This window comes from Bufo bufo, chromosome 7, assembly GCF_905171765.1.
Source record: "Bufo bufo chromosome 7, aBufBuf1.1, whole genome shotgun sequence".
In the NCBI taxonomy this organism is placed as follows: Eukaryota; Metazoa; Chordata; class Amphibia; order Anura; family Bufonidae; genus Bufo; species Bufo bufo.
Window position 1 is genome coordinate 83,723,055 of NC_053395.1, and position 72,089 is coordinate 83,795,143.

At 44.2% G+C, this 72,089-nt stretch overlaps 1 protein-coding gene across 1 annotated transcript; it reads right to left on the reverse strand.

The window, feature by feature from the left end:
* Positions 1-4,706: 4,706 nt before the first annotated feature.
* LOC121008572 (acyl-coenzyme A amino acid N-acyltransferase 1-like) lies at positions 4,707-54,998 on the reverse strand. Its single transcript, XM_040441201.1, has 4 exons — positions 54,951-54,998; positions 53,888-54,382; positions 47,798-48,000; positions 4,707-6,274 (listed from the first exon to the last, which is right to left on the reverse strand). Exons 2-4 carry the CDS (start codon positions 54,348-54,350, stop codon positions 5,696-5,698), a joined length of 1,245 nt encoding a protein of 414 aa, XP_040297135.1. The 5' UTR covers positions 54,351-54,382; positions 54,951-54,998; the 3' UTR covers positions 4,707-5,695.
* Between the last annotated feature and the right edge of the window lie 17,091 nt (positions 54,999-72,089).

Sequence of the window (72,089 nt, forward strand, 5' to 3'; positions counted from 1 at the left end):
CGGGAGTGGGCAATTTCCGCTCGCCCCCTCCTTAACTTGGAAGCTTGTGCTTCAATAGTTTGTCCCACATTTCCAATCAATTACCGTATTTTTCACCCCATAAGACGCACTCCCCCCCTTCAAAATGGGGGGGAAATGCCCCTGCGTCTTATGGGGCGAATGCTGACAGTTTAACATCGCAGTTTGCGATGTACGAGCGAGCGGGGAAGGGACTGGGAGGAGGAGCTGGGGGCCGGCAATTGCAGCGGGGTGGTGCAGTCACTGTACTATAGCCCCGCCGCTCCAGTGCTGCACAAATATAAAATGTCTTATTCAATTAAAAGTTATTAAACATGCCCTCCAACTCCTAATAGTACCATACATCCTAATAGCTTCTGTACAATGCCGGCAGGCAGGCCGGGCGGGCGGCAGCGTAACTCCCTGATGTCACGTGCCTGCGCCGCCTACTTTATGAATGAAGCAGGCGGCGCAGGCAAGTGACGTCAGTGAGTGACGCGCCGGCCGCCCGGCCTGCCTGCCGGCATTGTACAGAAGCTATTAGGATGTACGGTACTATTAGGAGTGAGGGGGCATGTTTAATAACTATTAATTGAATAAGACATTTTATATTTGTATACTGGGGCGGCGGCGGGGGGGGGGGGATCTGTGGATAACATCCGTGGATGGCACTGTTATGGGCTGGGGGGGGGTCTGTGGATGGCACTGTTATGGGGTGGGGGGTCTGTGGATGGCACATAACAGTGCCATCCACAGATCCCCCCTGTAACAGTGCCAGCCACAGATCCCCCCCGTAACAGTGTCCGTCATCCACAGATCCCCCCGTAACAGTGTCAGTCATCCACAGATCCCCCATAACAGTGTCCGTCATCCACAGGTCCCCCCATAACAGTGTCCGTCATCCACAGATCCCCCCCATAACAGTGTCCGTCATCCACAGATCCCCCCATAACAGTGTCCGTCATCCACAGATCCCCCCATAAGTGTCCGTCATCCACAGATCCCCCCATAACAGTGTCCGTCATCCACAGATCCCCCCATAACAGTGTCCGTCATCCACAGATCCCCCATAACAGTGTCCGTCATCCACAGATCCCCCCATAACAGTGTCCGTCATCCACAGATCCCCCCATAACAGTGTCCGTCATCCACCGATCCCCCCATAACAGTGTCCGTCATCCACAGATCCCCCCATAAGTGTCCGTCATCCACTGATCCCCCCATAACAGTGTCCGTCATCCACAGATCCCCAGTAATAGTGCCATCCACAGACCACCATTAGTTCCAAACCCACCAAAAGCACACCTTTTGGTTAAAAATTTTTTTTTTCTTATTTTCCTCCCCAAAAACCTAGGTGCGTCTTATAGGTCGAAAAATACGGTACATTTAATTTCATCCATTGACCTTCCTTGGATGTGATATCCCTTTCTCAGGCTCCCTCTCCGGCCTGGAATCCTGATTCCCCGCCACCCATGATCACCATGGTAGGCGCATAAAAGAACATCGAAAGTTGATATCCAATTGGATTGTGGACATCACGGGGACGTGCAACATGGTGGAGCAGTATGTGTGCACACGCCTAAATGTACTGAATAATGGGTCAGCCCACTTCAACTTCTGGGTCTCCAAATTGGGCACATGGCCTGAGCTTGCCCTTTACGCCTTGGAGGTGCTGGGCTGCCCTGCAGCCAGTGTATTGTCTGAACGTGTGTTTAGCACGACTGGAGGGGGTTATCACAGGTTATATTTCCCAATGTTTTGGGGTGTAGCCTAATTTAAAAAAATAAAAATAGGCTACCTCCTCCTCCTCCATTGCTGCTTCCACCTACACCGCCACATCCACCGCCTCCTCAACCTCCTACTCCATATGGACCTTGTCCTCCTCGATCAAGATTATAACTTTTTATTTTAACGTATTTTATGTTATTTGAAGTCATTTCCCTATCCACATTTGTTTGCAGAGCACTTGCCATGCTCTTAACCACATTTTGATGCCATTTGCAGCCCCCTAGCCCTTTCATGACATTTTTACAGCCATTTTAGTGCTCAAAAGTTCGGGTCCCCATTGACTTCAATGGGGTTCGGGTTCGGGTTCGGGGTCAAGTTCGGGTTCAGAACACTAACTTTTTAGCGACGTTCGGCCGAACCCGTTGAACCCGAACATCCAGGTGTCCGCTCAACTCTACTTGTAAACTATTACACAGAGTATTAAACAGAATTAAAGGGGACAGAACCAATCAGTACTTAAAAATACTGTTACAATAGACCCCCACACAATATTTCAGTTAGGACTCATGGAACTCCAACACTGCTCCTCCCTTTAACTACAGGGAAATAGCTCTCTGCTTCTCTGCTTCCTCACCCACAAGTATGGTCACATGGACAATCATGTCAGAAAGATCTTTTAGCCCACTAGGGAATAGCACCTACCCTGTAGGTAGAATTGCTTGTGCCTGTTCTCAGTTCTGGGGCATTGGCAAAAATTGAACAGGTGTTTTTTTTAAGTCAGAGACTCGGGCTGCAGCAGTGAGCAGGCCTCCAGAGGCCTGCAGCCACACAGCTTAAAAGGAATACTGACAGTGACCCAATCTGCGTGTGTACCATTAATAACTGCCCTCTGTTTTCTACCACTGAACCAGTTACTTACCCACATACAGAAATTTTATCCCAGTCCCAGCATTCTTATTTTATATACTAGCCTTTAATGTGGCACAGTGTCAAATGCTTTGGAGCAGGGGCATACCTAGAAATCATTGGGCACCATAGCAAGAATCTGAATTGGGCCCCCATAACTCTGCCCACTACCCACCCCTGGACCATCCCACCACCTGCCCTGGCTCCTCTGCTGCCACATCCCGTTGTATCCCTACTGACCCAGAAAATGAAAGGCACAGGTCAGTTTTGCCGCAAAGGGAACGCCGTAGGAACAAAACCCGTAAAACGGTGGAGGAATTTTTATTTATTTTTTCAATTCTACCCCGTTTGGAATTTTTTGCCCGCTTCCCACTACATATGGATATGTGAACGGAAAAATAAAAAAATTATGGCTGAAGGAAGATGGGGAAGAAAAAAACTGAAAAACCTCTGGTATTTTAATGGTTAAAAGGGTTATCCAACCCCTATTATGCCCCCAAAATGCCAGGCATCACATACAGGTAATACTTATGCTGGGTAGGGGGGAAGGTGCAGCCAGTAGCTGACGAAAATGAGCCTCCCTAGTGTCACCTGTGATGCTACGCAGGCTAGTTCACATTGATCGTGGCCTGCTATCAACTGCACCCATGTCGCCGGATGTTTTCATTCACGAGACAGGGGGATGCAGTGGCGTCCGTGCGGGCATCTGGAGGGAAGTGGGTGCCGGAGAGTGGGGTAAGTATAACCTGTATGAGGTACCTAGGCATTATAGGGGTTGGATAACCCCTTTAACTCCTTTTGCTGAAGCTTAGTTTGCATAACCCTGCAAGGTGACTGAGTGGGGATGTGCTGCTGCTGTGCTGGCTGGGCACACTGTCCTCCATCAGCAAGCAGAGTTTATGGGAAGGGGGAGCACGCTGTCCTGAGTCCTTTATCTATGAGCCTTCAGTGCCCCCCCCAACCCCACAGGAACTCTGCTTGCTTGCTGCTGCCCTCCTCCCATCTAGAATACCCACATTAACTTTTTTTTACTTACTGTGGGTGGCTTGGCTGTGGCACATATCAGGGGCAGGCAAGTGTTTATTCTGGGCCGCCGGCAGTGATGCTGGGGGGGGGGTGCGGCCTGGCTATATTCAATGACCAACTGTTCTCCAGTCCGGTCCGGTGGGTGGCTGATGCCTTTCTCAGGCATTCTTTAGTGCTGTAAAAACCACCAAACTGAGATCAAAGGTCGGCAAGAGGGTTGGCATGATTTCTAAATTGTATTCCCAAAGCCACTCACCACCCTTAATGGAAAATCATCTATTTATATCAGCTATTCTCTTTATAGGCTTCTTGCCTAGATTTGGGAGTGGTATTTTAGAAGAAATTGAAATACAGAAGATATAGTGGCTCACCTGGTATTTTAGAAGAAGGGCAGATCTGGAACTGGACACTGGAGACTTTAATGACACATATGCAAAAAGGCATGTTGCAAATAATATTCATTGCTGTTATCATAATGGCTATCCAGCAGATAGGGCCTTTCATGAGAATATGACCCCTGGTGCTGAGGAGACATCATTGTGACACGCACTGCGCTGCTACATCTGTGCAAAGACCAAATGTGTTATACAGTTTTCTGTACCGTGTGTGACCTGCGCGGTGTGTGAATGGGCTGGATACCTGACTGGTACATTTAAATACCTAAGCCAGAGCCTTTCTTCTCAGCCAATGCAGAGGCAGAGACTAGCAGATAAAGCAGTTGCGGTGCTGACATCAGTTACTTTGTCTAATGGAAATGTGAGCTACATAACAGACGTAGAGAGAAGCCTGCGTAGACTGGGCTTTTGCCTACAGAAGGCAGAGTACTGGCTAGCAAGGCAGCATAGTATCTCTCATGGAGGGCACTGTAGTTGCCATTGGACATTGTGGCTATCATGGGAGATATGTGGTGTAAAATCGAGGAACCTGGGCAGCAAACTCTGCAGATATCATTGTAGCTGGAAGAAGCCATTATGCAGGTCTAGGCCAAATGGAAAGGACATCGAAAGGGAAGAACTACAATCAAAGATGTCAACTGTGAGTCATTGGATTTAATTGTTGTTTATTGTTATTTAGTGGTAATAATTGTTTATTTTATAGCTGTTGAGAGGTCTATTGAGAGGTCCGATATACATATAATTTTTGGGGGGTAGTACAAGAGGGAAACATAAAGAAATTTTCCTGTGATTAATTAAATTTCTTTGTTAGATCATGCAAAGCATAAAGTTTCATATTCGTTCTGGCAGCTTGTGGTGGTCTTATTATTCCCTCTCAGAATGTCCTGTGCCACAGGACAGTCTCACTGTTCAGATTCACTTGTACACGGGCAGTGGAGTGATTCTTGTTACTGTTCAGATACTGTAAGCCAATAAAATTTGTGCATTAGAAGTGCTTCTTCTCACCAGCACTGAGCACATTAGGTTCTGAGAAGGAATCAAAAGAACACGATGGGGCGTCATAACCAGTAAGTAAGTAATACCTAAACACAGACCAAACGAACTGACTGGGAAGGACTTCAGTAACCAAGAACATATCATATACTTACTTTTTACAAATGGCTCTAGAGCAGGCTAGATCATGATCAGTTGTACAATATTTTTTTTTAAGCCAAGATTCTGGTTGTGAGCTTTGTAAATATCTGCTGCCCTTCATCAGCTTAGTGGTTTTTGTGCCACCCTTATCACTGTGCCATACATTTACAGTATTGAAAGTAAATATATGGTGTGTGTTGCCAAGAGTTTATAGCCCACAATGACAAAAACGAATAAAACTAATACACTATGTTATGCCTAGTGCAGGGCCTGAGGGCGCGATGCATAACCCCAAAGAGAGCATCCTTGTCCCATCAAGACCTGCACTAGAAAATTCATATAATATTAATTAATTCACTAGTTGGATATCTATAATCAATTCAGATTTTGCTTCAACAATGCAAATACTTAAGCTTATACAAAATGGCATTATAGCAAGTACATTTCAATGATTTAAGAAAGTCAGTAACATTTTGATTGACATAATTGATGTTTCCTTATAATCAGTTTTAGAGATTGCTAGAAAGATTCAGATGCTGACGAAAGAACAACTGAATTTCTCTCCAGACTGATTCCTCTGCTTCACAATGAGGGATCATCTCTCCACCCGCTATGAGTGGTATATTATGGCCACGTAGGGATGAGGCCCAGCAAAAAGGGAATCCTGGAGGTTCTATTTGATGACCGGCTCCTGGATAGGAGATCATCCTTCCATTGGTCCGTCCATGTTTCTTCATTCTGGATAAAGCCACTTTAGCAAAATGTTTACTGTTAAAATATTGATCAGCTTCCCCAGTAATATAAAGTATGTGCCCTTGTGCTCTCTCCACTGGAATGGATGAAGCTGGAGAATCTTCATAAAACCCAGCAGTTTTCAGGAAACCATCTGCAGTAATCACCATCTTCTCCTGCACATAAGGTGTTCCTTTAATGATAACTTTACCTTCATGGTAAATTGAGCCACCATATACATAGCAAGTTCCATTAATGCTAACTGTAGCCCCTACTCTTGGTAAATAGGAAGCCAATACCAGGGCAACCTCTGCACCTTTTGAGACACCCAAAACTCCAACTTTAGTCTTAGAAACCTAAAATAAATAAGATAAAAAAATGTTTTAATTCTTGTTGGTGTCCAAAGCTTAACAAAGGTTTACATTTTTATTGCAAAACCTCCCACCACCCTCAGCTGGTTGCCTTTCTTGTAAAAATAAATAAATTAACACAAAATACCAGTACTTTATGGTTTTGTTTGTTGAGTATTTAAAAGCAAATTGCAGAATCTGGACTACATTAGATTGGTGTGTGCCTATGATTCAAACCATACCTCAACTGTGCAGGCAGTGAACGAAGGGGGGCATCCCTACTTCCCCTCGGGGCACATTCTGGACTTTTGGAAGTCTCTTGCCTGGTGGTGGTTGGGGTGCTCTTGATGTTAAGAGGGAATGACCAGTGGAGTGCAAGGCAGGAGAACAGGAGGGTAGATGATAATGATCGAGTATAGATACTACAGACCAAGCTGGCTTGAATGTGGTAAAATAAGGTCTTCCCTTTACTGAATAGATAATGGAAGTCACAGTACAAATATATGTATGCAGTAGGCACAGTCCTCAACTATTTTACACAGTAGGCTTTTCTCAAAAGGCTGCGTATAAGACGTAGCTATTATGATGGTGATCTTCCCATAATGACCAAAGGCGTACAATTCCTCAATATTTCTTGGCAGTGACCGTTTACCCAAGCCACAGGCAGTAAAGTCTAAAGCCATACGAGTGCTTTACCTTTACTTACCAAGCACAGCCTCATGGTCGTAAACCATCTGCAGTAATTCAATCAATCTTTCCCTAAGAGGTAATTCCCAGCAAAGTGGCTTTTTCTGGTAGCTTTTACTCACAGGAATAGTGTTTTCCTGTATAAGGATCTATCTTGGCCTATTTGGCAGCAACACACACCAAACGAGTCTTCACTCTAACCTAATTACTAGCAGACTCCATTAACCATGGGAAAATGGGACCAGCCTATTACCTGGAAACTGTAACAAAGAAACTGCCAGTTAACTGTTTTTACTCATACATAGGGGGGATTTACCATGCTTGAGTCTGTGTTGGAGTACGGTATGCCACATTTATCCTATTTCACATGTTATTTGACAAATTTGCCTCATCCTTAAACCTAACACTTTTATCTAGAAAAGCTACTCCACTTTTCCTACTCCAAACTTCTACTGGAGCAAGTTTGAGCAAGTTCAAAAAGTGATGTAAGCCCCGTTTTCCGACTTTTTAAAGCCAGAATTCTGAAGTGAAAGCATGATAAATTAGGACCATAGTCTTTCAGGTTACATAGCACATAGATCAGAATCAGTATCACAGTAATTATCTTAACCTCTTCAGGACACAGGGCGTACAGGTACGCCCTTATGTCCTGGTACTTAAGGACACAGGGCGTACCTGTACGCCCTTTGTATTTCTGATCACCGCCGCGCGGCGGGCGGTGATCGGAGGCTGGTGCCTGCTCAAATCATTGAACAGGCACCTCGGACAAATGCCCGGTGGGGTCCCTTGACCCCCCCCTCATGTCGGCGATCGCCGCAAACCGCAGGTCAATTCAGACCTGCGGTTTGCGGCTTTTACCTATTGCGGTGGCGGCGGTTGGTGCCATCGGGTCCCTATGCGGCTGTAGGGAGGACCCGATGGCATGGAAGGCAGCGCAATGTCTAAGGAAGGCATCGCACTGCCTTCCGGTGACGAGCCTGTGAGATCCAGCCCCCTGGATCTCACAGGCCGGAAGCTGTATGAGTAATACACACAGTATTACTCATACAGCCAATACATTCCAATACAGAAGTATTGGAATGCATTGTAAAGGATTAGACCCCCAAAAGTTCAAGTCCCAAAGTGGGACAAAAAAACTAAGTGAAAATTTTTTTTTTAAAAATAAAGTTTTGCCCCCAAAAATGAAAAGTTTCAAGTAAAAATAAACAAAAACGTAATTTTCCCCAAATAAAGTAAAAAAAAATTGGTAAAAAATAGGGGGGGGGGAGTATACTTATTAGGTATCGCCGCGTCCGTATCGACCGGCTCTATAAACCTATCACATTACCTAACCCATCAGATGAACATTGTAAAAAATAAAAAATAAAAACTGTGCTAAAAAATTGTCCTTACATCACAAAAAGTACAACAGCAAGCGATCAAAAAGGCATTTGCCCACCAAAATAGTACCAATCTAACCGTCACCTCATCCCGCAAAAAATGAGCCACTACCTGAGACAATCGCCCAAAAAATAAAAAAAGATGGCTCAGAATATGGAGACACTAAAACATAATTTTTTGTGTAAAACTTACATAAATAAAAAAAAAGTATACATATTAGGTATCGCCGCGTCCGTATCGACCGGCTTTATAAAAATATCACATGACCTAACCCCTCAGATGAACACCGTAAAAAATACAAAATAAAAACTGTGCTAAATAAACCATTTTTTTGTCACCTTACATCACAAAAAGTGTAATAGCAAGCAATCAAAAAGTCATATGCACTCCAAAATAGTGCCAATCAAACCGTCATCTCATCCCACAAAAAATGAGACCCTACCTAAGATAATCGCCCAAAAACTGAAAAAACTATGGCTCTCAAACTATGGAGACACTAAAACATGATTTTTTTTTTTTGTTTCAAAAATGATATTATTGTAACATAGTAACATAGTACATAAGGCCGAAAAATTTGTCCATCCAGTTCAGCCTGTTATCCTGCAAGTTGATTCAGAGGAAGGCAAAAAAAAACAACCTGTGCGGTAGAACCCAATTTTCCCCACTTTAGGGGAATAAAAAATTCCTTCCCGACTCCAATCAGGCAATCAGAATAACTCCCTGGATCAACGACCCCTCTCTAGTAGCTATAGCCTGTAATATTATTACGCTCAAGAAATACATCCAGCCCCCTCTTGAATTCCTTTATTGTACTCATCATCACCACCTCCTCAGGCAGAGAGTTTTTTTATTTGTGTAAAACTTACATAAATAAAAAAAAGTATACATATTAGGTATCGCCGCGTCCGTATCGACCGGCTCTATAAAAATATCACATGACCTAACCCCTCAGATGAACACCGTAAAAAATGTAAAATAAAAACTGTGCTAAATAAACCATTTTTTGTCACCTTACATCACAAAAAGTGTAATAGCAAGCGATCAAAAAGTCACACGCACCCCAAAATAGTGCCAATAAAATCGTCATCTCATCCTGCAAAAATCATACCCTACCCAAGGTAATCGCCCCAAAAACTGAAAAAATTATGGCTTTCAGACTATGGAAACACTAAAACATTATTTTTTTTGCTTCAAAAATGAAATCATTGTGTAAAACTTACATAAATAAAAAAAGTATACATATTAGGTATCGCCGCGTCCGTGACAACCTGGTCTATAAAAATACCAAATGATCTAACCTTTCAGATGAATGTTGTAAATAACAAAAAATAAAAACGATGCCAAAACAGCTATTTCTTGTTATCTTGCCTCACAAAAAGAGCAACAAAAAATCATATGTACCCTAAACTAGTACCAACAAAACTTCCACCCTATCCCGTAGTTTCTAAAATGGGGTCACTTTTTTAGAGTTTCTACTCTAGGGGTGCATCAGGGGGGCTTCAAATGGGACATGGTGTAAAAAAAAAACAGTCCAGCAAAATCTGCCTTCCAAAAACCATATGGCATTCCTTTCCTTCTGCGCCCTACCGTGTGCCCGTACAGTGGTTTACGACCACATATGAGGTGTTTCTGTAAACTACAGAATCCGGGCAATAAATATTGAGTTTTGTTTGGCTGTTAACCCTTGCTTTGTTACTGGAAAAAATGGATTAAAATTGAAAATTTGGCCAAAAAATTAAATTCTGAAATTTCATCTCCATTTGCCAATAACTCTTGTGGAACACCTAAAGTGTTAACGACGTTTGTAAAATCAGTTTTGAATACCTTGAGGGGTGTAGTTTCTTAGATGGGGTACATTTATGGAGTTTCTACTCTAGGGTTGCATCAGGAGGGCTTCAAATGGGACATGGTGTCAAAAAAACAGTCCAGCAAAATCTGCCTTCCAAAAACCGTATGGCATTACTTTCCTTCTGCGCCCTACCGTGTGCCCGTACAGTAGTTTACGATCACATATGGGGTGTTTCTGTAAACTTCAGAATCAGAGCCATAAATATTGAGTTTTGTTTGGCTGTTAACCCTTGCTTTGTAAAAGTAAAAAAAATATATTAAAATGGAAAATCTGCCAAAAAGTGAAATTTTTTAATTGTATCTCTATTTCCATTAATTCTTGTGGAACACCTAAAGGGTTAACGACGTTTGTAAAATCAGTTTTGAATACCTTGAGGGGTGTAGTTTCTTAGATGGGGTCACTTTTATGGAGTTTCTACTCTAGGGTTGCATCAGGGGGGGCTTCAAATGGGACATGGTGTCAAAAAAAAGTCCAGCAAAATCTGCCTTCCAAAAACCGTATGGCATTCCTTTCCTTCTGCGCCCTGCCGTGTGCCCGTACAGTAGTTTACGACCACATATGAGGTGTTTCTGTAAACTACTGAATCAGGGCCATAAATATTGAGTTTTCTTTGGCTGTTAACCCTTGCTTTGTAAAAGTAAAAAAATATTAAAATGGAAAATCTGCCAAAAAGTGAAATTTTTAAATTGTATCTCTATTTTCCATTAATTCTTGTGGAACACCTAAAGGGTTAACAAAGTTTGTAAAATCAGTTTTGAATACATTGAGGTGTTCGTGACACGGACCCGAACCCGAACATTTACGTAAAAGTCCGGGTTCGGGTTCGGTGTTCGGCCTTTCTTGGCGCTTTTTGAAAGGCTGCAAAGCAGCCAATCAACAAGCGTCATACTACTTGCCCCAAGAGGCCATCACAGCCATGCCTACTATTGGCATGGCTGTGAATGGCCAGTGCAGCATGTGACCCAGCCTCTATTTAAGCTGGAGTCACGTAGCGCCGCACGTCACTCTGCTCTGATCAGTGTAGGGAGAGGATGCAGCTGCTGCTGTTAGGGCCAGATTAGGCAGGGATTTACTCATCAAAAACACTTACTGAAGTGATCGATCTACAGCTGTGTATGATTCAACTTCTGCTAGTTAATTGCTCACTGTTTTTAGGCTGCCCGGAGGGTTTTTCTGTCACTTTTTTCTGGGGTGATCGGCGGCCATTTTGTGTCTTGTGCTGCGCCAGCACAAGCTGCCACCAAGTCTATTTAACCATCAATAGTGTGTTGTTTTTTTTTGCTATATCGTACATCAGGGGCTTGGCTGTGCTTGCTATTTTATTGAGGGGTGAAATACAATTGCCAAAATAGCAGTACCCTAAATCTGGTGTTTCAGCTGTGGCTAGCCAATTGTAATACTGTCTGCTGTCTGGCAAAGGATATATTTTTTTCTGGGTTGAAATACAATTCCCAAATTAGCAATTCCCTAAATCAGTGGTTTCTGCTGTAGCAGGCCAAGTTTAAATCTATCCATAAAAGGGTATATTACATTGAAGGTGCTGATAGGGTCATTCTCAATAACTTCACATGCTACCGTGCATCTCCAAGTGTAATTCTGTTCGTAAAGGGATACCTGTCATCCATCCAGGGCCTAAATACTAGGCCTACAATTTATATTCAGCTAAATCCGAGGTTACTGCTGTGGCTGGTCAAGTTATTTAGTGTCCGTCAAAGCACAGTTTTTGTTCTGGGTTGAATTTCAATTCCCAAATTAGCAATTCCATAAATCAGTGGTTTCTGCTGTAGCAGGCTAAGTTTAAATCTATCCATAAAAGGGTATATTAGATTGAAGGTGCTGATAGGGTCATCCTCAATAACTTCACACGCTACCGTGCATTTCCAAGTCTAATTCTGTCAGTAAAAGGGATACCTGTCATCCAGGGCCTAAATACTAGGCCTACAATTTATATTCAGCTAAATCTGTGGTTACTGCTGTGGCTGGTAAAGTTATTTAGTGTCCGTCAAAGCACAGTTTTTGTACTGGGTTGAATTTCAATTCCCAAATTAGCAATTCCCTAAATCAGTGGTTTCTGCTGTAGCAGGCCAAGTTTAAATCTATCCATAAAAGGGTATATTACATTGAAGGTGCTGATAGGGTCATCCTCAATAACTTCACACACTACCGTGCATTTCCAAGTCTAATTCTGTCCGTAAAAGGGATACATGTCACCCAGGGCCTAAATACTAGGCCTACAATTTATATTCAGCTAAATCTGTGGTTACTGCTGTGCCTGTATTAGTGTAATACGGTACCTAAATAGATAGCCAGATAGTGTTAGGTGCCTGTAAAAAAAGGCCTGAATTTGAATTCAATACATTGGGCCAAATAATTTTTTTCTTATTGTGGTGAACGGTAACAATGAGGAAAACATCTAGTAAGGGACGCGGACATGGTCGTGGTGGTGTTAGTGGACCCTCTGGTGCTGGGAGAGGACGTGGCCGTTCTGCCACAGCCACACGTCCTAGTGAACCAACTACCTCAGGTCCCAGTAGCCGCCAGGATTTACAGCGATATTTGGTGGGGCCCAATGCCGTTCTAAGGATGGTAAGGCCTGAGCAGGCACAGGCATTAGTCAATTGGGTGGCCGACAGTGGATCCAGCACGTTCACATTATCTCCCACCCAGTCTTCTGCAGAAAGCGCACAGATGGCGCCTGAAAACCAAGCCCATCAGTCTGTCACATTACCCCCATGCATATCAGGGAAACTGTCTGAGCCTCAAGTTATGCAGCAGTCTCTTATGCTGTTTGAAGACTCTGCTGGCAGGGTTTCCCAAGGGCATCCGCCTAGCCCTTCCCCAGCGGTGGAAGACATAGAATGCACTGACGCACAACCACTTATGTTTCCTGATGATGAGGACATGGGAATACCACCTTAGCACGTCTCTGATGATGACGAAACACAGGGGCCAACTGCTGCGTCTTTCTGCAGTGTGCAGACTGAACAGGAGGTCAGGGAGGAAGACTGGGTGGAAGACGATGCAGGGGACGATGAGGTCATAGACCCCACATGGAATGAAGGTCGTGCCACTGACTTTCAGAGTTCAGAGGAAGAGGCAGTGGTGAGACCGAGCCAACAGCGTAGCAAAAGAGGGAGCAGGGGGCAAAAGCAGAACACCCGCCACCAAGAGCGTTCGCCTGCTACTGGCCACCACCACCTGGGACCGACCACCCCAAAGGCAGCTTCAAGGATTTCCTTGGCGTGGCAGTTCTTCAAACAATGTGCTGACGACAAGACCCGAGTGGTTTGCACGCTGTGCCATCAGAGCCTGAAGCGAGGCATTAACGTTCTGAACCTTAGCACAACCTGCATGACCAGGCATCTGCATGCAAAGCATGAACTGCAGTGGAGTAAACACCTTAAAAACAAGGAACTCACTCAGGCTCCCCCTGCTACCTCTTCTGCTGCTGCCGCCTCGGCCTCTTCCTCCGCCTCGGGAGGAACGTTGGCACCTGCCGCCCAGCAAACAGAGGATGTACCACCAACACCACCACCTCCGTCACCAAGCATCTCCACCATGTCACACGGCAGCGTTCAGCTCTCCATCTCACAAACATTTAAGAGAAAGAGTAAATTCCCACCTAGCCACCTTCGATCCCTGGCCCTGAATGCCAGCATTTCTAAACTACTGGCCTATGAAATGCTGTCATTCAGGCTGGTGGACACAGAAAGCTTCAAACAGCTCATGTTACCTGCTGTCCCACAGTATGTTGTTCCCAGCCGCCACTACTTCTCCAAGAGAGCCGTGCCTTCCCTGCACAACCAAGTATCCGATAAAATCAAGTGTGCACTGCGCAACGCCATCTGTGGCAAGGTCCACCTAACCACAGATACGTGGACCAGTAAGCACAGCCAGGGACGCTATATCTCTCTAACTGCACACTGAGTAAATGTAGTGGCGGCTGGGCCCCAGGCTGAGAGCTCTTTGGCGCACGTCCTTCCGCCGCCAAGGATCGCAGGGCAACATTCTTTGCCTCCTTTAGCCTCCTCCTCCTACTCGGCTTCCTCCTCCTCTTCTTCCACCTGCTCATCCAGTCAGCCACACACCTTCACCACCAACTTCAGCACAGCCCGGGGTAAACGTCAGCAGGCCATTCTGAAACTCATATGTTTGGGGGACAGGCCCCACACCGCGCAGGAGTTGTGGCGGGGTATTAAACAACAGACCGACGAGTGGTTGCTGCCGGTGAGCCTCAAGCCCGGCCTGGTGGTGTGCGATAATGGGCGAAATCTCGTCGCAGCTCTGGGACTAGCCGGTTTGACGCACATCCCTTGCCTGGCGCATGTGCTGAATTTGGTGGTGCACAAGTTCATTCACAACTAGCCCGAAATGTCAGAGCTGCTGCATAAAGTGCGGGCCGTCTGTGCGCACTTCCAGCGTTCACATCCTGCCGCTGCTCGCCTGTCTGCGCTACAGCGTAACTTCGGCCTTCCCGCTCACCGCCTCATATGCGACGTGCCCACCAGGTGGAAATCCACCTTGCACATGCTGGACAGACTGTGCGAGCAGCAGCAGGCCATAGTGGAGTTTCAGCTGCAGCACGCACGGGTCAGTCGCACTGCGGAAAAGCACCACTTCACCACCAATGACTGGGCCTCCATGCGAGACCTGTGTGCCCTGTTGCGCTGTTTCGAGTACTCCACCAACATGGCCAGTGGCGATGACGCCGTTATCAGCGTTACAATACCACTTTTATGTCTCCTTGAGAAAACACTTAGGGCGATGATGGAAGAGGAGGTGGCCCAGGAGGAGGAGGAAGAGGGGTCATTTTTAGCACTTTCAGGCCAGTCTTTTAGAAGTGACTCAGAGGGAGGTTTTTTGCAACAGCAGAGGCCAGGTACAAATGTGGCCAGACAGGGCCCACTACTAGAGGACGAGGAGGACGAGGATGAGGAGGAGGTGGAGGAGGAGGATGAAGCATTTTCACAGCGGGATGGCACCCAACGCAGCTGGGGTCCATCACTGGTGCGTGGCTGGGGGGATGACGATACGCCTCCCACAGAGGACAGCTTGTCCTTACCTCTGGGCAGCCTGGCACACATGAGCGACTACATGCTGCAGTGCCTGCGCAACGACAGCAGAGTTGCCCACATTTTAACGTGTGAGTACTACTGGGTTGCCACCCTGCTGGATCCCCGGTACAAAGACAATGTGCCCACCTTACTTCCTGCACTGGAGCGTGATAGGAAGATGCGCGAGTACAAGCGCACGTTGGTAGACGCGCTACTAAGAGAATTCCCAAATGTCACAGGGGAACAAGTAGAAGCCCAAGGCAGAGGAGGAGCAAGAGGTCGCCAACGCAGCTGTGTCACGGCCAGCTCCTCTGAGGGCAGGGTTAGCATGGCAGAGATGTGGAAAAAGTTTTGTCACCACGCCACAGCTAACTGCACCACTACCTGATACGGAACGTGTTAGCAGGAGGCAACATTTCACTAACATGGTGGAACAGTACGTGTGCACACCCCTCCACGTACTGACTGATGGTTCGGCCCCATTCAACTTCTGGGTCTCCAAATTGTCCACGTGGCCAGAGCTAGCCTTTTATGCCTTGGAGGTGCTGGCCTGCCAGGCGGCCAGCGTTTTGTCTGAACGTGTATTCAGGATGGCAGGGGGCGTCATTACAGACAAACGCAGCCGCCTGTCTGCAGCCAATGTGGACAAGCTGACGTTCATAAAATGAACCAGGCATGGATCCCACAGGACCTGTCCATCCCTTGTGCAGATTAGACATTTATAACTACCTCCCCTTAACCATATATTCTTGTACTCCAGGGCACTTCCTCATTCAATCCTCTTTTTTTAATTTTACCATTATATTGCGGGGCAACCCAAAGTTGAATGAACCTCTCATCTGTCTGGGTGCCGGGGCCTAAAAATATCAGACAATGGCCTGTTCCAGTGGTGGGTGACTTGAGGCCTGAATCTCTGCTATGGGACCTCTCTCCTCTGTCTGGGTGCTGGGCCTAAAAATATCTGACAGTGGCCTGTTCCAGTGGTGGGTGACGTGAAGCCTGATTCTCTGCTATGACATGAAGCCTGAATCTCTGCTATGGGACCTCTCTCCTCTGTCTGGGTGCCGGGGCCGAAAAATATCTGACAATGGCCTGTTCCAGTGGTGGGTGATGTGAAGCCTGATTCTCTGCTATGACATGAAGCCTGATTCTCTGCTATGGGACCTCTCTCCTCTGCCTGGGTGCCGGGGCCTAAAAATATCTGACAGTGGCCTGTTCCAGTCCTGGGTGACATGAAGCCTGATTCTCTGCTATGACATGAAGCCTGAATCTCTGCTATGGGGCCTCTCTCCTCTGTCTGGGTGCCGGGGCCTAAAAATATCTGACAGTGGCCTGTTCCAGTGGTGGGTGACATGAAGCCTGATTCTCTGCTATGGGACCTCTCTCCTCTGCCTGGGTGCCGGGGCCTAAAAATATCTGACAATGGCCTGTTCCAGTGGTGGGTGACGTGAAGCCTGATTCTCTGCTATGACATGAAGCCTGAATCTCTGCTATGGGACCTCTCTCCTCTGTCTGGGTGCCGGGGCCGAAAAATATCTGACAATGGCCTGTTCCAGTGGTGGGTGATGTGAAGCCTGATTCTCTGCTATGACATGAAGCCTGATTCTCTGCTATGGGACCTCTCTCCTCTGCCTGGGTGCCGGGGCCTAAATATTTCACAGAGGCCTGTTCCAGTGGTGGGTGACATGAAGCCTGATTCTCTGCTATGGGACCTCTCTCCAATTGATATTGGTTAATTTTTTTTAAATTATTATTTGTTTTATTCATTTCCCTGTCCACATTTGTTTGCAGGGGATTTACCTACATTTTGCTGGCCTTTTGCAGCCCTCTAGCCCTTTCCTAGGCTATTTTACAGCCTTTTTAGTGCCGAAAAGTTCGGGTCCCCATTGACTTCAATGGGGTCCGGGTTCGGGGCGAAGTTCGGGTCGAGTTCGGATCCCGAACCCGAACATTTTCGGGAAGTTCGGCCGAACTTCTCAAACCCGAACATCCAGGTGTTCGCTCAACTCTATTTGAGGGGTCTAGTTTTTTAGATGGGGTCACTTTTATGGAGTTTCTACTTTGGGGGTGCATCAGGGGGGCTTCAAATGGGACATGGTGTAAAAAAAAGCAGTCCAGCAAAACCTGCTTTCCAAAAACCGTATGGCATTCCTTTTCTTCAGCCCGTACAGCGGTTTACGACCACATATGGGGTGTTTCTGTAAACTACAGAATCAGAGCCATAAATATTGAGTTTGGTTTGGCTGTTAACCCTTGCTTTGTAACTGAAAAAAAATTATTAAAATGGAAAATCTGAAATTTTAAAATTGTATCTCTATTTTCCATTAATTCTTGTGGAACACCTAAAGGGTTAACAAAGTTTGTAAAATCAGTTTTGAATACCTTGAGGGGTGTAGTTTCTAGAATGGGGTCATTTTTGGGTGGTTTCTATTATGTAAGCCTCGCAAAGTGACTTCAGACTTGAACTGGTCCCTAAAAATTGGGTTTTTGAAAATATCTGAGAAAAGATTTGCCTTGTAACATCCCCAAAAAATAAAATATCATTCCCAAAATGATCCAAACATAAAGTAAACATATAGGGAATGTAAAGTAATAACTATTTTTGGAGATATTACTATGTATTATAGAAGTAGAGAAATTGAAACTTGGAAATTTGCAATTTTTTTAAATTTTTTGCTTAATTTGGTATTTTTTTATAAATAAAAATGATTTTTTTTTTACTTCATTTTACCAGTGTCATGAAGTACAATATGTGACGAAAAAACAATCTCAGAATGGCCTGGATAAGTCAAAGCGATTTAAAGTTATCCCCACTTAAAGTGACACTAGTCAGATTTGCAAACAATGGCTTGGTCCTTAAGGTGAAATAAGGCTGTGTCCTTAAGGAGTTAACAACTCTGACAGTGAACATAGTATTATCTCTTTAGCAGTAAACCTGTTATTAACCCTTTAGCAGTGAACCACTGGCTCCCAATTTCAACTGTATTTGTGTCCTGAGGGCACAGATACAGTTGAATAAAATGGTGAAGCAGGAAGATGTCAGCTCCCTGCTTTACTACTCCTCAGCCTGTGTATTCCCCAGCAGGCAAGAGAAATGCAGTGACGTCATCGTATCTGCTGACAGGCAGGGGATGCTGTGCTCCATTCATTGGAAAAGTGGGGCTTGGTGTGTATTATTTTTTTTATTTTATTAACGGAGCATTATTGTGAGGTGGCATTACGGGGGCAAAACTATTGTAAGGGGGCACTAAAGGGCATCAATATTGTGAGGGGGCACTAAAAGGGGAAGCACTATTGTAAGCGGGGCACTAAAGGGCAGCACTATTGTGAGGGCACTAAGGGAGAAGCACTATTTGAGAGGGCACTAAAGCACTAAGGAAGCATTTTATTGTGTAAAGCACTAAGGGGGCATAACTGTTGGGGTTACTTTCAGGACATTCTGTGAGGGAGCACTAAGGGGTGTGGGGATTCGGTCTGGTAGACAGGATAAGCAGACACAGTATAGAGGCACCAACCAGTTCTTAAATCAAACAGTTCAGTGTTTATTCACACTCTTGGCAAGTTCATAAACAAAAAGTCACATTCAACACAAAAAGCCACCTTTTGGTTTTGGTGTTAGTTTACACCCAGCTGGCAGTTCTGCCTCAAAGAGTCCATGAATAGACTTTAGGCGGCCTGTTTCCCCTCACACTGGTCTCAGACCTCCAAGCCCAGCACAAGCCTCAGATCCCAATATAAAGATTCTTTCTGCTGAACCCAGCCTGGCCGCTAATCAGTCCAACAGCACACACTGGGAGGAAAATACCTGCCTCCCAATACAACTCCCTTTACTGTGTCACAGGGGACATAACTACAGTACTGTGTGGAGAACTTAGGGCTATAACTATTGTGTGGGGGTACTAAAGGGGCATCACAGCTGTTAAGAGGGCACTAAAGGAGCATTCTTCTGTGAAGGAGCACTAAGTGAGCATTACAACTTTGAAGGGGGCACTAAATGAGCATTCTACCGTGAAGGGGGCACTAACAGTGACTAAACATCACCAATGCAATGCAATGCTGGATGAATAAACATCACCAATTTTTCTGAAGAATATAAGTAGTGCTGCATTTTTTCCTATATCTAGGGGACACTAAGGGAGTATTGTAACTATGTGGGGCACAAAGCTCAACGTGGGACAATATCTAGAGTGCTGCAGCAATTTTCTTTACACTAAACCGTGACTCTTAGGCCTCATGCACACGTGGTAACCCGGCCGGGATTCCTGCTGACAGCAGGAGCGCACGGCGTCATTGGTTGCTATGACGCCATGCGCTTCATGCCGCCGCTGCTGTACAGTGATACACTCGTATGATCTATATGAGTGTATCACTGTACAGCAGCGGCGGCATGAAGCGCACGGCGTCATACCAACCAATGAAGCCGTGCGCTCCTGCTGTCAGCAGGAATCCCGGCCGGGTTACCATGGACCGCTTTCGGCCGCGGAACACGGCCGTGTGCATGAGGCCTAAGAGTCACGGTTTAGTGTAAAGAAAATTGCTGCAGCACTCTAGATATTGTCCCACATTGAGCTTTTCAGAAGCCTGCAGTACAGTGGAATCCATACATTGCATATATGTCAGCAGTGTATTGGTGAGACACACTGAACTTCGAGTGCCTATTTTGTCTGTAAAAGGGTAAAAATAAGTAAAGTGTATTAAAAAAATTAATTATAGGGCATTTAGAAATGTTTTAAATAAAATTGTACGAAAGGTTAGTTACCCCTAAAATGGGTTGTGCCACAAAACATTCTACATATTTCAAAGCAGCCCCTGTATCTGAATATTTTTGTCATTGCATGTAATTAAAAATTTAGTATAGCCTCTAAGCTATTCAATAAAATGTATTTGTACAGTGCCACCTGCTATTTGTTCTTTTCCATATTTCTTGTCCACCTCACTGAGGTAACCGCACACGCCTAGTTTAAATCTTCAACTGCCACAAGCCATATCTTAGGTTAGAAGCTGTGTAAGGGTCCATTCACACGTCCATATGTGTTTTGCGGATCCGCAAAACACGGACACCGGCAATGTGCGTTCCGCTCTTTGCAGACTGCACATCGCCAGCACTCTTATAGAAAATGCCTTTCTACAAGAATAGGACATGTTCTATTTTTTTGCGGAACAGAAGTGCAGATCCGGAAGTGCAGATCCGCAAATGCGGATGCAGACAGCAAATTCCGGCCCCATTGAAAATGAATGGGTCCGCACCTGTTCCGCAAAATTGCGGAACAGATGTGGACCCATTTTGCGGACGTGTGAATGGACCCTAAGTTACAGGGAAAAGAGCTGCAGCAGAAAGGACATGCTCCCTGAAAGACACACCCCTGAGCTGACAAGCCAGAAGAGAATCTGGCAGAACAATTGGAGCAATGAATGGGGAGATCTCTGGTTCTGTGTGAAGTACAGGGCTGGTTCCAGCTTTGTTATTAAGTGATTGTCATCTACTATATAATGTCTGATTTATTTATTTTTTTAGCTAAATCATGCTATAACTAACTCTAAAATGTTCTTCAATTATAAAAAAAAAATGGTAAAAAGTATAAATCTGAAGGTGTCGACCCTTTACAGAATGATGAGGGGGGAGTTGCAATGAGCGAGGAGGAGAAAGCAAAACTATTAAATATTTTTTCTCCACTGTATTTTCAGTGAGGAAAATAAACTATCAGATGAAATGCAGAATGTATAAGTAAATTTCCCATTAAAAGTGACCTGTCTGACCCAGGATGAAGTGCAGCAGCGTCATAAAAAGATTAAAATAGACAAATCGCCATGACCAGATGGCATACTCCCCCCCCCCCCCCTCGTATCCTAATAGAATTAAATAATTTCATAGTCAAACCCTTATTTTGTGATATTTAAAAGCTATGTTCACCTTTGTTGGCAATTTTCTTTTATTATTACATTGTACTCATTTTGAACTATAAGTCACTTTTTAGATCGGTCTTTATTATAAATGATGAGCCGTTTATCCACAGGCTTGAGTTTTTACCTGTCAGGTAGGGAGCTGACAGGTTCCTTATTAGTGATCTCTGACCTTATAAACACCAATTAAAGCTCAATTTTTATCTTACTGATAGGAATGTGGCTTGAATAAGTGTTTATGATCTCTTAGTAGTTTACAGATAAGGGGTATTAGATGAAAGAGAAAGTAGCATTCACACAGCTAAAAAAACAACAACTGTTAACCGTTTGTGACAGAGTGGTTTAATATTTTTAATAAAGACCAATTGAAAAAATGATTTAGCACAAAATGAGTAAAATGCAATCATAAAAAAATTGTTCCCAAAAGGTGTACATAGCCTTTAACCCCTTAAGAACAAAGGGCGTACAGGTACGCCCTGATGTCCTGGTAATTAAGGACACAGGGCGTACCCGTACGCCCTGTGTAGTTCCGATCACTGCCGCGCCGTGGCAGGCATTTGGCAGGCACTCTGTCACAATGCCTAGGGGGGTCCTGTGACCCCCCCACATCGGCGGTTTGCTGCGTTTCCGGGTTATTCGGGTCTCTGGTGACCCGATAACCCGGAACAGGATCGGGATCGGTGGTGTGATAATACACCACCAATCACCATCCTTAGATCCTGTGAGGTGATGGTGACATCCCCTCACAGGATCTCTTCTGATTGGCTGCACGGGCGGGCGGGGGTTAACTCCCCCGTTCTCTCCTCTCCTCCTCCATTCGGCCGTTGGACTTCGCAGAGAGAGGAGCCTGCTGCCCGATCTCCACAGTGCACCCCCTGATCTGTGCCCAGCACCCCCTCTTTCGATCCTCCACAGTGCCATCTGGCACTAAAAGATAGGTTAGGGACAGGGTAGGGAAAGGTTTAGTTCATGCAGGGAGACTTTAGGGAAAGTTAAAATTTTTACTGTTGCATCATCCTTTTAGGGTGTCTGGGGTCCCCCCCTCCACCCTTTTTTGGGAGCGCAAGCTTTTTTTTTTTTTTCGTACGCTGACAGTGTCCGGCACTCTTTAACGTCCGGCCACTGTTAGTGCATTGCCCACCCCACCGGTTTATCAGCGAGTTAGTTTTTCTTTTTCCCATTTTTTGGGGCTCTTTTTTTTTTTTGTTAGTTTTTTTTTTTGTTATTTTTCCCTGTTAGGTTTAGGGAAAAGTCCGGGAACACCCATGCCCCCACACACACGCACACCTTATAAAGATTTACAGGCACGCGCACACACACGCAGACACACACTCCCCTATGGCCCGCCGGACGTTCTCGGCCGAGGAGGCATACGCCCTCCTTGCCTCCGAGTCCGAGAGCCCCAGTGAGAACGAGGATGACCCCACATTCCTTTTTGAAAAGAAGATGGCTTCGGCAGCATTCCGCAATATCAAAACGATCCTTTATTCGTACCTCCAGACACAATTGGCAACGTTTCGACTGTACACCAGTCTTTGTCAAGCCTAATGACATACATTCTGGTAGGCATATATATACCCCCCACATAAAAGACACACCCCGTTACATCATCAGTACAAATCACTGCACAATAGTATACACATGTTGATATTACAACTCACAGTTAATGATATGTCCACCCCGCTCGTGTTGTTCACCTCGGCGTTCCAATATCTGTAATGCGCAGCCGCATCTCAATGTATTTGCATATCGGAAGTGTCATACGTTGCCATGACTCCCGGCGGCGCACGTGTCTCCAGCCAATGTGCTGCAGGACGCACTCACTGACGTCACAGCTTGTGCGTCCACCCCATGACCCACACTCAAGTGCGCACAACAGTGCGTCAATAGCGTTAGTCACGTGGGGTACGTAGCCAATGAAGACCCGGCGCGAACACCGGCGCCATGGCAACGATGACGCCACGGTCACCACTACTTATTACATGTGTGATCTGTATCTAAAGTGGCCGGGTCTATATATTACAGAACCTCCGCTCACAGCGATAATCACATGACTATAGAGGGAAATTAATCCTGACCCCACATATACACGCACATAACAGCTAATGGAAAAATGCATAACTTCATAAGTGTGGTGCACAATAATCACACATAACCATCATCTGGATGGTGTATCCCATATATACATCACATATGGACCATCAACATGGTCCTTTGACATATAGACTAAAGACTGTTGCACCAGGGATGTGCCACATATATATTTAAAAACATGATGTCACTATACTGAGAGGACAAAACAGTGACAATCATCAATCGATGGATGCGACATTAAACTCTAAATTCAGGCCAAAAGGTTGGAGGGACCTGAGGGTATGGATCCATTTAAGTTCCTTCTTCCTCAGGATTCCCTTCCTGTCCCCACCCCTTCTCAAGTATCCTACACTGTCAATAACTCGAAATCTCAATTGATTAATGGAATGTTTACAGTCAATGAAGTGTTTTGCAACCGGTTTGTCAAGTGCACCTGTTCTAATTGTGCTTTTGTGTTTGTTAATTCTTTCCCTCAATTCCATCGTGGTCTCCCCCACATAGATCAAACTGCATGGGCACTGTATCATGTACACCACATCCGTGGATTTACATGTAAAATGACCTTTGATCTTAAACCGTTTACCACTATAGGGATGTGTAAAACCATCACCTTTCATGATGCCACCGCAGTTGCAACATGAAAGGCAAGGGAAATTACCATTCCTCAGTGGTGCTAGCCTTTTCTGTCTTTCGATGTCCTTCCCCCCTATATCCGCCTTCACCAATCTATCGCGTAGGTTAGGGCTCCGTTTGTATGCCATCATTGGGGGAACTGAAAATTCAGTGACTGTAGGCAATCCTTTCTGTAGGATCCGCCATTCCTGTCGTAGGATGTTGGCTATATTGCCGCTATCACCCCCATAGATGGATACAAATGGAATGCGGGGGGTCTCCTGTTTTTGGGATTTCCTTACCAGAGTGGCACTACGTTCCATGGATGTAATCCTATGCTTAGTACGGTTGATCAATTTGATGGGATATCCTCTCCTGCTGAACTTATTACACATCTCATCTACCCTAATACCAAAGAGGGTGTCATCCGATACGATACGGCGTACCCTAAGTAGCTGACTCCACGGGAGGGAGCTCACCATGTTCTGAGGGTGACTACTGTCATACATTAACAAGGTATTCCTGTCTGTAGGTTTTTGGAAGAGATCAGTACAGATCCTTCCATTGTGCACCTGAATTCGGACGTCAAGGAACTGCAGCTCACGGGCAGAATGCATCACGGTGAACTGCAGGTCCCGGACCCCAGAATTCAGGTGCGCATGAAACTCATCCAGTTCAGGCACGGTGCCAGTCCAAATCAAGAAAATGTCGTCGATGTAGCGCCACCAGCACAGGACTCTCTCAAAAAATATGGAGCGATACACCAGCCGATCCTCGACCTCCGCCATGAAGATGTTTGCGTAGGTGGGGGCCACATTGGACCCCATCGCCACACCCCGCTTTTGCTGGTAGAAGGTGTCACCGAAGAGAAAGTAATTCCTCCTCAGGACAATCTCCAAGAGGGCGAGGATCAGCCGGCGCGCCCCAAGAGAGAGCCCCGTGCCGGCCAGGGCCACATCGACGACATTTAAACCATAGGAGTGATCAATGGATGTATACAGGGATACAACATCAAAACTCACAAGTAAAAATTCCGCCGGCAAGTCAAGTGAATTCAGTTTAGTCAAGAAATGGCCAGTATCCCTGACATAGGAGGGGGCCGTGGTCGCGTGGATCCGCAATACCTTGTCCAGAAAGATGGATACAGGATTGAAGATGGAGCCCCTGCCCGACACTATGGGTCGGCCAGGGGGATCCACAAGGCTCTTGTGGATCTTTGGTAAGACATATATCACAGGGGTGATTGGATGGCTTACACGCAAAAAGCTGTTTAATTCATCATCAATGATTCCCTGGCTGAGAGCCTCATCCAATAGCACCCCTATGACACCTGCTATGTCCCACCTTGGATCCTTACTCAACATCTCATAGACATTGTCATCCCTTACCTGCCTTGTGATCTCATCAGTATATTTACATGTGTCCATCACGACCACGGCACCCCCCTTGTCAGCTGGTTTAATCGTCAATTGTTTGTTATGTTCCAGCTCAAGAACAGCCCGTCTCTCATCATGAGATAGGTTGTGTCTGAACTGGTGGGTACCCTCCACCCTCAATTGATCGATACGTTTTCTGACGAAACTGATATATGTTTCCACCACATGGTTGTTTTGTGGTGGAATAAAATGACTTTTATTGCGTAATTCGAAATTCCTACACATCAAAGTATCAGTGGATACAACAGTGGATACATCAGACTGACTGGTGTTGTGCGCACTTGAGTGTGGGTCATGGGGTGGACGCACAAGCTGTGACGTCAGTGAGTGCGTCCTGCAGCACATTGGCTGGAGACACGTGCGCCGCCGGGAGTCATGGCAACGTATGACACTTCCGATATGCAAATACATTGAGATGCGGCTGCGCATTACAGATATTGGAACGCCGAGGTGAACAACACGAGCGGGGTGGACATATCATTAACTGTGAGTTGTAATATCAACATGTGTATACTATTGTGCAGTGATTTGTACTGATGATGTAACGGGGTGTGTCTTTTATGTGGGGGGTATATATATGCCTACCAGAATGTATGTCATTAGGCTTGACAAAGACTGGTGTACAGTCGAAACGTTGCCAATTGTGTCTGGAGGTACGAATAAAGGATCGTTTTGATATTGCGGAATGCTGCCGAAGCCATCTTCTTTTCTATATGTGTTTTTCATGGCCTGATGGATCAAGGGCCTACGGCTAGGCTGTTGCATTGACATAGACGCATTATCTGGATACCGCATAGTGCTGCCTCTACACTACTTCTTGCACCCACATTCCTTTTGTCATCCGCGTCCTCCTCATCATCAAGATGATGAGCCTCCATGGCGGCGGAGACGCCGCCAGGCGGATCGAGGGGACCCCCATGCTAGGGACCCTGTGGCCCACCCTAGTACGAGCAGCTCTGGGGCTCGTACTAGTTTTCCGGCCCACCAGGTCAGTCCACCTGAGCCCCCTGCAGGTCAACTTGGCTGGTGTACCCCAGAGCGATTTGAGCCCGTGATTCCTGATTTTGTTGGACAACCAGGAATCCAGATTTACACAGTGGGCTTCACTGAATGCGACTTTTTTAGTCATTTTTTCAGTGACCAACTGGTAAATCTAATGGTGGAGCAGACGAACCTGTACGCCCAACAGTTCGTCGCTCAAAAACCCGGGCTCCTTCTTGGCTAGGCCCGGTGGCTGGACCCCGGTCAGTGCAGCCAAGATGAGGACATTTTGGGGCCTCGTGCTGCACATGGGCCTAGTCAAAAAACCTAGTGCCAGGCTGTACTGGAGTGGGGACGTCCTCTACCAGACCCCACTCTACAGTACGGCCATGACACGCTCCCGGTTTGAGGCCATCCGGAAATGCCTGCATTATGCAGATAATGCAGCATGTCCCGCCCGAGGTGATCCTGCCTATGACCGCCTGCACAAAATCAGGCCGGTTATCGATCACTTGGAGGCCTACGTACCTGGAAGGGAGGTCGCGGTTGATGAGTCTCTCATTGCGTTCAAGGGGAGACTCATTTTCCACCAGTATGTTCCCTCAAAGCGGGCGAGGTATGGCGTGAAGCTGTACAAACTTTGTGAGAGTACCTCAGGGTACACTTACAAGTTTCGTGTGTACGAGGGGCGAGATTCCCGTATTCAACCCCCAGAACGTCCCCCCACTCTGGGTGTTAGTGGGAAACTTGTGTGGGACCTTATGCACCCACTGTTTGATAAGGGTTACCACCTTTACGTGGATAACTTTTATACTAGTATCCCCTTGTCCAGGTCCCTCGCCGCCAGATCCACGTCCGCTTGTGGGACCATGCAGAAAAATCAACGCGGCCTCCCTGCCCACCCCCTCCAGGTACCTATCCCCAGGGGTGAGACCCGTGCCCTTACCAGTGGAAACCTGCTGCTGGTCAGATATAAGGACAAGAGGGATGTCCTTGTACTATCCACAATTCACGGTAACGGCATCACCCCTGTCCCTGTGCGAGGTACCGCGGCAACGGTCCTCAATCCCGATTGTATCGTTGACTACAATCGGTTTATGGGAGGAGTTGATCTCTCTGATCAAGTCCTCAAGCCATACAGTCTTGTGAAAAAGTTAGGACACCCTTTGAAAGCATGTGGTTTTTTGTAACATTTTTAATAAATGGTTATTTCATCTCCGTTTCAACAATACAGAGAGATTAAAGTAATCCGACTAAACAAAGAAAACTGAAGAAAAGTCTTTTCAAGATCTTCTGTAAATGTCATTCTACAAAAATGCCTATTCTAACTGAGGAAAAAGATAGGACACCCTTGCCCCTAATAGCGAGTGTTACCTCCTTTGGCTGAAATAACTGCAGTGAGACGGTTCTTGTAGCCATCTACCAGTCTTCGACATCGGTCTGAGGAAATTTTACCCCACTCCTCAATGCAGAACTTTTTCAGCTGTGAGATGTTTGAGGGGTTTCTTGCACGTACAGCCCTTTTCAAGTCACCCCACAGCATCTCAATGGGATTCAAATCTGGACTTTGACTTGGCCATTCCAGGACTCTCCATTTCTTCTTTTTCAGCCAATCTTTGGTTGATTTACTAGTATGTTTTGGGTCATTGTCATGTTGGATGGTCCAGTTCCGCTTCAGCTTTAATTTTCTAACTGATGGTCTCACATGTTCTTCAAGCACCTTCTGATACACAGTAGAATTCATCGTGGATTCTATGATGGTGAGCTGACCAGGTCCTGCTGCAGCAAAGCAGCCCCAAACCATGACACTTCCACCTCCATGCTTCACAGTTGGTATGAGGTTCTTTTCTTGGAATGCTGTGTTTGGTTTACGCCAAACATGTCCTCTGCTGTTGTGTCCAAATAATTCAATTTTGGACTCATCTGTCCAAAGAACATTATTCCAGAAGTCCTGGTCTTTGTCAACTTTATCGCTGGCAAATGTCAGTCTGGCCTCGATGTTTCTCTTGGAAAGCAAAGGTTTCCTCCTTGCACACCTCCCATGCAAGTTAAACTTGTACAGTCTCTTTCTGATTGTAGAGGCATGTACTTCTACATCAACAGTAGCCAGAGCCTGCTGTAGTTCTCGAGATGACACTTTAGGGTTTTTGGATACCTCTTTTAGCATCTTGCGGTCTGCTCTTGGGGTGAACTTGCTGGGGCGACCAGTCCTGGGCATGTTGGCAGTTGTTTTGAAAGCCCTCCACTTGTAGACTATCTTCCGGACAGTGGAATGGCTGATTTCAAAATCTTTTGAGATCTTTTTAAATCCCTTCCCAGACTCATAGGCTGCTACAATCTTTTTTCTGAAGTCCTCTGACAGCTCTTTTGCTCTCACCATGGTGCTCACTCTCACTTCAACAGTCAGGAGCACACCAAACTAAATGTCTGAGGTTTAAATAGGGCAAGCCTCATTCAACATGCAGAGTAACGATCTACTAATTATGTGCACCTGGTGTGATATACCTGTGTGAGATCTGAGCCAATTTAAGAGGGAATACATGTGAGGGTGTCCTATCTTTTTCCTCAGTTAGAATAGGCATTTTTGTAGAATGACATTTACAGAAGATCTTGAAAAGACTTTTCTTCAGTTTTCTTTGTTTAGTTGGATTACTTTAATCTCTCTGTATTGTTGAAACGGAGATGAAATAACCATTTATTAAAAATGTTACAAAAAACCACATGCTTTCAAAGGGTGTCCTAATTTTTTCACATGACTGTATAACGCCATGCGCAAAATGCGAACATGGTACAAAAAAGTTGCGGTCTACTTGGTGCTGGTTGCCATGTACAACTCTTTTGTACTGTTCCAGTGCGCTGGCAACACAGGGAAATTCCTCCAGTTCTATGAGGCAGTCCTCAAGGCCCTGATCTTTTCGGACCGGGAAAGAGCAGGCCGGAGTACCTCGGGAACTGTAGGCGCCCGGATCGTCCCTGGCCAACACTTTCCAGGTGTGGTCCCCCATACTGGAAAGAAGGGACGGACCCCAAAAAAAAGTGTAGAGTGTGTCACAGGAGGGGGATACGGAAGGACACCACTACTCAATGTGACACGTGCCCCGATCATCCGGGCCTCTGCATTATTAGTTGCTTCAGGGAGTACCACACTTCCATGGAGTACTAAATTTATAATCCCCTTTTCCATTTAGCCACTGACAATCAATAAAAACTATGGTTCTCAGACTTGAGACACCAAAAAAAATGTGTTCAAAAAGTTTGTAAAACTAAAATAATAAAAAAAAGTATACAAATTATGTATCGCCGCGTCGGTAATAATCTCCTCTATAAAAATACCCCATGACCTAACTCCCCAGATTAAAACGGTCCAAAAAAATAAAAAAAACGCCTTATCACCTTAGATAACAAAAAGCTTAATAGCAAGCAATCAAAAAGTCATATAGCCCCCAAAATAGTGCCATTAAAACCGTCCCCTCATCCCGAAAAAAATAAGCCCCTACCTAATACAATCGGCTAAAAGACAAACTAAAAAAAGACTCTTAGACTTTAGAGATACAAAAAATATATATTTGTATCAAAAAGGATAATATAGTCTAAAACCTAAATAATTGTAATAAAGTAGACTTATTAGGTATCGCCGCATCCGTAAGAATCTCCTCTATAAAAATACCCCATGACCTAACCCCCCATATTAACATGGTCCAAAAAAAAGTGCCAAAACAGCAATTTTTGTCACTTTTCCATTTCAATCCGTTTTTTCAGGTAACAAAGCAAGGGTTAACAACCAAACAAAACTTAATATTTATTACCCTGATACTGCAGTTTACAGAAACGCCACATTTGTGGTCGTAAACTGCTGTATCACTAAAAGGCAGGGCGCAAAAGGAAAGGACCGACATGGTTTCTGGAAGGCCGATTTTGATGGCCTTTTTTATTGACACCGTGTCCTTTTTGAAGCGACCCTGATACACCCCTAGAGTAGAAACTCCCTAAAATTTACCCCATCTAAGAAACTACACCCCTCAAGGTATTCAAAACTGATGTTACAAACTTTATTAACCCTTTAGGTGTTCCTCAACAGTTAATGGCAAATGGAGATGAAATTTCAGAATTTCAATTTTTGGTAACCCTACCTCACAAAAATGAAATATAGAGCAACCAAAAATCATATGTACCCTAAAAATAGTCCCAACAAAACCGGCACCTTATCCCATAGTTTGCAAAATGGGGTCACTTTTAGGTAGTTTCTACTCCAGGGGTGCATCAGGGGGGTTGAAACAGGACACGGTGTAAATAAACTGGTCCATATAAGACAGCCCTCCAAAAACCACACGGCGCTCCTTTCCCTCTACGCCCCGCAGTAGTGTACGACCACATATGGGGTGTTTCTGTAAACGGCAGAGTCAGGGCAATAAAGATACAGTCTTGTTTGACTGTTACCCCTTGCTTTGTTAGTAGAAAAAATAGGTTAAAATGGAAAATTTGGCAAAAAAATGAAATTCTGAAATTTCATCTCCATTTGCCAATAACTCTTGTGGAGCACATAAAGGGTTAACATAGCTTGTAAGATCAGTTTTGAATATATTGAGGGGTGTAGTTTCTTAGATGGGGTCACTTTTAGGGAGTTTCTACTCTAGGGGTGCATCAGGGGGGTTGAAACAGGAAACGGTGTAAATAAACCGGTCCATAAAAATCAGACCTCCAAAAACCACACAACGCTCTTTTCCCTTTACGCCCTGCTGTGTGGCCGTACAGTAGTGTACGACCACATATGGGGTGTTTCTGTAAATGGCAGCGTCAGGGCAATAAAGATACAGTCTTGTTTGGCTGTTAACCCTTGCTTTGTTAGTGGAAAAAATGAATTAAAATGGAAAATTTGGCAAAAAAATTCAATTCAGAAATTTCATCCCCATTTGCCAATAACTCTTGTGCAACACCTAAAGGGTTAAAAAAGTTTGTAAAACCAGTTTTGAATACCTTGAGGGGTGTGGTTTCTTAGATGGTGTCACTATTATGGAGTTTCTACTCTAGGGGTGCATCAGGGGGGCTTCAAATGGGACATGGTGTAAATGAACCAGTCCAGCAAAATCTGCCTTCCAACAACCACACGGCGCACCTTTCCCTCTACGCCCTACTGTGTGCCCGTACAGTAGTTTACGGCCACATATGGGGTGTTTCTGCAAACTACAGAACCGGGGCAATAAATATAGCATTTTGTTTGGCTGTTAACCCTTGCTTTGTTACTGGAAAAAATGGATTAAAATGGAAAATTTGCCAAAAAATAGAAATTCTCAAATTTCACCTCCATTTGCCAATAACTCTTGTGCAACACCTAAAGGGTTAACGACGTTTGTAAAATCAGTTTTGAATACCTTGAGGGGTGTAGACTCTAGAATGGGGTCATTTTTGGGTGGTTTATATTATGTAAGCCTCACAAAGTGACTTCAGACCTGAACTGATCCCTAAAAATTGGGTTTTTGAAAATTTCTGAAAAATTTCTAGATTTGCTTGTAAACTTCTAAGCCTTGTAACATCCCCAAAATATAAAATATCATTCCCAAAATGATCCAAACATGAAGTAGACATATGGGGAATGTAAAGTAATAACTATTTTTTGAGGTATTACTATGTATTATAGAAGTAGACAAATTGAAACTTGGAAATTTGCTAATTTTTACAAATTTTTGCTAAATTTGGTATTTTTTTATAAATAATTTTTTTTTTTTTTACTTCATTTTACCAGTGTCATGAAGTACAATATGTGCCGAAAAAACAATCTCAGAATGGCCTGGATAAGTCAAAGCGTTTTAAAGTTATCACCACTTAAAGTGACACTGGTCAGATTTGCAAAAAATGGCCTGGTCCTTAAGGTGAAATATGGCCGTGTCCTTAAGGGGTTAAGGACTCTATACTAACAGGATTGGCGCTTAGCAAATGTGGTGCCAATATTGAAAAAGGGGTCAAAAATAAAGCCCAGTAACCATAGGCCAGTAAACTTAACATCTGTCGTGGGCAAACAGTTTGAAGGTTTTCTAAGAGATGCTATATGTCACGGGGTTCCGAAGGTGCACTCGGTTCCCCATTGCCCGCAGAACTGTTGCTTAGCTTTTGGAATGAGGTTCTGTGTTTGACCTCATTCCCAGGGCGGCTTTACTAGCTGGGTGGCTCCCTGCTCCTAGTCTGCCTTGAGCGCTGAGCTGATCACTCGGTGCTTGACTGGTTGGTCTGTCGGTCATGTGACGCTGGCCACGTCACATGACCCTCACTCCCCACTATAAATACAGGCAGCCTGCTGGCTACAGGTTGCCTGTTAATTTCTAGGTTCCTGGCTATTTGTTGGACTACTGAATATTTACCTGATCCTGTTCCCTGACGATCCTCTGCCTGCTCCTCCTGTACTGCGCATACATCCTGGTATTGTGACCTCGGCTCCCACCTGACTACTCTCTTTGGACTCCTCTTGTACTTCGCTACTCTCCTGGTATTTGACCCCGGCTTCTCCTGACCATTCTTTGCTTAATCCGTTGTACTGCGTAGCTCTCTTGGTTCTGACCCGGTCCGTTCATGTTCCGTATTTTGTCTTGTCTGTCTTTCCTGCACATATCCTAAGTTAGGGACTGCCGTCCAGTTGTCCCCTGTCATCAGGACTCGTGAGGCCAGTAGGCAGGGCCAGGGGTGAGGGTGGAGCGCAGTGGTCACTACCCTTCCCCCTGTGTGTGTGTGGACGTGACCGTTACAGATTAACAGGCCCAATAACCACTGTATCATGAATCCTCTTACTACCCTGACTGACCATGTCTCTAATTTGACACAGAGGGTGCAGGAGCTAGGAGAGAAACTCCGTTTTTGTGAGTTAGGGCAAGGTTCTTCCACTCCTCTGTCCTCCAGTCCATATTTTGAACCCCAGATCAAGCTCCCAGAACCCTTTTCTGGAGACCGGAAGAGGTTTCTCTCCTTTAAGGAGAATTTCAAACTCTACTTCCGTTTGCGCCCCGTGTCCTCCGGTCCCGAGAGCCAACGCGTGGGGATTATCATTTCTCTACTACAGGGTGATCCCCAGGACTGGGCATTTTCGTTACCTCCTGGGGCCAGTTGTCTAACTTCTGTGGAGGGTTTTTTTCAGGCCCTGGGTACCCTCTATGACGAACCAGACAGGGCCCTGGTAGCCGAGACAGCTCTTAGGGCACTGGTTCAGGGCCATCTCCCTGCGGAGGAGTATTGCACCCAATTCAGACGGTGGTGTGTCCCCTCAGGATGGAATGAACCAGCCCTGAAGAGTCAGTTTAGGTCTGGTCTATCTGATAATTTAAAAGATCTATTGGTCAATTACCAAATTCCTGAGACCTTAGAGGAGATGATGACCCTAGTTGTCCGACTTGACAGACGAGTTAGAGAGAGACGACAAGAAAGACAGTTCTGTTCTCAGATGGTGGTCCAGCCAGAGGCCTTTTCCAGGGACAACACTGAGGTCTCCACCGAGGAACCCATGCAGGTTGGCATGACCCGGGGTAATCTTCGTCGCAGACGCGGAGAGTGCTTCTACTGTGGAGATCCTGGCCATTGGATCAACAAGTGTCCTAAGAGGGTTCTCTCTGACAAGTCTTCTAAGGCAAGACAACCTAAAGACCAGGTACACCCTGATTTTTCTAAAGGTAAGCTTTTGGTACCCATAACAATTTCTCTGGGGGTTAATAAGTGGCCGGGTAAGGCCTTTATTGACTCCGATTCAGCGGCCAGCTTTATGGACTTTGAGTTTGCTTGTAAATTGGGTATTCCAATGTTTGCTTTACCTACACCTATCCATGTCATGGCTATTGATGCTACTCCCCTGATTGGTGGTACGGTGAGGTCATGTACCTCTGAAATTTCTCTGTCCGTGGGTGTGTGCCACTCTGAGAGATGTTCTCTTCTAGTCCTGGAGAACCTACCGGTTGAGGTGGTACTAGGGTTGCCTTGGCTCCGTTTACATAACCCCACAATTAATTGGCCCAAAGGAGAGTTGGTGAAATAGGGACCTAAGTGTGACTCATGCTTGTCCGTGGTCCAGGCTGGGGTTTCAGTAAGGTCTAATACATTACCCTCTGTTTTTAAGGAATATTCTGATGTGTTCTCATCCCTTACTCCAGAGGTTCTACCCCCCCATAGACCTTATGATTGCGCCATAGAGCTAATTGAGGATGCCGAATTTCCTAAAGGTCGAATTTATAATCTCTCAGGGCCCGAACGCAAGGCTATGGAAGATTATATTAGGGAGAGCCTTGCTAAAGGGCATATTAGACCTTCAGTCTCTCCTATGGGAGCAGGGTTTTTCTTTGTTAAAAAGAAGGATGGTGGTCTTAGGCCTTGTATTGATTACCGGAGATTAAATAAAATCACTGTCCAAAATAGATACTCTCTCCCATTGATTCCGGATTTATTTAACCAGGTTTTGGGGGCAACCTGGTTTTCCAAGATTGACCTGAAAGGAGCATACAATCTAATCCGAATCAAGGAGGGAGACGAATGGAAGACAGCGTTCAATACTCCGATAGGACACTTTGAATATCAGGTGATGCCTTTTGGACTCAGCAATGCCCCAGCTGTGTTCCAAAACGTAATGAACGATATTGTTAGGGAGTTCTTAGGTAAATTTATTATTGTCTATCTTGACGACATTTTGATATTCTCTTCTGATTTCGAATCTCATGTGTCCCATGTCAAACAAGAAATGTGTCTTTGGTGTACAGGAGATACTGTTTCTAGGGCATGTTTTGACTCCTCACGCCTTTAAGATGGATCCTGGTAAGGTTTTAGCAATTAAGGAATGGGTAAGGCCTTCATCCTTCAAGGCTTTACAACGGTTTTTGGGTTTCGCTAATTACTACCGTAAATTTATCATGAATTTTTCTGTAATTGCTAAGCCATTGACCGACCTTACTAAGAAAGGGGCGGATTTGGAGAATTGGTCTACCAAGGCCATTTCTTCATTTGAAACATAAAAAAAAGCATTTAGTAGCGCTCCCATTCTGATCCAGCCTGATCAGGAGAGACCCTTTATTGTGGAGGTGGATGCGTCCGAGGACGGCGCAGGAGCAGTCCTTTCACAAGGTCCTGCTAGCCTCACTAACCTGAGACCGTGTGCCTTCTTCTCTAGGAAATTCTCTCCCACGGAGAGAAACTACGACATAGGGAATAGGGAGCTGTTGGCTATTAAATGGGCATTTGAGGAGTGGAGACATTTTTTGGAGGGGGCAAGGCATCGAGTAACTGTTGTCACTGACCATAAAAACCTAATGTTTCTCGAGTCCGCTAAGAGGTTGAATCCCCGACAAGCCCGATGGGCTCTGTTTTTTACCCGTTTTGATTTCTCCATTACGTTCAGGCCGGGAAGTAAAAATGTGAAGGCAGACGCATTATCGCGGAGCTTCCATGCTTTTCAACCCACTGAGACGCCGCCTGAATCCATCCTACCAGCAAACATCTTCTTAGCGGTTCTAACCCAGGATATCTCGGCTCGCATTAAGGCTGAACAACATCTGGCACCGGCATCCACCCCAACAGATAAGTTGTTTGTTCCCGTACAATTTCGTCTCCAGCTGTTGGGTGAGTGTCACGATTCTGCCTTTTGTGGACATCTGGGTATTGAGGGCACTAAGGATCTGGTTTCTAGATCTTATTGGTGGCCCACTCTGACCAGGGATGTCAAGTCCTACGTGTCAGCCTGTGAGGTTTGTGCCAGGTCTAAGACACCTAGGACTCGCCCTGCTGGTAACCTACGACCCCTACCCATTCCCAGTAGACCCTGGTCCCATATCTCGATGGACTTTATAACTGACCTACCGCTGGCGGAGGGTAAGACTGTGGTTTGGGTAGTGGTCGATAGGTTTAGCAAGATGGTTCATTTCATTCCCCTGTCTAAACTTCCGAATGCTAAAACCCTGGCATCTATTTTTGTGAGAGAGATTGTTTGTTTACATGGCATCCCGGAAAATATTGTTTCGGACAGGGGTGTGCAGTTTGTGTCCAAATTCTGGAGGGCCTTCTGTCAAAGATGTAAAATTTCGTTGTCTTTTTCTTCCGCCTACCATCCTGAGAGTAATGGGCAGACTGAACGCCTTAATCAGTCTGTGGAACAATTCCTGAGGTTGTATGTTGCTGATGACCAGCAATTATGGGTCAAATTCCTTCCGTTGGCTGAATTTGCTCTGAATAACCGTGTCAATTCTTCTGGGGTCTCCCCTTTCTTTTGTAACCATGGTTTTCATCCCCGTTTTCATTCTGGGTCGTCCGTCTCCTCCTCTAACCCTGAAGCTGATAAACTCTCCTCCGAACTGTGCACAGTTTGGGCCCGGGTTCAATCGAACCTAGAAAAGGCTCAATGTTCTCAAAAACTCAAGGCCGATAGGAGACGTTCAAGGGGGGTAAACTTTCAGGTTGGGGATAAAGTATGGTTGTCCTCCAAGAATCTATCTCTCAAGGTAACTTCTAAAAAATTTGCTCCTCGTTTTATTGGACCATATAAGATCACGGAAGTGATTAACCCGGTATCTTTTAGGTTGGAGCTGCCTTAGTCATTCCACATTCATAATGTGTTCCATAAATCTTTGCTTAAAAAATATTTTGAACCGGTAGTACCATCAAAAGCCTCGCCTCCGCCAGTTCTTGTTAATGATGCTGTCGAGTATGTGGTGTCTAAAATAGTGGATGTCAGGAAGGTGCGTAATTCCTTGCAGTACCTGATTCACTGGAAGGGGTATGGACCTGAAGAGAGATCTTGGGTACCTGCAAGGGAGGTTCATGCTCCTAGACTTGTTCGTAAATTTCATTTAGAACACCCTAAAAAGCCATCGCCTGAAGTCTTGGGTCCGGTGGCCCCTCGTAAAAGGGGGGGTACTGTCACGGGGTTCCGAAGGTGCACTCGGTTCCCCATTGCCCGCAGAACTGTTGCTTAGCTTTTGGAATGAGGTTCTGTGTTTGACCTCATTCCCAGGGCGGCTTTACTAGCTGGGTGGCTCCCTGCTCCTAGTCTGCCTTGAGCGCTGAGCTGATCACTCGGTGCTCGACTGGTTGGTCTGTCTGTCATGTGACGCTGGCCACGTCACATGACCCTCACTCCCCACTATAAAAACAGGCAGCCTGCTGGCTACAGGTTGCCTGTTAATTTCTAGGTTCCTGGCTATTTGTTGGACTACTGAATATTTACCTGATCCTGTTCCCTGACGATCCTCTGCCTGCTCCTCCTGTACTGCGCATACATCCTGGTATTGTGACCTCGGCTCCCACCTGACTACTCTCTTTGGACTCCTCTTGTACTTCGCTACTCTCCTGGTATTTGACCCCGGCTTCTCCTGACCATTCTTTGCTTAATCCGTTGTACTGCGTAGCTCTCTTGGTTCTGACCCGGTCCGTTCATGTTCCGTATTTTGTCTTGTCTGTCTTCCCTGCACATATCCTAAGTTAGGGACTGCCGTCCAGTTGTCCCCTGTCATCAGGACTCGTGAGGCAAGTAAGCAGGGCCAGGGGTGAGGGTCGAGCGCAGTGGTCACTACCCTTCCCCCTGTGTGTGTGTGGACGTGACCGTTACACTATATTGGAGTACCTCAATGAAAATAAATCAACAACACTGTCTCAGCCTGGCTTCATGATTGATCGGTCATGTCAAACTAATTTAATCAGTTTCTGTGAGGAGGTAAGTTCTAGACTTGAGCGCTATCATGGAGTACCTCAATGAAAATAAGTGAACAACACTGTCTCAGCCTAGCTTCATGAGGGATCGGTCATGTCAAACGAATTTAATCAGTTTCTGTGAGGAGGTAAGATCTAGACTTGAGTGCTGCAAGTTAATGGATGTTTTTGGTCACAGTCACTGAGGTACCACAGGGGTCAGTATTGGGCCCTATTCTCTTCAACATAATTATCAATGATCTTGTAAAAGGTTTGCACAGTATAATGTAAATTTTTGCAGATGACACTAAACTGTGTAAAGTAATTGACACGGAAGAGGACAGTATATTGTTACAGATATATCTGGCTATGTTGGAGGCTTGGGCAGAAAAGTGGCAGATGAGGTTTAACACTGACAAATGTAAGGTTATGCACATGGCAAGGAATAATGCAAGTTACTCATAAGTACTAAATGGTAAAACACTTGGTAACACTGACATGGAAAAGGACTTAAGAATTTTAGTGGACAGCAAACTTATCTGTAGAAACCAGTGCCAGTCAGCTGCTGCCAAGGCTAATAAGGTCATGGGGTGCATTAAAAGAGTTAGGCTGCATCCACACGTCCGTGGAACACGGTCCGTGTGATACCTGCCTGGATTTCTTCAGAGTGCAGGAGCGCACGGCGTCATTAGTTGCTATGACGCCGTGCGCTTCCTGCTGCTGCCGCTGTACAGTGATACACTGGTATAGATCAGACGTGTGAATGCAGCCTTATTCTGACTGCCTGATTGGAGTCAGGAAGGAATTTTTCCCCTATAGCGAGGAAAATTGGCTTCTACCTGACAGTTTTTTTTTTTGTGGAAAAAATATCACAAAATCACGGACAGATGTTTTTTTTACGGACAATATAGAAAATCATAATGGATGATAAATATTATAAGTGATACCTGTCTATAACTCAATATACTGATAAGAACTCATTACCAGCATTAACTGTGAGCTGTAAAGTGATGATAATTACCATCAAAATAATCACGGACAGGTCTATTTTTATTTTTTTTACAGACGCAGGAAAAACGTCACTTATTTTTTAATTTCTAGCAACTGCAGTAGGGCCTGAAGGATATATTGGACACACCACCTATTTTTCTCTGGAATATATTGCATATGCCCACAATATTTGCCCATTATCTCTTCAACAGCAACAGTATCTCAATGATGCATGTGTATTACACCTGGCCGAAATAACTAATATGGGAGCCATGTGCTTTAACAAATACAGTATACTGTACAGGAGTGCTAGGTGATCCTATTAATACTTGCAAAAATATAAACTGTGCTATTAATCCTATCCTCAATATCATTAATAAATATATAATAGGGGACCCAGCACTGAACCTTGGGGTACACCACTTATAACCCCAGACCATTCAGAATAGGAATCATTGACCACAACTTTCTGGAGATGGTCCTTAAGCCAATTTTCAATCCAATTACAAACTATACTGTCTAAGGCTATAGACTTTATTTTACCTATTAAAGGGGTATTCCCATCACATACAATGGGGGCATATCGCTAGGATATGCCCCCATTGTCTGATAGGTGCGGGTCCCACCTCTGGGACCCGCACCTACAACGAGAACAGAGCGGGGAGAGCTGTGGCTGGAGGACCCTGGATTTCCTGGGGTCCATCCTCCACCAAGAGCTGCTCCCCGTTGCTCCCATAAAAGTGATTAGGAGCGCACTACGCATGCACTGCCCCTACTCCTATTCATTTCTATGTGGCCCTCGGAGATTTTCAGTGGCACCATAGAAATGAATGGAGGGCAGCTGCACATGCACAGTGCACCCTCCGTTCATTTCCCCACTCTGTTCTCATTGTAGGTGCGGGTCCCAGAGGTGGGACCCGCAACTATCAGACAATGGGGAAATATCCTAGTGATATGCCCCCCATTGTCTGAGATGGTAAAACCCCTTTAAACCTCTATGACAGGGGTGGACATACCGCCTGTGCAGCTGGTTCAGCTGCATAGGGGCATAGAGTGTGAGGGGGCCCAGCCTGGACTGGCCCACTGAAGAGATGGTGAAATCCTGTGGGCCCCAAACTAACAAATGAGCTTTCTGAGTTGCTGGTAAGCTCCTACCCCTGTGCAATTGCACACAGTAGGAAAAGTAGCTGGCTGCAGTGGGGCCCCCTTCATGAACTTCAGAGGGACTGAGAGAAGATCTGCTGGTCAGGAGCTGAATAGCAGCGCTGATTCATAGGAGAGCTGGCAGGTTATAGTGTAATCAGTACTCCTGGTCAGTAAGGCTGGATCTACAGGGTCTGAATTTTAAAAAAATGCGGCAAAAAGCACTGCATTTTGCCATAGGACCTTGTGGACCCAACCTTACTGACCAGGAGAGCTGATTGGTCTACAAACTGTCCCTCCAAAGCACTGACAGCCTCTCCTCCAATGAGCCAGCTCTGCTAGAAGAAAGGCAGGGCTGCTGCTGTGTGTAGACCGAGCCCTGCTACTGAGAGGGGGAGAAGCCTGGTTGAGGACACAAGAACCAGCAATACAGAAGGCCAGTAGGTGAGGAAGGGATCTATATTTAATGTAGTGTAAAAGAGTGCTTGCATGTATTACAGTGTGTGTATGTAAAAGTGCCTGCATGTATGACAGTGTGTGTATGTGAGAGTGCCTGCATGTATGACAGTGTGTGTATGTGAGAGTGCCTGCATGTATGACAGTGTGTGCATGTGAGAGTGCCTGTGAGGATGTGTGAAAAAGACCAATTAATTTCAATGGGGCTTCAAATGATGCAGACAGCACATGCGTGCTGTACTTCTGTTCTGCGGCAATTGCGGACAAGAATCAGCATTTTTTATCATAGGACGCACGCGGCCAGTCTCCGTGTTTTGCAGATCCGCAATTTGCGAAATGCAAAATACATATGGCCGTCTAAATGGTCCCTTAGGTTAACACCACAAGGTGGCTGTGGCTGCAACACACATTGTGCAGCCAAAGCCTTATTTTACCTATTAAAGGGGTATTCCCATCACATACAATGGGGGCATATCGCTAGGATATGCCCCCATTGTCTGATAGGTGCGGGTCCCACCTCTGGGACCCGCACCTACAACGAGAACAGAGCGGGGAGAGCTGTGGCTGGAGGACCCTGGATTTCCTGGGGTCCATCCTCCACCAAGAGCTGCTCCCCGTTGCTCCCATAAAAGTGATTAGGAGCGCACTACGCATGCACTGCCCCTACTCCTATTCATTTCTATGTGGCCCTCTGAGATTTTCAGTGGCACCATAGAAATGAATGGAGGGCAGCTGCACATGCGCAGTGCACCCTCCGTTCATTTCCCCACTCTGTTCTCATTGTAGGTGCGGGTCCCAGAGGTGGGACCCGCAACTATCAGACAATGGGGAAATATCCTAGTGATATGCCCCCCATTGTCTGAGATGGTAAAACCCCTTTAAACCTCTATGACAGGGGTGGACATACCGCCTGTGCAGCTGGTTCAGCTGCATAGGGGCATAGAGTGTGAGGGGGCCCAGCCTGGACTGGCCCACTGAAGAGATGGTGAAATCCTGTGGGCCCCAAACTAACAAATGAGCTTTCTGAGTTGCTGGTAAGCTCCTACCCCTGTGCAATTGCACACAGTAGGAAAAGTAGCTGGCTGCAGTGGGGCCCCCTTCATGAACTTCAGAGGGACTGAGAGAAGATCTGCTGGTTAGGAGCTGAATAGCAGCGCTGATTCATAGGAGAGCTGGCAGGTTATAGTGTAATCAGTACTCCTGGTCAGTAAGGCTGGATCTACAGGGTCTGAATTTTAAAAAAATGCGGCAAAAAGCACTGCATTTTGCCATAGGACCTTGTGGACCCAACCTTACTGACCAGGAGAGCTGATTGGTCTACAAACTGTCCCTCCAAAGCACTGACAGCCTCTCCTCCAATGAGCCAGCTCTGCTAGAAGAAAGGCAGGGCTGCTGCTGTGTGTAGACCGAGCCCTGCTACTGAGAGGGGGAGAAGCCTGGTTGAGGACACAAGAACCAGCAATACAGAAGGCCAGTAGGTGAGGAAGGGATCTATATTTAATGTAGTGTAAAAGAGTGCTTGCATGTATTACAGTGTGTGTATGTAAAAGTGCCTGCATGTATGACAGTGTGTGTATGTGAGAGTGCCTGCATGTATGACAGTGTGTGCATGTGAGAGTGCCTGTGAGGATGTGTGAAAAAGACCAATTAATTTCAATGGGGCTTCAAATGATGCAGACAGCACATGCGTGCTGTACTTCTGTTCTGCGGCAATTGCGGACAAGAATCAGCATTTTTTATCATAGGACGCACGCGGCCAGTCTCCGTGTTTTGCAGATCCGCAATTTGCGAAATGCAAAATACATATGGCCGTCTAAATGGTCCCTTAGGTTAACACCACAAGGTGGCTGTGGCTGCAACACACATTGTGCAGCCAAAGCCTGAAGCAACACTACGCTACACCGCAAGTAGTAAAAGTAAATGGGGCCGTCACCTGACTAAAAATCCAGTCTGCTGAATTTCTTGCGACTTTCTGATTGTGAGTGTAAGAAACTTGAAGGTAACAATGCGACCCCGTTCATTTTAACTCAATGCATTGCAGCATTGTGCTGCTGGGATCCTTGGTTGCACGACACATTTTTGGCCAAAAGCACTGTGCAGCCTTATATGCTCCTTGGTCTTCCAGGATTATGCATGTATTGTATATGTTTATGTTTATGTCTGTATGTGTGGTTTGGGGAGGGGGGGCCCAGGCACATTTTTTGCAAAGGGGCCCTCAGCTGTCTGTGTCCGCCCCTGGTCTATAAGGAACAGTATCAAAAGCCTTTGCAAAATCCAACACTACATCCACAGCCGACCCTCTGTCCAGGCTTCTACTCTGCTCCCCATAAAAACAAATCAGGTTAGTCTGACAACTTCTGTCCTTGGTAAACCCATGAGGGTTATCACTTATGATATTATTAACAGTCACATACTCCTGTATATAGTCCCTTAAGAGTCCTTAAAGGACTCTATAGTCCTTGTGGAAAACATTTTCCCACAAAAGAAGTTAACTTTTATGGTCTATAAAAGATCTAGAGCGCTTTTTGAATATGGGGACCACATTTGCCTTGGACCAGTCAATTGGCACTGTACCAGTCCCTAGAGAATTTCTAAACATTTTGAACAGGGGCACAACAATAACTAAACTGTGTAATCCATCTGGACCTGGAGACTTGTTCACATTTAACTTATTTAACTTAGCTTGGACCATATCTGCAAGTTAGCCAATTGAGTGTATTACTGGATGTACTAAAAGCGCTGGCATCACCAATATCAGCTCTTTTCTCTTCTTTTACATATACAAAGATAAAAAATAATAATAATAATAATGTAGTAACCCTGCCTCTTCCTCATTTCTACTGAGCATCCCTTCTTTACCATTATTTAGGAGACCTAACTGCTCTGACTTTGGTTTTTTAGCATGTATATTTAAAGATTTTTTTTTGAGGGGGGGGGGGGTTGTCCCTGTCGCCACCTGCCATTAATTTAGTATTTTTGCAGATTATATCTCTTTTATAGATTTTATTTAGCCCTTTATAAGCTAAGCCCATATATTTGTATTTTTAAATGCCTTTTTTGAAATTTATTGACATTTTTACAGTAGTTGTTAATAGTACTACAGAAATACATTTTCCAATGTAATTATCCAATGTGGATTTAAAGCTCTCAGTCTATGCCCTGAAATGCTACCCTCAACCCAGGGAAATTGGACTTTTTAAAATTCTGTATGTTTACTCTCCCAGCCAAAGTTTGCTTTTTATAGTTTGAAGGGGAATATACCGTATTTCTTTCTTTATAAGACTCACTTTTTTCCCCCATTATGGAAGCGCTCACTAGTAAGCATTAGGTGCCGAGAGCGGGGAGTGAAGCACCGTAAGCACTTGTGGTACTCACCCTTCTCAATCTGCCTTCCAGGGGCCGGTGCTTTACTGTCCTGACCGCATACAGAGCAGCGCAGGCCGGGAAGACAGGGAAGCGTGACTTTTGCTGGAGGTGGAGAGGAGCCGCGGCGCAGGACAGGTAAGAGGAGGTTTTTATTTTGATCTGATCCAAGTTCTGATGGGGTCTAACATTGAGGGCTGATGTGAGGTCTGATGGGGTCTAACATTGAGGGCTGATCTAAGGTCTGATGGGGGTTTGACATTGTGGGCTGATCTGAGGTCTGATGGGGTTCTGACATGGAGGGCTGATGTGATGTCCTGATATGGGGGCCTGATCTGATGTCCTGATATTTATGGGGGTCTGATAGGAGGTCTAATGAAAAAATTGGACTTTTTAAAATTCTGTATGTTTACTCTCCCAGCCAGAGTTTGCTTTTTATAGTTTGAAGGGGAATATACCGTATTTTTTTCTTTCTAAGACTCACTTTTTTCCCCCATTATGGAAGCGCTCACTAGTAAGCATTAGGTGCCGAGAGCGGGGAGTGAAGCACTGTAAGCACTTGTGGTACTCACCCTTCTCAATCTGCCTTCCAGGGGCCGGTGCTTTACTGTCCTGACCGCATACAGAGCAGCGCAGGCCGGGAAGACAGGGAAGCGTGACTTTTGCTGGAGGTGGAGAGGAGCCGCGGCGCAGGACAGGTAAGAGGAGGTTTTTATTTTGATCTGATCCAAGTTCTGATGGGGTCTAACATTGAGGGCTGATGTGAGGTCTGATGGGGTCTAACATTGAGGGCTGATCTAAGGTCTGATGGGGGTTTGACATTGAGGGCTGATCTGAGGTCTGATGGGGTTCTGACATGGAGGGCTGATGTGATGTCCTGATATGGGGGCCTGATCTGATGTCCTGATATTTATGGGGGTCTGATAGGAGGTCTAATGAAAAAAAAAATCTTATTTTCCTCCTCTTAAACCTGGTATGTGTCTTATAAAGCGAAAAATATGGTAATCATATTGTGGTCACTATTACCCAGTGTTTTTACGAACAGTAACATTTCCAACAAGTTCTGCATTGTTAGAAATTACCAGATCCAACAGAGCATCACCCCTAGTGGGACCTTCTACAAACTGGCCCATAAAATGGTCCTGCAGCAAGTTGAGGAGTTTTCTCCCCTTTGCAGTTGAGGCAAAAGCATGACCCCAGTCAATATCTGGGAAATTAAAATCTCCCATTATGAGCACTGTACCAGTCTGTGCAGCTCGCTCTATTTGGTTATACAGCGATAGTTTTATCTCCTCTGTGATGTTAGTGGGTCTATAGATTACACCAAGTGTTATATTTTCTGAGTTCATTTCCCATAAGGATTCAACATCTTCATCCTCCTCACCCACGATAACCTCTTTCACACTTGTCTTTATATTACTCCTCACATACAGGCGCACACCAACGCCTTTTCTATTTGCCCTGTTTCCTAAAGAGTGTAAAATTCTTTATAGTAACAGACCAGTCATGTGACGAGTCCATCTATGTCTCAGCCACACCAACTACATCTCTGTTTTCTTCTAGTACCATAGACTCCAGCTCCCCCATTTTACTTGCTAGATTTCTGGCATTTGTGAACATAAATTTTAAGTTACTATTTAATTACCCACATTCAGTTCCCGGAAAGTTAAGATGTGAGATTTTTTTGAGTAATATTCTGCATGGATTTTGCATCTTCTCTCTGTGTATGAGTTTCCTCCATATACTCTAGTTTCTAATTATTTTCCAAAAACATACCAATATGTTAGTTGACTTCTTATAAAATGTGCCCTTGTGTGTGTACAGCACTGGGGAATTTGTGGTGCTATATAAGCAATAAGAAATAAATAAAGAGCAAAATGAGATAATTATCTTATTTTAAAGAATTGTGTGTGTTTATCTTTAAAATCCAAACTTTTCCGAAGTACTGTGACTTAAGTATATAGAAAAGTTCAGACGGCCCACTGCTTGTAATCTGGGTCAGGTGCTCTGGTCTGATTTGAATCACCCTATTCAAAAACAGATAAGTAAAAAGAAGGAACGACCGGCACTCTTACAATGGGAGTAATGTGAGACAACTGTAAAATATGTTTAACACTATTTAATAACATTTATATCACGTGATACAGTAAAATTGTGATACATAGATACATGAGATGCTCTCAAAAATAAAATAAAAGATGTAATAAAATGAATTAAAATATAATGAACTGGATAGGATTATAAGTCCAAGTATTATCTATTAGTATCCTCCTGAGGTCGTTTTCGGTATATTGTGGCTTTTACTCAGTCTTAGGGCTCTTTCACACTTGCGTTGTCCGGATCCGTCGTGCACTCCATTTGCCGGAGGTGCCCGCCGGATCCGTAACAACGCAAGTGAACTGAAAGCATTTGAAGACGGATCCGTCTTCAAAATGCGTTCAGTGTTACTATGGCACCCAGGACGCTATTAAAGTCCTGGCTGCCATAATAGTAGTGGGGAGCGGGGGAGCAGTATACTTACAGTCCGTGCAGCTCCCGGGGCGCTCCAGAATGACGTCAGAGCGCCCCATGCGCATGGATGACGTGATCCATGCGACACGTCATCCATGAGCGTGGGGCGCCCTGACGTCACTCTGAAGCGCCCCGGGAGCTGCACGGACGGTAAGTATACTGCTCCCCCGCTCCCCACTACACTTTACCATGGCAAGCAGGACTTTAGCGTCCTGGAAGCCATGGTAACCATTCAGAAAAAGCTAAACGTCGGATCCGGTAATGCGCCGAAACGACGTTTAGCTTAAGGCCGGATCCGGATTAATGCCTTTCAATGGGCATTAATTCCGGATCCGGCCTTGCGGCAAGTGTTCAGGATTTTTGGCCGGAGCAAAAAGCGCAGCATGCTGCGGTATTTTCTCCGGCCAAAAAACGTTCCGTTCCGGAACTGAAGGCATCCTGATGCATCCTGAACGGATTTCTCTCCATTCAGAATGCATTGGGATAATCCTGATCAGGATTCTTCCGGCATAGAGCCCCGACGACGGAACTCTATGCCGGAACCCAACAACGCAAGTGTGAAAGAGCCCTTAAAGTGATGAAAAAAGGAATGAAAAAGCGTATGGAATGAAACACATAGGTGGTAATAAAAGCGCATGTCATTGAAAAGCGCATATAATGGTATTACAGCGCATAGATAGTCTCTCTGTAGTATTCCGACATATAATGCAGTTTGTTAGATGTCTACTTACTGTTTTGAGCTGGCTCGTGTTACTGTGGCGTCCCACGTGTAAGTGCTCTTTGCTCTTGATGTGATTCAGATCGTTTGTCGGATATGAAAATTTTTAGATTTTACGAATTTTTCGATAATTTATATTTCGCAATGGAGTTGAACCAGGCGTTGTATCGGTCCACAGCTATTTTGTGCTGTATGCTCCAAGTGTCAAGAGGATGATCTCTACAGAGGGCATTTAGGTGTAGAAGCCATGGCCATGCTCCAAGGACTTTTGCAAGTGAATATTTCTCAGCTTTCCCAGACACGTTTTGAAGTAATCACTACCTCTTCCTCAGTGGGTGGAGGAAGAAGTAGTGATTACTTCGAAAGACTGAGTAAAAGCCACAATATACCGAAAACTACCTCAGGAGGATACTAATAGATAATACTTGGACTTATAATTCTATCCAGTTCATTATATTTTAATTCATTTTATTACATCTTTTATTTAAATTTTTGAGAGCATCTCATGTATCTATGTATCACAATTGTACTGTATCACGTGCTATAAATGTTATTAAATAGTGTTAAACATATTTTACAGTTGTCTCACATTACTCCCATTGTAAGAGTGCCGGTCGTTCCTTCCTTTTACTGTGACTTAAGTGTCATATGAGAACCCTCACATGAGCCTAAACTTTGATCACCACGGTATATTGGTTGTAAGTGACACTTTACCTTTGGATGTTTTAGAAGCAGATCTACGGCTTCTTCAAAATATTCCAGATGTAGTTTTTGAAATGTTTGTGGTAGATCAGAATATGCAAAATATGCCAGAGCGAGAACCACAAATCCATGACTGGCAAGGAGACTAGCACGGTATTCTGCAAGGCCTCCACCTCCACCAAACAGGTCAATTATACCAGGGTATGATCCTTCTCCTTCTACAGTATCAGATAAAAAATATTTGTCATTTAATTGTATTATTATCTTAAGATAAAATTGAGAAAACAGCAGAAACCGTAGTTTTAATACTGGAATAATAAAAGCAACCATTGCATTTCTAACATTAAAATTGATATAAAAAAAGACATACCGGTAACTGGTTGTATGAAAATAAAGCATTTGTGACATTTTAAACAACTGTATAAAACTTTCAGCGCTAGTCACATACAGTACATAAAACTAGCGCGATTAATGTGTTATTCGGGCTCTGCAAATAATGGTATAGCCTGCCACTTGGATAAAAGAATACGTAAAAACTTATTGCACTCTCTTCTATTACTCTTCTGTAGTCAATATAACATACACAATGGGTAGATATACAGTATTGCTTGAAAGTTTGTGAACCCTTCAGAATTTTCCATATTTCAGCATAAATTTCACCTAAGACTACATAAAATTTTCAAACAGTTTGTAATAGTAGATAAAAATAACCAAATCAAACAAAATAATCAAAAGTATTAGACTTAGTCATTTATTTATTAAAGGGGTTGTCCGAGTTATGAAAAAAATATATATAGATCTGAAATTCTGATGGGCAGCAATATACAGTATAACTAAGCTAAGCAAGTTTTATGCAAAAAAAAATATATATATTTCCTCATTTCCCTGGTTCTTTTCTGGCTCTTTGTTTACATGCAATAAAAACAATCTGCCCCTCCCCCTGCTCTGCTAAGGGAGTGAATACATGTACTGCCCTGAGTGATATGTCTGCCTGCTGGGAGACTCAGCAGCATGTTGTATGTGTAGAACTACAAGTCCCAGCTGTATAAAGACACTGCTAAGGGAGTGGATACAAGAGCTGCCCTGAGTACTGGGAGAATAAACAGCAACTTGTAAGTGTAGAACTACAAGTCCCACCTGTATAATGACACTGCTAATACACACAGGATCTTCCCCCTACCTTCTTGTGCAATGCTCTCTCTAGTATGTCAGCTCCTGTGCCCAGCATTGTCACTGCTGCAGCTATCCAGTCTGTGCAGCTGAAGGGGTTAAGAATCCTAGGAGAGAGCAGACAGCCCGGCAGTGAAGGGGGGGGGGCGTGGCCAGCAGAGTGACGTCTCATTTACAGGCTTGTAAACAAACTTTATCAGAGCAGGGAGAGAAGCTGACATCACAGGTCATGTGACCCTCAGTCAAATCTGATAAACCAGGCACTGCAGATAAAGTGAGTTAATTGTAAAGTTGTTATATTTGCCTAGTTAGGAACATAGAAAGAACAAAAAAATAGCTCGGACAACCCCTTTAAGGAAAATGATTAGAGATGGCCTTGCGATTTGCCCGGCGGTCGTTTCGCGGCAAACTTTGCGTGTTCACGAGTCGCCGAACATGCGGACATATGGAGAAATTCGCGCCCGCCATATTCCTTTACATTGTGAAGAACTTTGACCCATGACACATCCATCAGGTGGTACAGGACAGCCAATTGAGACATTTCAGCATATGGACATGCCCCCTACCTTATAAATAAACCTGATCTAGCCACCATTTTACATTCAGTGTTTTGCCAGTGTAGGGAGAGGTTGCTGTGTGGAGCTGGGACAGGCTGTTAGGGACACCAAACGCTAGCTAATAGGGCCACAAAAGTCCTTTTAAGGACTGGTATAGGTGTGCTATCGATATGTGTGATACACAGAGGGGTGCAATATACTTATAATATACTTTTATAATGAGTCAAAAACACATAGATCTATATAGTGATCACATGGAAGTCAAGGGCCTAGGGGCTAGGGGCTTACTAGGGCCATTTTTATATAGGGTAAGGTTCCAGACGGGGTCGCTCTTATCAGGGCAGGTGGTCTATGGTTAGGCTATCAGGGCCAGAATAGCACCCCCCTGTAGGGCAATATCAGGGACAATTCTTTGCCCACCCTGTCCTTCAATACCACATCATTATCTAGCCCAGGGATGAATATTTTTTTGCTTTCCCTTCTGGATTCATCAATGTGCACTGGAACCCCCCGGATTGTGGTAGGACTTATGGTTTGGTGCCGCCGAGCACTTGTTATTGCCTACCACATCTATGCTTTTTGCTTAACTTTAATAATTTAATTTATTTTCATTTTGAGGGATATCTTTTCCATTCACACGTCCGCCAAATGGGTCCGCATCTGTTTCGCAATTTTGCGGAACGGGTGCAGACCCATTAATTTTTAATGGGGCCGGAATGTGCTGTCCACATCCGCATTTGCGGATCCGCACTTCCGCAAAAAAATAGAACATGCCCTATTCTTGTCCGCAATTGCAGACAAGATTAGGCATTTTCTATTATAGTGCTGGCGATGTGCGGTCCACAAATTGTGGAATGCACATTGCCGGTGTCTGTGTTTTGCGGATCCGCAAAACACTTACGGACGTGTGAGTGGACCCTCATAGTAACATTATTAAAGGTTACGTTTTATCTTTATGTATCTTCTAATGGATTGCCTTCCTTGTACAATGTTATAATATACTTTCTATGTTAGAAAGTATATTATACTGCATTTGTATTGTGCGGCAGTTGTGTGCGGTTCTGCTGCGATATTGCAGGTATATAGAGGGACAAGCGTTATTGGAACAAATAATTTCTACTGGTGTGATATAACAGTCGTCCCCCAAAAAAACTGATTGAAGCGGGGTGTTATATACCAATATACTTTCTTTATAGTGCATTTGGGTACTGCATAGTGCATTTGCGCATGCGCGTACGCAAAAATTATATTGCCGATATTTTGCATTGAAAAATAAATTAATGGAGATTGCAAATTTGAATAATACATCTGGTATGTCACTGTCCATGTTGTGGGACTATTTGTGCACTTCTAGTAATTATTTCTTGGCTGCAAATATGAGCTGAATATTTTTATGGTTCGCCTGCCATTAAAATGAATGGGACCCGCCGCGAACTTGCGGTTCGCGAACATTTGATCGCGTTCGCGAACCGTCCCGGCAGATGTTCGTCCATCACTAAAAATTATCCAATACCACGTGTGTGAGTGGCAGAAGTATATGAACTTTTGCTTTCAGTATCTGGTGTGACTCCCTTCTGCAGAAATAACTGCAACTAAATGTTTCCAATAATTGGTTATTAGTCCTACACATTGGCTTGAAGGAATTTTTACTCATTGCTCTGTATAAAACAGCTTCCAGGGTGAGGGTTCAGAGGAGGGCAACTAATAATAATAAAAATTTAATGTATTTATATAGCGCCACCATATTCCGCAGCCCTTTACAAATTTATAGGGTTCATGTACAAAACAAAAGTAACCGGCTAATATGCAACTGAAACACTAGGAGTCAGGGCCCTGCTCGCAAGAGCTTACAATCTATGAGAAATTGTGGGTGACACATAAGGTAGTTGATTGTGATAAGTAGGATTTGAGCCATTATTGAACTGACAGGAGTTGTGTCGGCCGATCTGCATCAGGTTTGGGACTACTAGAGCATCAAGTTTAGGCCAGAGGAGTTGGTGGGGGAGAGGTTTAGTCTGGGAAAAGTCATTTTAGGTAGCTTGATAAGCCTGCCTGAAAAGATGTGATTTTAACTAGAGTAATAACTGTAATGGGTGGACTCAGATAAATCTTTGTCGCACACTGTTAGGAGCTGTAAGTAGGGTTCCAACCCCGTCTTCAATAAAGAATAAAACTACAGCTTATTCGGTTTGCAATTAGGTTGATTCAGGTTTTTATTTGACTAGGCTTTTCCAGCCTGATAACTCTTCTTCTGAGGGCCTCAGAAATCTCCTTTGTTCATGCCATGATACACATCCACAAACATGCTATGAAGACCAAACTTTGATAGATACCTGTTCTTTAAATAAAACAGGTTGTCCACTTACACCCGATTGTTATCCCATTGATTGAAACCACCTAATTTCACCTTCATATTATCTGCTAGTCCTAAAGATTCACATAGTTCTGCCACTCACAGAGATGATATTAGATCATCATCATTTTCTTCAATAAATAAATTACTAAGTCTAATATTTTTGACACATTTGTTTGGTTTGGTTACTGTTATCTACTATTAGGACTTGTACGAAAATCTAATGTAAAATTTATGCAGAAATATAGAAAATTCTGAAGGGTTCACAGATATATTTCTTCCACTTTCAATCTGAAGTATGCTACTGGCTGGAGTAACTTCAAAGGATGGTTTTCTGAGGTTTACATCTCTGACTATAGGAATGAATATCAGCCCACAAACAACACCTTGCCATTTTCCATCCAAGAGTGAATACAGGACAGTAAAAAGGCACGCAGCCGATCTGTACCCTGCTGTGGGACCTCGGAACTTTATATAGGTGCATCTCAATAAATTAAAATATCATATAAAAGTTAATTTATTTCAGTAATTCAATTAAAAAAGTGAAACTCATATTATATAGATTCATTACACACTGAGCGATCTATTTTTTACAGCTAATGAAAACCCAAAAGTCAGTATCTCAGAAAATTGGAATATTGTGAAAAACTTCAATATTGTAGACTCATGGCGTCACACTTTAATCAGATAACCAACACAAAACACCTGCAAAGGTTTCCTAAGCCTTTAAATGGTCCTTCATTCTGTTTCAGTAGGCTACACAACCATGCGGAAGACCGCTGACTTGCTAATTGTCCAGTAAGGGTAAGCCACAAAAGGGCATTGCAAGTAAAATGTTAGAAAAATATGCACAAGCAACATGGATACCCGCAGCCTTGAAAGAATTGTCAAGAAAATGCCATTCAAGAATTTGGGGAGATTCACAAGCAGTGTACTGCGGCTACAGTGAGTGCTTCAAGATCCACCACACACAGACGTATCCAGGGTATGGGCTACAATTGTTGCATTCCTTGTGTCAAGCCACTCATTACCCACAATGTCAGAAGCATCTTACCTGGTCTAAGGTGAAAAATGACTAGATTGTTGCTCAGTGGTCCAAAGTCCTGTTTCCCTCCCAGAGTCTGAGAGACAATTCAAGTTGCTTGAAGTCCAATGTAAAGTTTCCACAGTCAGTGATGGTTTAGGGAGCCATGTCATCTGCTGGTGTTGATCCACTGTGTTACATTAAGTCAAAAGTCAGAACTTCATGCTTCCCTCTGCTGACAATCTTTATGGAGATGCTGATTTTATTTTCCAGCAGGACTTGGCACTGCCAAAAGTACCAATGTCTTGTTTAATAACCACAGTAACACTGTGATTAATTGTCCAGCAAACTTGCTTGATTTAAACCCTATTGAGAATCTATGGAGTATTGTTAAGAGAGACTCCAGATCCAACATTGCAGAAAAGCTGAAGGCTGCTATCAAAGCAACCTGGGCTTGCATAACACCTCAGCAGTCCCACAAGTTGATCACCTCCATGCCGCACACATTTATGCAGTAATTCATGTAGAAGAAGCCACGCCCAAGTATCGAGTGTACATACAAAGGCCAACATTTCTGTATTAAAAATAATTTTTTTAATTGGTGTTATAAAATATTCAAATTTTCGGAGATACTGACTTTTGGGGTTTTCATTAGCTGTAAGCCATAATCACCAACATTAAAAGAAATAAACGCTTGAAACAGTGTTTCACTTTTTGAATTGAATTACTGAAATAAATTAACTTTTCAATGATATTTTAATTTATTGAGATGCACCTCAATGAATAACATTATTTAAAGTCGAAAGTGGAACACTGGACAAACCTGAGATTCCCTTATGTCACCTTGTTCTAATAAAACAGTTTCTTAAATATCAGAAGCCATTTATTGTGATAATGTAAATATAACAAGACATCTCAAAGAGCATAACAATTTTCCCTAACCACTGCTTATGTAAAGATGTAATCTAGCCTTTGTATTTTAATAATTTAGAATTTACCTGTAGGATAAAATAAAGTGCCTCGAATCCTCCCTTCTTTGATTTGGGTTTTTTGTATTCCTGGAGCCATATGCCATCTTGTACATGTCTTGGTTAGAGTAGGCTGTGGATCAGCAGATAATCCTAATGACAAGCTATCAAACAAATCCACAGTGTACTCAAATGGGCAATTTGCAACATCTTTTTTCATAGGCCTTTGAAAAGGCTTTAATGGTTTCAGAGACCAAACAAGACCCATGGGGTATACTCCTTGGTAGGTTCCTCCTAATGCAGCAGTTTTATCTAAGCTGACTTCTCCTGCATCGTCAGCTTCATAGAATGCCCGTGACTGGAAGAGTTGACCCTTGTCATCCTTGAGTGTCAGTCGAATAGTCACTTTTTGGGAAGGTTGGAGTCCTGTGACCTTAATTTGCATGGGCTCATCAGCCAAGCCTGTCTCAGGTATAACAATCAGGTTGGCCATTTTTGGAAGATTAAAAATAATCCTTGTAAGACCTTTAAAAGAAAGACACAGAAAGTTGAAGATACTTTCTACCTTCTACAACTACTTTGGCCAGTAGATGTAGTTCTTAAACCTTAAAGCTATAATCTATTAGGGAGGGGTAGAAAGCAGTTACATAGTGCCTCTCACTCTGGAGGATGGACAGCCATTAATTTGAATGAAATCTGTGTAATGTTTCATGTTCCCTCTGGTGAAGCTACAGGGAAGCTAAAGACATGTCAAAGGACCCTTTTAACAAGTAAAGATTGCCAAAAGTTGAAAACCCTTTTAAAAATAACATATCTTGAAAGAAAGAATACATGTCAACTACAATAAACCAGACAAACCTAATACTGATAGTGAACATTACATTAATAGATAGTTGTAAAGTAATAACATGTAGTAGATTCTTGTGTCTCACATTAGTTTTGCCTTCTGACTCGTCCCTGAGCCACACTCATGTTACATGCACTTAGATCCAAAGTAAAAAAGGACATACGCAATAATTGTCTCACATGTAAATCCAAGACAAACCACCGCAAACCAAAAAGACATACATGCACTGACTATGGTATTACTAACCTCAAACAGCGTCCACTCTGCCTCTCAGCTTTGTTTCTAGACATTAAATGCAGTGCACTAACAAGTTAACTCAGTTTAGATAACAGAGGTCATAGTACAATATTACACCAGCTTTATTGCTTTGCTACAGCTGCAAGAAAATGTAAGTGAACCCTTTAGAAATCACTGGATTTTTGCATGGATAGTAACATATAGTATGATTATTATCTAAGTCAAAATTACAGACAAACACAATTTATCTAAACAAATAATACACAAATGTGGAGATTTATCAAACTGATGTAATGTAGAACTAGCTTTGTTGCCCATAGCAACCAATCAGATTCCACCTTTTATTTTCCAAATCAGCTCTCAAAAATAAAAGGTGGAATCTGATTGGTTGCTATGGGCAGCTAAGCCAGTTCTACTTTACACCAGTTTGATATATCGCCACCAAAATGTTGTACCACTTATATATTTTATTGAGCACATTGAATAATCACAGTGCAGTGGACCAAACAATATACGAAATCCATCACTGCACCAAGCCATAAAAAACGTATACTTTATTGATTGAAGAGTACAAAGCTGTAAAAATAGCTTACGCTTTCCAGGCTACACTAGGCCTTTTTCAAAGAATAGCAAAATAACAAATGACCATGTTAAAATATATTTCTGAAAAGGTATGAACCAATAGACAAACATGTAAGATATGTCCTTAATTTGTGGGACCCACACTGTTTAATTAAACCTTCATATATTTAAAAGAGTGTTAGCACATTAGCTGTCCTTTTTCATCCATGTTTCAAAGTTGTCTGTAATAATACAGATTAATATAATTTACATATATACTATCTGAAGGACCCGCTTCGCACGGGTATATTTAATCTATTTCATTTAATGTTTGTGTGTGTCGTTAAAACATATCGACAGTATCCACTATAACAGTGATATCTACAGCACCCCACCCCCTTAACAGTGACCTCCACAGCTCCCCACCCCTTAACACTGACCCCCCCAAAGTGCCCCGTCTCCTTAAAATGGGACCTCCACAGCAGCCCACCCCCTTAACTTTGACATTTAAAGCAGCCTGCCCCTTTAACAGTGAGTTCCACAGCACCCCAACCCCTTGACAGAGACCTGCACAGGGGCCCGCCCCCTTAACAGTAACCTCTAAAGCACCTGCCCCTTAACACTGACCATAGGCTACAGTCCCCTTAACTGACCTCCACCATTCCCGGCCCCCTTAACAGAGACCTTCACAGCGACTGCCCCTTTAACAGTGACTGCCAAAGTTTCTCGCTCCCTTAACAGTGACCTCCACTGTACCCAGCTCCCCTAACAGTGACCTCACAGTACCCCGCTGCCTTAACAGTGACCTCACAGTACCCCGCTGCCCCTTTAATAGTGGCCTCCACAGTCCCCTCCTCCCTTAACTGTGACCTCCACAGCGGCCTGCCCCCTCAGCAGTAACATCCACAGCACCCTCCCGTTTAATAGTGACCTCCACAGTACCCCGTATCGTTAACATTGATTTCCACAATAACCCACCCATTCAACAGTCACCTGCACAGAGCTCCGTTCCGTTAAAATGTGACTTCCCCACAACACTCCACCCCCTTAACAGTGACCTCTACAGCACCCTGCACCTTAACACTGACCTCCATAGCAGACCATCCCCTTAACTGTGACCTCCACAGTTCCCTGGCCACTTAACAGAGACCTCCACAGTTTCCACCCATTTAACAGTGACCTCCACAGAACCCCACCCCCTTAACAGTGACCTCCACAGCGACTGCCCCTTTAACAGTGACTGGCAAAGTTTTTCGCTCCCTTAACAGTGACCTCCACTGTACCCAGCTCCCTTAACAGTGACCTCCACTGTACCCAGCTCCCTTAACAGTGACCTCACAGTACCCCGCTGCCTTAACAGTGACCTCACAGTAACCTGCTGCCCCTTTAATAGTGGCCTCCACAGTCCCCACCTCCCTTAACAGTGACATCCACAGCGGCCTGCCCCCTCAGCAGTAACATCCACAGCACCCTTCCCTTTAATAGTGACCTCCACACTACCCCGTATCGTTAACATTGATTTCCACAATAACCCACCCCTTCAACAGTGACCTCCACAGAGCTCCGTTCCCTTAAAATGTGACTTCCACAACACCCCACCCCCTTAACAGTGACCTCTACAGCATCCCGCACTTTAACACTGACCTCCATAGCGGACCATCCCCTTAACTGTGACCTCCACAGTTCCCTGCCCACTTAACAGAGACCTCCACAGTTTCCGCCCCTTTGACAGTGAACTCCACAGCATCCCGCCCCCTTAACAGTGACCTCCACAGTACTCTATCTCCTTAACAGTGATTTCCACAACACCCCGCCCCCTTAAGAGTGGCCTCTACAGCAATCTTTCCCTTAACACTGACCTCCATAGCAGACCGTCCCCTTAACTGTGACCTCCACAGCAGCCTGCCCCTAGAGTAGCCAAAGGTCCGGTTTTAGGCCGGACAGTCCGGCTTTTAGACTAACCAGATAGAGGGCGTGGCTTAGCGGGACCAGGGGGTGGGGTTTTTAAGTCCATCTTTTGAGGGTGGCCTGAATGGCCACCCTACCTGCCCCCTGAACTGTGACCTCCACAGCACTCTATCTCCTTAACAGTGATTTCCACAACACCCCACCCCCTTAAGAGATGCCTCTACAGCAATCTTTCCCTTAACACTGACCTCCATAGCACACCGTCCCTTTAACTGTGACCTCCACAGCAGCCTGCCCCTAGAGTAGCCAAAGGTCCGGTTTTAGGCCGGACAGTCCGGCTTTTAGACTAACCAGATAGAGGGCGTGGCTTAGCGGGACCAGGGGGTGGGGTTTTTAAGTCCATCTTTTGAGGGTGGCCTGAATGGCCACCCTACCTGCCCCCTGAACTGTGACCTCCACAGCACTCCGCTCCCTTAACAGTGTCATCCACAGCGCCCTGCCCCTTTAAAGCTGACCTGCAGCAGTGAAGAAAAATGGCTGGTTTGTTATGGAAACCTGGTGTAATACTGTGTGTATGTGGAGACTAAGGACCTCTGAACTTCTATTGGCTGATAAGGGACATGTGACCATGTGTATGGCAGTTGGGATATGAAGAGAAAGACTTGCAGGCTTCTATTGGCTAATGTAGGTCATGTGATGTGCCATATTTGCATTTTTTGGGACTATCTCAGGAACGGTACATGCTAGTGAGCTGAAACCCAGTCTAAAACCTTCCCGGACACCTGATGTACCTGTGTGCCAAATTTCGTGATTCCTTTAGCGGACATACACACACACACACACACACACACACACACATACTCTCAGCTTTATATATTAGATATCATTGATACATTGATAAAATAATCTTCCTGTATAGGACACAATTACTATTAGTATATTTTTAATTCACAATTCAAGAATAAACACTCATACATAGTGTTAATATTGGCCATGCATTACTAGTGTTAAATCATGCACTGGATTAGGTACCAATTCAGACATACCTATTAGGCATTGGGTGGCCATGAAGCTACACTATCACAATGTATAGGATACGATCAAAATGTTAAAATTACATCTCCTTGTGAATAGTAATCAAGTATTACTGATGTTAAAATATAAATAGTATAGATAATAATTAAACTTAGCTGATGTTAAATTAGAATCCATTTTAAACACACTCATTAAACACTGAGAGGAGAGTGGTGATTTAGCGATTTCTGCAGGCGCCATCTTAGAAGCCATGGTGTCAGAGGTTTGGGAGACTAAAGGTGGAAAAAACAGGTCAATACGGCGTACTTCCTAGTCCCCTTCAGCCGTAGCAGTAAGAGGCCTCTTTTGCCACTCCATCACCCGAGAATGAGTTATAGGAATTGCCTGAGTACATTAGCAGTAGAAAGCAGTAAACTTCCTACTCTGCCATTAATAAGGCATGAGACAAAATTGGCATATTTTATTTTGTCATAAAAGACTTCATAAATTGTCCCCTATATCTTTAGTTCAATATTTTCTTAAAGGGGTTGTCTTGCTTCAGCAAATGGCATTTATCGTGTAAACAAAGTTAATACAAGGCACGTAAAGTATAACTGTCATATTTTTTTTTTTTTGGAGTATTGGATTGTGGTGATTCAATTACCCCTTAATTCCACAGTTTTGTTCCCTGTACTGCCTACTTTTACCTGTGCTTAAAATGATCCTCCATTGAAGGACAGGATGCAGAAGCAGGCTGCTGCAAGGTCAGATTACTGACAGCCAGGGACTGTAAGTAAATGATTAAAGCCAGGTCCTCCCCAGCAGCTGATAACAGTGCCTGGGCTGTGTGCACTTCTCCCTGTCCCTGCGCTTGGCAGACGCTCCCTCACTAAGCAGAGCTGGAGAAGGCAGATTCGAATCAGCGCAGAGCAGGGAAGGGAGATCTGCCATCTGCTCAGTGTATAAATTAGAGATGGGAAGTTCGGATCTTTTTCATGAATCGGTTCATTCGAATCAGTTCATTCAAAAGAACCGATTCATGAATCGGATCTTCGGTTCACTTCCTGAGCCGGCAGAAGCAAGTGAACTGAAGATCAGTGCGCATGCTCAGCTCATCGAATCTTCGGTTCACTTGCTGAGTCGGCTCTCAAGTGAACCGAAGGTCAAGAGGGACTCGCTCCTGGCAAACACAGCTCTGCTGCAGTGAATGCAGTGGAGCAGACTGTGATGTAATTACAATGTATAGTTATTGCGGGGACTCAGAGAATCGTCTGAGAGTTTATTAGTTAAAAGACTCAAATGAGTCAGAGACTGAGTCACCGAGTCCCTGCCAGGCTTCCTGCTCTGCTACATGCTACACTGCTGCATGCACCCTGTACACACACAGCTCCGCTACATGCTATACTAATGCCCCCCTGGACGGACTTGTCGGGGGACAGGGAGCCGCAGAGCAGGAAGCCTGGTAGGGACTCGGGGACACAGTCTGTGACTCATCCGATTCTTTTAATTAATAAACTCTCAGACGATTCTCTGAGTCCCTGCTCGACTCCCCCTGTGCTGTGAGTCAGTGCTGGTTGCCTCTGATTGGTTGGAGGGCGGGGAGGGGCGGGGCTATCTTCCACTGTAGGCTCCTATTACACTGCCTGCTGCTGCCTCTACGCTAATCTGACTGAGCTGTTTCACTCAGATCGGCTCAGTCAGAGGAATCGACTCTTCCGGTTCAGTGAACTGAATCGATTCAAAAGAACGATTCGTTCATGATCCGGACATCACTAGTATAAATGAAAGCAACATGTGGTAAGAGGACCCCTTTGTGCTGCAGGAGATTAACCCTTTAGGGGGAGGGCTCTGGTTACTGACACTTTTGGGGGGCTATTGTTACTGGCTAGTGAGGGCAGGTGGGATTAGCCTCGGAGTGAGGGCAGTGGCGGCCATCTTAACTGAATAGTGAAATTGCAGTTTTATGCAGACTGGTTGCTAAGGGCTGAATCTTATTAAATATGGGGTAAGTCAGTCTAATAGTAACTGATTCTGGAATATCATGCTATTAGTAACTACATATCTAAAAATTGAAATTAAGGTCTAAGTGTGACAGTTATCCTTTAATGTATTGTACGGACCCACTTTATGTTTTGCCCAAGGCCATACTTTATCTAAAACCAGCCTTGGCTCTATTAAGAGTCTATTAAGAGTTTTTCTTAAATTGTCTTCCTTCAAAGATGTTTCTTGTATTAACTATCTACATGATAAATGCTATTAGCTGAAGTGAGACAACCCCTTTAAAAGTGCAGAAACATTTTTGAAGGAAGACAATAAACTCTAAATAGACTCTAAATACAGCCAAGTGTCACGGGGTTCCGAAGGTGCACTCGGTCCCCCATTGCCCGCAGAACTGTTGCTTAGCTTTTGGAATGAGGTTCTGTGTTTGACCTCATTCCCAGGGCGGCTTTACTAGCTGGGTGGCTCCCTGCTCCTAGTCTGCCTTGAGCGCCGAGCTGATCACTCGGTGCTCGACTGGTTGGTCTGTCGGTCATGTGACGCTGGCCACGTCACATGACCCTCACTCCCCACTATAAATACAGGCAGCCTGCTGGCTACAGGTTGCCTGTTAATTTCTAGGTTCCTGGCTATTTGTTGGACTACTGAATATTTACCTGATCCTGTTCCCTGACGATCCTCTGCCTGCTCCTCCTGTACTGCGCATACATCCTGGTATTGTGACCTCGGCTCCCACCTGACTACTCTCTTAGGACTCCTCTTGTACTTCGCTACTCTCCTGGTATTTGACCCCGGCTTCTCCTGACCATTCTTTGCTTTATCCGCTGTACTGCGTAGCTCTCTTGGTTCTGACCCGGTCCGTTCATGTTCCGTATTTTGTCTTGTCTGTCTTCCCTGCACATATCCTAAGTTAGGGACTGCCGTCCAGTTGTCCCCTGTCATCAGGACTCATGAGGCAAGTAGGCAGGGCCAGGGGTGAGGGTGGAGCGCAGTGGTCACTACCCTTCCTCCTGTGTGTGTGTGGACGTGACCGTTACAGATTAACAGGCCCAATAACCACTGTATCATGAATCCTCTTACTACCCTGACTGACCATGGCTCTAACCCAGGATATCTCGGCTCGCATTAAGGCTGAACAACATCTGGCACCGGCATCCACCCCAACAGATAAGTTGTTTGTTCCCGTACAATTTCGTCTCCAGCTGTTGGGTGAGTGTCACGATTCTGCCTTTTGGGGACATCCGGGTATTGAGGGCACTAAGGATCTGGTTTCTAGATCTTATTGGTGGCCCACTCTGACCAGGGATGTCAAGTCCTACGTGTCAGCCTGTGAGGTTTGTGCCAGGTCTAAGACACCTAGGACTCGCCCTGCTGGTAACCTACGACCCCTACCCATTCCCAGTAGACCCTGGTCCCATATCTCGATGGACTTTATAATTGACCTACCGCTGGCGGAGGGTAAGACTGTGGTTTGGGTAGTGGTCGATAGGTTTAGCAAGATGGTTCATTTCATTCCCCTGTCTAAACTTCCGAATGCTAAAACCCTGGCGTCTATTTTTGTGAGAGAGATTGTTCGTTTACATGGCATCCAGGAAAATATTGTTTCGGACAGGGGTGTGCAGTTTGTGTCCAAATTCTGGAGGGCCTTCTGTCAAAGATGTAAAATTTCGTTGTCTTTTTCTTCCGCCTACCATCCTGAGAGTAATGGGCAGACTGAACGCCTTAATCAGTCTGTGGAACAATTCCTGAGGTTGTATGTTGCTGATGACCAGCAATTATGGGTCAAATTCCTTCCGTTGGCTGAATTTGCTCTGAATAACCGTGTCAATTCTTCTGCTGGGGTCTCCCCTTTCTTTTGTAACCATGGTTTTCATCCCCGTTTTCATTCTGGGTCGTCCGTCTCCTCCTCTAACCCTGAAGCTGATAAACTCTCCTCCGAACTGTGCACAGTTTGGGCCCGGGTTCAATCGAACCTAGAAAAGGCTCAAAGTTCTCAAAAACTCAAGGCCGATAGGAGACGTTCAAGGGGGGTGAACTTTCAGGTTGGGGATAAAGTATGGTTGTCCTCCAAGAATCTATCTCTCAAGGTAGCTTCTAGAAAATTTGCTCCTCGTTTTATTAGACCATATAAGATCACGGAGGTGATTAACCCGGTATCATTTAGGTTGGAGCTGCCCGAGTCATTCCACATTCATAATGTGTTCCATAAATCTCTACTTAAAAAATATTTTGAACCGGTAGTACCATCGAAAGTCTCGCCTCCGCCGGTTCTTGTTAATGATGCTGTCGAGTATGTCGTGTCTAAAATAGTGGATGTCAGGAAGGTGCGTAACTCCTTGCAGTATCTGATTCACTGGAAGGGGTATGGACCTGAAGAGAGATCTTGGGTACCTGCCAGGGAGGTTCATGCTCCTAGACTGGTTCGTAAATTTCATTTAGAAAACCCTGAAAAGCCATCGCCTGAAGTCTTGGGTCCGGTGGCCCCTCGTAAAAGGGGGGGTACTGTCACGGGGTTCCGAAGGTGCACTCGGTCCCCCATTGCCCGCAGAACTGTTGCTTAGCTTTTGGAATGAGGTTCTGTGTTTGACCTCATTCCCAGGGCGGCTTTACTAGCTGGGTGGCTCCCTGCTCCTAGTCTGCCTTGAGCGCCGAGCTGATCACTCGGTGCTCGACTGGTTGGTCTGTCGGTCATGTGACGCTGGCCACGTCACATGACCCTCACTCCCCACTATAAATACAGGCAGCCTGCTGGCTACAGGTTGCCTGTTAATTTCTAGGTTCCTGGCTATTTGTTGGACTACTGAATATTTACCTGATCCTGTTCCCTGAAGATCCTCTGCCTGCTCCTCCTGTACTGCGCATACATCCTGGTATTGTGACTTCGGCTCCCACCTGACTACTCTCTTAGGACTCCTCTTGTACTTCGCTACTCTCCTGGTATTTGACCCCGGCTTCTCCTGACCATTCTTTGCTTTATCCGTTGTACTGCGTAGCTCTCTTGGTTCTGACCCGGTCCGTTCATGTTCCGTATTTTGTCTTGTCTGTCTTCCCTGCACATATCCTAAGTTAGGGACTGCCGTCCAGTTGTCCCCTGTCATCAGGACTCGTGAGGCAAGTAGGCAGGGCCAGGGGTGAGGGTGGAGCGCAGTGGTCACTACCCTTCCCCCTGTGTGTGTGTGTGTGGACGTGACCGTTACACCAAGGCTGGTTTTAGATAAAGTACGCCCTGGGCAAAATGTAAAGTGGGTCCCTAAATGACATACTGCACAAACAACACAGTCATATTTAGTCAGTTGAGAAGGCGGTATTCCAGTGTATTGCAAATATTTTTAAAAGATCAGCCCCCCCGGCATATACCTCCTGCCCAAAATAATTGATATATGTATATACAGTTGTTATCAAATAATGCCTCTATACCACGACCAAATATTACCTCCATAAAATAGTTACATAGTGGACAAGAGTGAAAAAAAGACATACAGATGTAATAGAGTTAACACACATGGTTTATGAGTTGTGTTATCTAAACTAAATGCGTTAAGCAAACACCTTCAATTGCTTTTCATTGGCTTTTGTTTCAAGATAACGCAATGATTTTAAGAAATTTGAGTTAAGAGTTTGTGTTAACCCTGCTACATCTGTAGATTTATATACTCCAAACCTCCACACTGAAAATGAAAAAAATACACTGTACAAAGGCCAATATTACCAATGATACCACTATACAAGGCACAAATACTACCGCTACATCATGACCAGTGCCATTACCACTACTTAGCGACTGAATAATATTACCAAACCAACGCTATGTTTGGTGCTGGTTACTGAATTAACCACCTTATTGCTTGAATTGGAGGAGTGCTGCAGTTATCTTCTTTACATATTCTGGGATTTCAAGCCAGGATCTGACACTGCATGCATCAGGTATTTTGATATTGGCTATACCCAAATGTGTCTTGTTGTGCTGCTTATCTGTGACTTTTCTGAATAATATTACATGACTGTTACTGAATATAAATCACTGCACAAAGGCCTATAATACTACCATACAATGTCTATAAAGTGGTATATACCAGTTCTATAGAGACGCTCTGCAGGATATATTAAGTGAAAAAACAAGAAGCAGGTTTCAAAACAAACATATATAGCCTTTAACTATGTGGGGCCCCAAATTCAGTCATGTACAGTTTTCAGCTCTCCTGACATGCTCCTCTTCTCATCTCTCGTTTTAATATCTTCATGCATTCCCCATGTAAAAACAATTCTGGAGCATCTATTCTTATGGCTCTATGTTGTGCCATTCCTTTATTATTTCTACTAGAAGTTATGAATGAATTGCTATTAGCCTTTAGTAAGGGTACAGAGGGCGGTAACAAGTTGGGGGTGTGTACCTGCACAGTCTGAACATGGCAGCACTGATTGGATAGAGTCAGTCTGTGCAGGTACCCCACCTTTTTACCTCCCCTATGTACCCTTACTGAAGGCTAATAGTAATTCAATTATAACTTATGGTAGACATAATAGGTACAACATAGAGCCATAAGAATAGATGTTCCAGAATTGTTATTACATGGGAATGCATGGAACTATTAAAACAGGCATGTCAGGAGAGGTCAAAGGGCCTCCAGATTAAACAAATGCATTTGAAAATAAATCAAACAATATTAGCATCATTTTGACTTCTGCATGCTAAGTTTATTTGTCACATATACACAAGGCTATCTTATAAATCCAGTCTTGTCCTCTAGTTGTTAAAAGGAACAATAGTATGACAACTTTTACCCTATCCTGATTTCTGCCATACATTAGTCCGGACACACTTGGGTAATGTCTGCAATTGGCAATAATGCTGATCACAGACATTTTACCCCTCAGATGCTGTGGTCAAATGTGACTATGGCATCTGAGAGGTGAAAATCTGGAAGTGCTGCTCTTCTGGGCCTGGAATGGCTTCCTATGTGGCGATCGGAAGATGTTCATTCATTCTATTCCTGCTGGAGACTATGAGGCCGTTCATAGGTGTATTCCAATGTAGGCCTGCAGGAAGACATTGGAATATACAGAATTTTCTGTTCAGCAATGGACTGAATTCCAAATATAAATAGAAAAGGCAATCTGATGATTGCATGTGCAACGGGCGGCCGCTCCCCAGGGCCCTCTATATGTCGCGACCCAGGTGTAGGAATGCCGAGTGGTATAGTGCGGCCTGTTTCTTTATGTGTCACGATGCTCCTGGATACGGCTGGACCCCAGGCTTTGGATCCGAAGCAATAAATAGGGGGAATAATTGAGGGATTGGAAAGAATAACATGAGTCCAGACCTTGAGATGAAGTTCAATGGCAGCTTTACTTTGAATAAATGAGTTAAGGAAAATATGGCTTTCAGACAGAACCTCATCCTGATGACCACACAAATATGCCTAATAATTGGACTCAGTGGTATTCACCCATTCAGTATGACCAGTAGCATTGTGTCCCTTGTTAGCATATCTAAGGCAGTTGAACAACATCCTCTTGACCAAGAGATGGGGGAAGATATTTGGGTGGTCTCAGTGTGGAGTCTATGGTGGGGGGCTTGGAGACAGCAAGATATAGGTGAAAGTTGGGAGTGAGGCGGGGGCTCTTCTCTTCCTGCCACCCACTGGACCAACAGCACTTCAGGAGCAAGCTAAGTTATATGTGTGCGTATAAGGGTATGTATATAAGTATAATATCCCAGTAGACTTTATATGTGTACATATAGCTATTTGTAGTCGGCGATTGTATTACCAATAGATTATATATGCTGTTTATGCAGGAGTCTCTATATGTACATGTACTATAATGGTCAGGTACTGGAGTTGGTTAGAAGAGTAGATCCAGTAGACTGTATATTGGTGGACTCTGGATATACTGTATATACATACACATTATTAGCCACATTTGCTTAGCATCCAGGGTGGGCAGGAACAGAGGTGGCTGTGTGTGGTGGTGTCCTCTATGTATTGTGTTATCTGTATCTTTATGTATAATGTCCATTGCTTTGTCATCTCTATGTTATCAGTAAACTATTTTTATATATAAGTATCTGCAAGGTTTGTGTGTTGCTCCTGGGATATATGAATGACTGGAAAAGGTGTAATTATACACAGGATATTCGGGTTGTATGGGAAACAGAGGCAACATGCTAGGAATAGAATAGAAGGGATGGAAAACGGAGATATACATAAATCTCCATTTTCCAAGAGCAAAAATCCCCTCTTCAAAATGTTTCTTCAAACAGTTTACAGGCTTTGTCTTGGTTCCAGAAGGCTTTAGCATTAAACTGGCAGGCAAACTCAACTCTGCTCTATCCTTCTCTCACTCTGCTGTACTGACAAGCTGACTGGATGAATTGGCTTCTTCTGTAGGCCGCACTTCACTTTTTAGTCGGACTTACCTTCAGCTAGCTCCAACATGGAGTCTCAACCAGATCAAACTAGAACTGCCCCACCTCCTACTGGTAGCAAGCAGGACTGGCCCACTTCTGACCAAAGGGAGGAGAATGGAATGGTGAGTTCCATTCTATCTAACTATAGCTCTGCCGTGTTTTCTGCCACCTGCTGGTGAACCAGGCACATTACATGAACAGTTACATAACATTATTATAAATGCCCAGTGTTGAGGGACCTGGAAATAAATATATAGGTGACATACAGGTTAGACCATAAAAGATAGTAGCAAGGTACAGAAGTGGTAACACCACTCTGGGGTGTTACACATGTTGTTAGGCCTTTAATGTTGTTAGGCCTTTTATAATAAAATATATATCACCCCTCTTTCCTCAGAATAAAAATAAACAATCAAAAAATAAGCATAGGTATCATTGCATCACAAAATGCCCATACTATTAACATATAAATAGATTTATTCCATACAGTGAACGGCGTAACAGAAAATAAAATCAAAATGGCTTGATTCCCCAAAAAATGTAATAAAATGATCATAAAGTCAGACACTCCAAAATGGTATCATTATAAAGTAAAGTATAGATCGTCCAGCAAAAAATGAGCCCTCACACAGCTCCATAGACATAACTATAAAAAAAAGTTACAGGTGTCAGAAAAAAGTGATTGTTATAATTTTTTTTCAATATTAAAACACAATAAGAAAAACTATATAAATGTAGTATCGTACCGACCCAGAGAACTATATAAGGAAAACCTATAAAACAGTGGCACGTGTTTTTTTTTCAATTCCACCACATTTAGATTTTTTTCCAGCTTCGTTCTACATTGTATGCCACATTAAACGATACCATTAGGAAGTACCACTTGTCCTACAAAAAGGTTATGCCTCCAGGAATGCAGGGAGTATAAAATGAAATTGCAAAAATGGAAAATTGCAGGGTCTTGAAGAGGTTAAAATTGATCTGTTACATCCTCCAACAATGGTGGCTCCATCTTGCACTTGGTGGTTTATGGCTGTGCAGTTTATGCATTAATATATATATATCAAAAATACAAAAATATAACTACTGTATGAAAAAAAAAAAATAAAATAAATATATATATATATATATATATATATATATATATAGGGAATGTGTGAGGGTGGGTGAGGTAACTGAAATCCAGAAAGATGCATTTGCTTCAGCAGAGCATAATCTGCTGGATTTCTTTGGACTGGGAGATAGGATCAATAATGGGATTTTCCAGTCCACGCCCCTCCATTACAGGTTTTTTCCTAGCCCAAGGTGATCCCAGGTGAGGTTTGTAGGCATCATCCCTGGGGAAATAAAGCAGACCTCAGAATGCTAGTCTGGAGAGCTGACCTGTGTGGTTAGAGCTTGGTGACTGACAGATCGTGAGGTTGAGTGAAGCCTGATCTTCCCTGATGTGAACAGGGCTCTATAGGTGAGACAGGAACCACCTGTGTATTAGGTAGAGTCCAGACAGGCAGGTATTTATTTTGTTTATGTTAAGCTGATGCTACAACTTTACCTCACCAAGTGACGCTATAACTTGGATGCTACTCTGTTATGCTGAAGTGACCAAATATGACTATGAAGGCATCAAAACTATGAATTAACACATGTGGAATTATATACATAACAAACAAGTGTGAAACAACTGAAAATATGTCATATTCTAGGTTCTTCAAAGTAGCCAGCTTTTGCTTTGATTACTGCTTTGCACACTCTTGGCATTCTCTTGATGAGCTTTAAGAGGTAGTCCCCTGAAATGGTCTTCCAACAGTCTTGAAGGAGTTCCCAGAGATGCTTAGCACTTGTTGGCCCTTTTGCCTTCACTCTGCGGTCCAGCTCACCCCAAACCATCTCGATTGGGTTCAGGTCCGGTGACTGTGGAGGCCAGGTCATCTGGCGCAGCACCCAATCACTCTCCTTCATGGTCAAATAGCCCTTACTTTCAAAGTTTTCCCAATTTTTCAGCTGAGTGACTGACCTTCATTTCTTAAAGTAATGATGGCCACTCATTTTTCTTTACTTAGCTGCTTTTTTCTTGCAATAATACAAATTATAACAGTCTATTCAGTAGGACTATCAGCTGTGTATCCACCTGACTTCTCCTCAACGCAACTGATGGTCCCAACCCCATTTATAAGGCAAGAAATCCCACTTATTAAACCTGACAGGGCACACCTGTGAAGTGAAAACCATTTCAGGGGACTACCTCTTGAAGCTTATCAAGAGAATGCCAAGAGTGTGCAAAGCAGTAATCAAAGCAAAAGGTGGCTACTTTGAAGAACCTAGAATATGACATATTTTCAGTTGTTTCACACTTGTTTGTTATGTATATAATTCCACATGTGTTAATTCATAGTTTTGATGCCTTCAGTGTGAATCTACAATTTTCATAGTCATGAAAATAAAGAAAACTCTTTGAATGAGGTGTGTCCAAACTTTTGGTCTGTACTGTATATAAGTAATGAAAGTCCACGGCACTCCTTAAAGATGAAAAAATGTGCTATTTATTCACACATGTCATACAGCAACGTTTCGGTTCTCTCTCAGAGAACCTTTTTCAAGCCACTTGGCTTGAAAAAGGTTCTGAGAGAGAACCGAAACGTTGCTGTATGACATGTGTGAATAAATAGCAAATTTTTTCATCTTTAAGGAGTGCCGGGGACTTTCATTACTTGTTCATCACCCTGAATCGAGGGATCACCGCTAGCACCCATCTTTCAGTTAGCGAAGGAGTGCTGCCCTGCTTTTTATGTATGTATATATATATTTATATATATATACTGCCTGTCCAAAAAAAAAGTTGCCACCAAAAAAAAAGGTCACACACTCTAATATTTCGTTGGACCGCCTTCAGCTTTGATTATGGCATGCATTCGCTGTGGCATTGTTTCGATAAGCTTATGCAATGTCACAAGATTTATTTCCATCCAGTGTTGCATTAATTTATCACCAAGATCTTGCATTGATGATGGTAGAGTCTGACCGCTGCGCAAAGCCTTCTCCAACACATCCCAAAGATTCTCAATGGGGTTAAGGTCTGGACTCTGTGGTGGCCAATCCATGTGTGAAAATGATGTCTCATGCTCCCTGAACCACTCTCTCACAATTTGAGCCCGATGAATCCTGGCATTGTCATCTTGGAATATGCCCGTGCCATCAGGGAAGAAAAAATCCATTGATGGAATAACCTTGTCATTCAGTATGTTCAGCTAGTCAGCTGACCTCATTCTTGGAGCACATACTGCTGCTGAACCTAGACCTGACCAACTGCAGCAACTCCAGGTCATAGCACTGCCCCCACAGGCTTGTACAGTAGGCACTAGGCATGACGGGTGCATCACTTCACCTGACTCTCTTCTTACCCTGATGTGCCCATTACTCTGGAACAGGGTAAATCTTGACTGATCAGACTACATGACCTTCTTTCATTGCTCCAAAGTCCAATATTTATGCTCCCTAACAAATTGAAGCCTTTTTTCTGGTTTGCCTCACTGATTAGTGGTTTTCTTACGGCTACACAGCTGTTCAGTCCCAATCCCTTCGCATTGTGCATGTGAAAATGCTCTTACTTTCACTATTAAACATAGCCATGAGTTCTACAGTACTGTTGTTTTTCTTCGATTTGATTTCACCAAACGTTTAAGTGATAGCCGATCACGATCATTCAGGATTTTTTTCCCGCCACATTTCTTCCTCGAATACGATGGGTCCCCACTATCCTTCCAGTTTTTAATAATGCGTTGGACAGTTCTTAACCCAATTTTAGTAGTTTCTGCAATCTCCTTAGATGTTTTCTCTACTTGATCCATGCCAGTGATTTGAGCCTTCTCAAACAGACTAACATCTTTTCCACGACCACGAAATGTTTCTTTCGACATGGTTGTTTAACAAATGAGAAGCAACTCATTGCACCAGTTGGGGTTAAATAACTTGTTGCCAGCTGAAAGATAATCGCCCATGAAGTAATTATCCAATAGGAGGCTCATAACTATTTGCTTAGTTAAATCCAGGTGGCGATTATTTTTTTTGGACAGGCAGTGTATATATATATATATATATATATATATATATATATACACACACACACACACACACACACACACACACACACATATATATATATATATATATATATATATATATATATATATATAGTATCTATTAAAAGGGTTTTATGAGATTAGTTTTTTTGATAGGTCATCAGTATCTGATGGCATGTCTGCATTGCATTTGGACAAAACTGCTCCACCCAGTTTTCCCCAAGTATAATTGTGCAGCTTCCATTTTCCCTGGTATATTCATCCATGTATACTGTTTTATGCAAGATTGATATAATTGTGCTTATATATGTTTTCCCAATTGCAGGGCCGTCTTTAATTTAATTTAATTGGACTCTGGACAAGAATTTACTTGGGCCCCCTGGATCCCGCCTTCCCACACCCTAGCATGCAATCACGCCCTCCATCACAACACAAAAATCCACACATACTCGTAGAGTACAGTGAATTACTGTAAATACTTACAGTTCTGAACACTCCAGCAGGCTTAGGATCAGTGCTCTGGGCAGCTGGACTCAGAGCTGGAAGTGGGCACCGCTCTGCAGTTCAGGAAGGAGACAGTTGCAGTGCACCCCAGCACCCCACAGTATGCAGTATAGCACCCAATAGTATACAGCACCCCACAGTATGCAGTATAGCACCCTATAGTATACAGCTCCCCACAGTATGCAGTATAGCACCCTATAGTATATAGCACCCCACAGTATGCAGTATAGCACCCTATAGTATACAGCACCCCACAGTATGCAGTATAGCACCCTATAGTATACAGCACCCCACAGTATGCAGTAAAGCACCCTATGGTATACAGTACCCCACAGTATGCAATATATAGTATAGCACCCCACAGTATACAACGCCCCACAGTATATAGTACCCCACAGTATGCAATACATAGTATAACACCCCACAGTATGCAGTATAGCATCCTATAGCAAACAGTATAGAACCTCACAGTATACAGTAGAGCAGTATAGCACCCCACACTATACAGTATATTGCACCCCACAGTATACAGCACCCCACACTATACAGTATACAGCACCCCACAGTATACAGTAGAGCAGTATAGCAGTCCACAGTATACAGAAGAGCAGTATAGCACCCCACAGTATACAGTAGAGAAGTATAGCACCCTACAGTATACAGTAGAGAAGTATAGAA

Excerpts from the sequence above, each read along its gene's own strand:
- LOC121008572 (XM_040441201.1), bottom strand. The coding sequence starts at position 54,350 with ATGGCCAACCTGATTGTTATACCTGAGACAGGCTTGGCTGATGAGCCC. Across the intron at positions 48,001-53,887 it reads CACTTTATTTTATCCTACAG|GAGAAGGATCATACCCTGGT; the intron begins GTAAATTCTAAA and ends ATACTGTAGAAG. Across the intron at positions 6,275-47,797 it reads TGCTTCTAAAACATCCAAAG|GTTTCTAAGACTAAAGTTGG; the intron begins GTAAAGTGTCAC and ends TATTTATTTTAG.